Here is a 72,089-nt window from a genome sequence, read left to right as displayed (position 1 = left end):
TGGGATCTGGGTCAAAAAGATTACCCCAAATTTAGTACACAGAACAAGGCTGGGGCATATGTGTCTGGACACTGGCATAAGATCCAGAGCACAGTTTGGGCTGCCACCAGCTGGCCCTCTCCAAATCAGTACCTTGGCATGCCTTGTAATAACTGCAGGACATTAACTGTTTTCAAGGGGCTGTACAGATAAACTACTCCAGAGGATAAAAGGGTTTAGCTGTAAGGATTTAAGCCAAGCCATGCCTGTTGTCCTCAAGGCCAGAGAATGGTCCCTGGCTAATTTTATGTACTACTATAAATGTAAACAGTCCTTGGTTTGACAAAGTAAAACCCAGCTCAGGTTTGAAACAGCTACCAAAATGGCAAACTGCCCTCCCAGAATTGTCCCTCTTTTAATCCTACTGCCCAACTCCAAGGAAAAACTTCTGCCAGTCCTTCAACAGGATCTCTGTAGTACACTTTAGTCACAGCCTGTTCCACAGCTGACAAAAGCTATTGAATATGTTCTGTGTGTCACACGGTGATTTGTCTTTAACATTCCAGGCTGGCTAGCCAATAGCCTTGGGCAACCTTACTGCAAATTTCCTGAAACATAATATAAAGGCACTTTTGTTTATTCTATTCACTTCACATGACAGAGAACAGGGAAGGTTAAAAGAAGAGTTGTATGTGCTCGTGATAAGGGGTTACAGTTGAAGGTGAAGAGTGTTTCAGCCTATTTATAGCTGATATTTGCCCCCTTTTAGAAACACTGCTAATAATTGCCATTTATTGGAGATACAGCCCTTTTTTTCAGTTTTCAAAATATAGTTTAAAACGCTTGCCATCTTAGAAAGATAATGAAATACAAACAGGAATGCTAGGGTTTGTATCTTAACCTTCATAATCTAAACTTAAAGCAAGTCATAGGCAGCATTGCACACTCATTTGGTGCTTTACATGCAAAATTTCTTAAATTTTTGATATTTAATGTGAAAATTTATTGTATGAGCATCTCTAGCCTTGACAAACTGGATATACAACTGCAAATCTGCAAACTGGAAACCAAAGTCCTCAGCTAGGAATTAAAATATCCTGCTCAGATTCTACATATTCTTGAACAGCAAATGATACAAGTTAGTCAAGAATATCTGTGCAATCTTTACAAAGTGCAGTGGGGTATTATAGGGGCGAAAGCTTGTTTTTGCTTAATTTTGTATTGAAGGCTTCTTAAGTGGCCAAAAGGCAGTAAGAGAATAAAGAAAGGACAACTGAAATGTCATGGCAACATATCTTTGCCATTGGCAATGGCGGCTGATGATATGCAAATAATTTTTAAGCCACAAGATTACTGGAGGGGCACATTTCTATTATGTCAGCCTTTTCAATGGGCCTGCATTCCTCAATAAATGCGTATTTTTAGATAGCATTGTCATTTTCTCTGGCTTCACGTTACAGTCTTTATGGGCTTCATTATAAGGTAAGCTAATTGTGCTGTTACAGTGTGTGTGGCATAAAATTCTGTAGCTGAACTGCAAATTGGACCACGTAGGTTTTTAATCAATAAATTGTGCCTCTCTCCTCATAGGACTTTAAGGAATCTTTAATGTAAGCAGAACATCAAAGGTCAAAGTCTTGCTTCATTAATTGCAACTTCTTTAAAGTAAAAAGCATGGCAATTCTGGCAAGTAAGATCCAGGTTACTCAGTTAGTTGTCTTCAGCTGTAGCTACACAAACTCAGGAATTCTTGGTTTCAAAATATAAACTTTGCTGCAGATCTCTAAGACTGCATACTTCTGCTGGAAATGAGTCAGCCATGCCTTAGTGTATTTGATTTATTAGTCAGAGTGACAATGAGACTTCTGCCCAAGCAAGAACATCAAATTATGTTTTCTAAACTGCCCCTTTTTTGGTCATTTGATATGCACTATTCTGTACAGGCTCTCCCGTAGTGACTCTAACCTCAGAGTGATCACTGAGTTGAGTCATTGCATCTCTAGTGTAGGCAGCTGGCAAGGTCATATGATCCAGCGTCTGTTTTCAGATTAATAATATCATATAATATAGTTTCTTAGAATCTCTGGGGGTTTTATAATATTTTTTCTTACTGTTTTGCTGGTTCCTTCCTGATGTAGAAATTTTGTTTATAACAAACAGGAAAATCTGTTAGCAAGTTTCATGATGATTCCTTACAAGAACTTCAGTGAAACTAGGAATTCCTATTACAGTTTAACCTACATATATAGCATAAATACTTGTATGGCACAGCTGCTTTCCAAGAACACTTGTGTATTTTGCTCCTAATGATCTCTGTAAGTGGATTTCTCAGTGCACGGATTACTGGAAATTTACATGTTCCAGCGCTGGAAAAGAAAAAACCAGTACCCTTGTTTAATGCCTTCTGAAACAATCTTGAGAAATGAACTGTGGGTAAAAGTCACTTAGTGTTACTGGAACTGTTTTACTAAGACATGTTTTCATTGATGACTTATGTTAACAAATGGAATTTCTGTAGCATTTTCCACTTGCACCTGGGCAGTCCTGCTTTGAGGGCTGCAGCCTGTGTACTGCAATTGTCTACAGGGCTAGTGTAACGTAAAGGTACTGTACTTCACAGGCATTTTTGCACAGAAACATCTTGTGAAGGCACTTTTGAAGTCTAAAGAACAATGTCAGAGCTCTACCCTGAAGAAACATAACTCTGTTCCTTCCTTAGTTAGTGATTTCCCTTCAAAACAGAATAGACTTCTCAGTTACATGATTGTTTTTTGTGGAGATACAAGTGCTTTTTCTCACTCCTTTAAAAAGCATTGTAGACTGCTGCATGCATCCACTTCAGTCTTTCTACTGAAGTTCCTCTCTGCTACTAAAGCACCCTGTCAGGTACCGTACATTTTAGGATAAAGAAGAGTAGGAATAACAACCGAAAAGTCTTTAAGCAAAAGAAGAAAAAGACAGAGACTATGACTCAAGCTAATAGTTTCGATAGAAATTGGGAGATGCAGAAAATCAGCTGCCCGTGGTAAATATATGAAATTCTTATATTCTAAGGTTTGAAGGTTTTTTTGTACCAATGAGAAACTGTGGATTTCCACTAAAAATATTTTTTCTGCAGGTATATAGATGAGAGTGCCTAAAAACTATTATCTTCAGTGTTTAACACAAAAATTGAATTTATTTCTAGGAAATCAGTGCTTAAGTTAATATCTAATGCTCCAGTGACAGAAAACGTGAAAACCTTCAATCTGCTCTGCTCAGCACACAAAACCAAGAATGGTTCACAGTCTCCCAGTGAGAGGGCTTCACACTATGCCGTATACAACAGCTCTTTGGAAGATATAGCCTAAACAGTATCTCATAGTATTTTTCTGCCTTAGATTCTCAGGAAACCTACTATTATGCCTATTTTTTTGTCTTATTAAACAGGTAAGACATGGAAGGAACAAATTATTTTAAAATCATGAGTTATGCTTAAAAAAAATATTTAAAAATAAGGCAGCCAATTCAGAATAATGATGAAACAACCTGGATGCTTGTTGCAAATGCAAAGCACCATTTCCTCTGATTCCCAAACACATCCATGCATTTAAGAATCATGTTTCACGTGGGATTTTCTGCCTCTGCCTGAGCTGCTTGTTCTTCAGCAGTGCTGCTTGATTCCTGCCCTGCGACGAGCTGCTCTGCCACCCACCGGCCACTTTATTCCTGATAGAGACAGCATAGTGGAAGAGCAAAACAGCTTTCCTACATGCATCAAAATGGTTATTTGAAGCAGACCCACCTCAAGTATCTTTACAGCAGATGAAGCATAATTTCAATAAGGTATCTCTACTTTTCCAAAATGAAGAAGTCTGTGGGACAGAAGACATCTGGCGCTCAGTCTACCTGGATCACATCTGCCCTGGGTACCACTGGGCTGCTGACCTTCCCACACATTTAGATTCATATTTGAGAGAGATTAATATCTTACACTGGCATTAATGACCTGTGCCTTGGAAAGATGAGAGCATTGTTTAGGTATTTCATTGTGGATTGACCTCATAGATATCTAAAGTGAGGCTGCATATGCTAAAATCAAAACTTAGAGGTGAGATGAGGCTTGGGTTCTACTTACCTGCCTGTATGACTTAATACCAAATGCATGAAAAGGAATTTTCACAGACTGGAAAGGCCTTTCTTGCCTTTGCAATCTCTGCATTAATGTCTTCTGGCTGTGTTTTGCATGTTGCAGACCATGTTTTCTTGTCTGTGGGAGCACTAGTGTTAAGTAGCAAAGCCCATTTTTGCACTGCCAGCTCTTCGAATGTTACATTTATGTTTTGAAAATTAAAATACTACTGAAACAGAACTAGTATGCACTTAAAATGTTTTGGAATGCTTCTATATTTTCACATAAAAATGTAAAACCTTGGTTTAACCCCAGCTGGCAGCTAAGTACCACACAGCTGGCCCAGTGGTACTGGGAGGAGAATCAGGAAAAAGGTAAAATTCATGGGTTGAGATAACAACAATTTAATAATTACAAAAATATAACACTAGTAATCATAATAGCAATTGTAATGAAAAGGAGAGAGAGGGACAGAAGGATAAAATCCAAAAGGGAAAAAAGCCAAGTGATGTGCAATACGGTTGCTCACCACCCATTGACTGATGCCCAGCCAGGCCCTGAGCAGCAATCAGTCAGCCCTTCAGCCCTGGCCAGCTCCCCCCAGTTTATATACTCAGCATGACGTCATATAGTATAGAATATTCCTTTGGCTAGTTCGGGTCAGCTGTCCTGGATGTGTCCCCTCCCAATTTCTTGTGCCCCTCCAGCCCTCTTGCTGGCAGGACTTCAGAAACTGAAAAGTCCTCAATTTAAAGTAATCACTACTTAGCAACAGCTAAGAACATCAGTGTGTTATCAACATTATTCTCATACTAAATCCAAAACACAGCATTGTACCAGTTACTGAGAAGAAAATTAACCCTATCCAAGCCAAAACCAGGACAAATCTTTTCCCCAGTATTAAAAGCAATCAATAGATCCACAGTTTCTACTTTAACCTGGGAAAGAACATCATCACCACAGATTTTGACTTAATGTAAGGCATAAATGTTACCCCATTATTTCCATGCTCACATGAAAGCATGGTTTTTTATGAAGGACTTCCTATATTCTGCTATGATTATCGAGAGCTATTTCTGTGCCACACATCCAGATAACTCACGGACATCAGATACTCATCCTCCCTTACCACTCAAGCAAGAGTGCTCATTCCTGAATTTATGTTCTGGTCATTATATGAACAGCACTATTAAATAGCACCAAAAATATTCTGCGCTTGTCTTAGATAACCAGTCCTTTGAAGAGACTGTTTCAAAGTACAGCCCCCCACATATGGCTTACACTTCTGTTCTGCTTTTATTACTGAAGCATGGTAAGTCATGTAGTCAAGTATGCAGTCATCCAGCCAACTCAACAGCCTGGTACATCCCTTTTCTTAGAGGGTAGAATAATTACAGTTTCCATAGTCACCAAATTGACCCTTATTTTAAGTGGTTTAAATTCTCCAGGACTAACAGCTAGCTCTGTGTTTCCCTCCTGGAATAATGAAGAGCATGTTGCTTTTAATGATGGTCATATTAGACGTTCATTCATTGTGTTACCTGGAAGCAATTACATTACATCAGTTTCACAAGGTGGAGGGAAAGAGAAGAAAAAGATCAAGATACTGCCACACTCTGATACTATGAACAGGCTATTCATACAAAAAAGAGGTGGAAAAAAAAGTGTAAGTCAGATGTTAGCAGTGATGGGATCCCAGAAGCAGCTTCAACTACCACCAGCTGAGGGACTTTAGTGACTGGAGTATCCTTGCACATTAGCAAATGAGGCACCCACCTGAAGTGTCAGGACCTGCAGCTGTGAATATTGCATCACAAGGGAGTGAAAAGGAGACCTGTACACCCTCCTATCACCCAGTGTCACTGATTAGAGCAGACAATGATTTAGAAACAAGGTTATCTTAGTCCCTGAAGTATTATTCAGTATGGAGGCCCTGCAGCTAATGTCTACCAAAGTGTGATTTATGTAATAGGGCACAACTAGTACTCAATATGCCAAGGGCAGATTTCTGCTAACACATGTGAGGTAAAGGTAAAATATTGAAATACTGAAAAGCCCTGTGATTTTACCACAACAAACCAAAAACAGGGAGAAAATATCATATCATGACATTATCAGGAACAATCAGCAGAGATTTGTGAAGTTTATCTTCACTGACATCTGCTCCCAAGCAGCACCCTTCCTAGGTCATTTGCATTCAGTAATTATCTTACTGCTTCTTAGCTAGATTCAGAAGTTATGCAAATCAGCGTAGAGAAGATACACAATTTTATCAGGTGCTAATTAAGCACCTAGGGTTTACTCCATGGGAATTTTGGCATCAGTGCAGAAGGAACAGAATCAGACTCACTGTTTTTTGTGCTGATGACCTCTGATGAACTGCCTGTGTCAAAATCCCACATTCAGCTACAATAATTAGTATTCTAGATGATCTTTTTGGATCAAGTGTTCATCAGAATAAAATACTGTATCATGTTTCATTATTATGTTTTTAATAAAGGATAGTGTACTATACTAGGTAATACTTTTGTTTGAGACAATGTTTTAGTTGTATCAACACTGGGAGAAGCCTAGCCTCAACTAAGGTTCCTGATTCCTGTTTCACCCTTCCTGGCCCCTCAGACAGGTCAGGAACTGGTGCTGGCTGACTGGGCTTGCACTCAGTTACCCACAAACTTTTGCTCTTCAGGTCTGAAGTAAAAGCATCCTTCTAACTGGTGTTAACAACAACCTATGTCAGCTCATAATCACAGACATGGTTACAACATGCGTTAAGCATTCATATTTCCAGTTCAGCACAAAGAACAATCACAGGATTTTATACAGTGAGATGCAGAGAGCTGAAACAATAGGAACACCATATGAGGCAACAGGCAGAAGGGCTTTCTCATTGCAAACGGGCATTAGAGGATTATTTGGCAAGCTGTGTATGCACAGCAAAAAAATGAGGGGAAGAAGCCAGCAGGCAGAAGGAAACAGTTTGGTCCAGGAGGGAAACAGTAAGTGTGCTCCCCAGGGAACAAAATCATGTGGGTGTAGTAAACCACCTACTGATGTTTGTTCCTCTTGTGTTGGAGAGAACTGGGACTTCTGTTTGATCTAGATGCTGGATTTATAGCTGCTCCCCTGTCTCCAGCTATGACTGATCACACCTGTATAGACATGGAGCTCCAAAGTGTCTGTAGAAGAGGAAAAGAACTAAATTTCAGCATTTCTGTGCTGTCCAGACTGAATCCACTCATGGCTTCCCTTGTCTATACTTGTACAATCAATTTGTCTTTATAGTTCAGATTATCAGCATCTTGGGGAAGGAGCTGTCAGAGGTATTTTTTTAACAAGCACTATGCCTGCCCATATCACCATGCCAATAATTATAGTTCTGGATTGCTTTCTGTGGGTTGTGTGTCTCAGGCAAAAGTGAAAAGAAATAAATTAGAGGTATTATAGTAGCCGAGATCACAGATTTTGAATGAAGCTGTTGGGCACAGTAATTTAGATTTACATTTCTTAAAAATAGCTGTCAAAGTTATATGTCATTCTGTTAGCACAATGTTTAATTTATCTTTCTGCTCAGCAAGGTTGCCTGGAAACAGGGAAATAGGCTGAGAAATCCCTTTGTGAAAGTGTGGTATCACTTGAGAAATCAATATGACCACTTTATGGCTGCTATTTTTATTCAAAGATTTAGAACCTTTGAGATTAAAAAAACCCAACCAATTTGTAGTAATTTTAAATATACCTGGTACAACTAGCAACTTGGAAGTAGGACTTTGTTCAGCCCCAGCAGTCTGTCACTTTCACAATTATAGTGCACACTGGTATCTCTCCTGGCACAAGTAACAATCACATTCAAGGCAGAGCTTCTCTTGCAATATGCAAACCTAGGACTGAAGGCTGAGTGGCTTCACAGAGAGAAAGCAAGCAAATTATTTTTAATCACAGGCCATGAAATTGCAGCATGAAGTGCAGTAAAAGCATGGAAATATCTATGCTTACAGTGTCTGTCCCTAGCAGACAAACTCATTCAAACAATGCTACCGAAGAGACATCCATCTAGGTTTGCTGTCAGCTCATATACTGTTCCGCATTGTGCATGGCTGAGAAGGGCAAGGAGGCAAGGAGAGACAGCAACAGAGAGATGACTGGGGCAGTTATATTAACTGGTCAAGGGGAGAAATGATCATGCAAGATTTTTCAGAAATACAGCTCTATGCTGCAAATCTCTTTATCTGCCTGTGCTGAACTCAATGCTGATGGAAAACACTTGCAAAACACGTGCATCAGTCACTGTAAAAAGCTTTTTGAGATAAACAGCTAGGTTGCAGGATTTCTTCTAATGCAGGGGATTTATCAAAGCTTTTGAATTTTTTCTTTATTGGATTATACAGAAGTTTAAGAACCCAATATACCCGTACTTGTGTGAAAAAACTTCATCTCCCTGGTTATTCCCTTGAAATTCTTGGGACACATGTACAGGTTTAAATGGACTACTTGATTAGGCTCTGTGATGCTTTGCCAGCTGCACCTTGCTACAGGTTTTGCAGACCTACAGGTGACCCCACACCTTGCACCTCCTCTGCTGTGCCCCCCCCCCCCCCCCAAGTTGTACTCTTCTATTTTCCACATTTCTCAGCATCTTGCCTTTGCAGCACAAAACCCGCTGAACTATGAGTACACTGAATATTAAGTTGTGAATGCAATAAGCAGAGGTGGCTGGAAAAGGTTTCAGCAGAGTCTGTTGCACCGTTGTACAGTCTGGACTTGAGACAGATGCAGGCAGAGCAAAAAAGAGTAGAAGACAGTGCCCGCTGGAAGAGCAGGGTGAAAAGTTATATTGAATAATTAATATGATGTGCTTCACCATTCTCATTCTTCAGACTGTCTGTCAGCAGGCTTGTAATTTTCCTGTTAATTTTCTGTGGGGGAAAAACAACATCCAGGTTGATTTCTGCCAGTGATGTTGTTTGTTATCTGTGGGGACAGAGTGGGCATTCAGTATGCAAACTCAAGGGTTGCACTGGTTGCTTTTGGCTGTTTAAACATGGCATTATTTTCCTGCCACCTTACCTGGAGAATGACATTCGTTAAAGTCTGGTTCTGCTACAACCGAATTTACTCCAGGATACCCTTTGACTTTAATGATATAACAATATCCTGCAGTCATATGCTCAAATCAAATCAGTGCAGCACAGGTACTCACAGTGAAAATCAAAACAAAGCCCCAGAGTAGTTTATTCTCTACATAAATGGATTTTCCTGTCCAAAAGGTTACTTATGCAAAGAAGACATGAAAATAAAATGCATAGGTAATTTCCTGTTCTTTGTTAGATCTGAGTATGAGAAGTATCATTCACTTGTAGCCAAAAGTCCTTTTACAGTTATATATTTAACAGAAAAATCTGACACAACGCAGGAAGGCCAAGAGCTGGTATCAAGCAACCTTGAGTTTTGTGGCCTTCAGCTAGAGCTAAGATGACTCAAATAACATAACATGTAATTCCAATAACCCTACAGGGATGCTGTTCAAGAGCAAATGTAAATTATTATGAACTTATGCATCCCTGGAGATTTACTCAAAGAGAATACAGAGATGATTGCCTTTGGGATGAATGAAGGCTGTAGTACTCACTGTGCTATACCCACATGAGCTTCTGTGAGCAAGACATGAAGAATGATGACAACAGAAAGCAGAGAATTGTTCTCAGGAGGGTTCCAAAAAAGCTGCTCCACAGGTGATGCATCGAAGAGGGGTGTTTCCAGGGCAACTTGATTCTATGATGCTCTTGCCACAAACATAAAGTACAGCCCTATAGATGTAGACCTTGGACTTCGGCAGTCTTTTAGTATAGTCTCTGACTGTACACTGCTGTAGCATGGTTTTCAAGAGCAGTTCATTCATAAAGAAAATTCAGCAGCACTAATATGGATACCAGTACATGCACTCTGATGGATGTGGCTTCACTACTGATGCAGTTGTTCGTAAGCTAAGGCGTCCAGGCATACAGGGGAAATTTAAGCATAGGCAGGGCAAGAAACAGACATCAGGAAATGAGTATCATGTCAACAAAACACATGGATTAGAATGTGGGATCTTTTCCAGCAAAATAACCTTAATGGTATTTCATTTACAATTTACGAGTGTGAGGATCACTCTAGGCCTGTATCTTAATAATGTATAATAGAAATGCTAGTACTTCAGGAAGTGGGGTGGGGGTGACAATTATAGTCCTGGCCACCCGAGTTCCACCTCACCCCTGATCAGCTAATACCTTTTAAAACCACACTGTATAGTCTGATTAATTTCTAAAAGCTGGTGTGACTGTATGCTGTAGTTTTACTCCCTGATAGCTCCATTCACTTCACCACAGGGTTACACTCGGAAATCAAGGAGTGCTAATGAAATCCATTCCCTTATTTTGAGACAGAGACAAGAGAAATGGCTACAAAGTAAAACTCAGTGTTTTTTCTATAGTGCCTTGTCTTTATTGCGGTCCACAAGAAGATGGTCACCCACAAAAGCGGCTTTTCAGAGGAGCATTCTAACTATTCAAGCAGAAGGCTTTATTCAGAGGGATCTTTAATTAGCAGTTGTAAAGAAATAGTGGTGTGGAAACTTGCACAAAACACACTCACTCAGGGTTATGATACTGAAAGCAAGGGAGGGACTTGAACAGGAACTTGAACAGTAGGGCAAAAAAAAGGAACGGGGTTAAGAGTAGGAAATTACTGATGAATTTTCAAGATGGCTTGGTTGAGCATTCACTGAAACTAATCTTTGTACAGCCTGCTTAGCCTTCCTAGCCCAGGCATTTTAAGTTGCACACTAGCAGGAAACAGTTTCCTGGCCTGCCTTGCATTTGCAAGTATTTGTTAAGTAGCATAACAGGTGCTTTGCTAATGGCTAAGAACTGCTAAACTTCAGTATCAGTGTTAGGTTCTGAACTGATAATTTGTTGTTTGTAAATAAGATGAGGTCTAAGACCTTACTGTGAATTTTCACTGGGCTGATGTTTGCTTGGCCATGTGGCTTTGTCATGTGTGTAGACCATACAGACCACAGAGCCTAAAACTCCCTGGGGGAAAAAAAAATAATCTTACACAAAGAGAAGATGGGTTTCACTGACTTCTTAACCCTCTCTTACATACCTAAGAACAACTTGTCACTGCATTCAGAGTAATTATAGTTGGCCACGTTAACAAAAAATTGCTTTTCTACCTGAGGAAGCCCGATCAAAAAAAACGTTTCAGAGTGCAGGAAGGGTCTTCTTCCTCATTGTGCTTCACAGATATCCCCAAATCTTACTCAACACATTGCTGTAACACAACAACTCTGCAGAAACATAAACTGGTCAGGTTTGAGCTGTGTTTTTTTCACGGGAGGAGGAAAATTAACTACATTTATAGAATTTTCTTCATGTTTTCATCCTTAAAACAGGAGGGAGTCCAGAGGATCTATAAAATAACCTGGAGGGTGATTTATGTGGGGAAGTTCAGAAAGCTGGTACCTCCCTGTGCTTTTCCCCCTTGCTGTTTTATTAAGAAATAGAGAAAACCGAAGGGAAAGCCAAAGACGATGACACCACTTGTGCGGGATGCGCTGCCCTCCTCAGGCAACCTGCCTTGAAAAGCTCGCTGCTGCCTTCAGAACAACCATTACAGCGGGAAAGGCGCCCCTCCAAGAAATAACATGAATTTATTTTACCTTGCCAAGACACGACTCGGGACAAAAAGCCGGCCAGCACTGCCACCAGGCCGGTGACGGCTCCTCGCCCCCTGTGAGGACACCTCTACCACAGGGCGGCGGCCTTTGCCGCTCCTCTCGCGGGCGCTAAAATGGCGGCGGGCCAGCCGCGGGGGGGGAGCTGCCCTCGCGCGGGCGCCCCCCCGCCCCCCCCGCAGGGCGCAGCCCGCGCCACCACGGCGGGCGCGCGGAGGGGGGGCTGTGGAGCTGCCAGGGGCGGCGGTCGCGGAGGGTGGTGGCCGTGGCAGCCGCCGCCCCCGCTCCCCCGCCCCTGTGAGCGCCGCTCGGAGCGGCGCCTCCGTCCTTGTGGTGCCGCAGCCACGGACGGGGAGCCTCTTGTGTGTCGGGAAAAGCGCCGCCGAGGCAGCGGTGCTTCACAGTTTGAACCCAGTGCCGTCTGAGAGTCGGTGACTGCGTTTGGCCTGGCCTCAGAAAACCGGTCGCTCCCCAGCCGCTCCCTTGCAGCAGTGAGGGGTTCGACCTGGCCTCAGGAGGGGCTTTGGTGACCCCGGTGGAGCTGCACAGGGACGTCGCTGGTGGGGCAGGTGGGAACGATGAGGTAAAAGTCACGTTAGGATGACTAAAGGGAGTGGGTGGCTTGGTGACGGTACTGAGGCCCTTCTTTTTTTACACCTGGTGGTGTGGCTGGTGTTGCTTTTTCATGCTTGAATGCAAATCTTCTCATGAGCAGGTAGAGCTGCGGGTAACGAATTGCATCACCGGTAAAGAGATGCGCTGCCTTTGCACAGCAATGCATCTCAGAGCCAGGAGAGGTCAGCTCTGTGCCCCTGTAAAAGATGCTGCCTTCAGGTTTTCCTCGGAGAGAAAGGTGAGCTTTGTATTTATGCTTGGAAAAATAATAAATAGGCCAGGGAGATGGCAAAAGGATTCCTCAACTGTTTCATTCGTGCCCCAGATATTTATCCTCCCAGCCCTTTATTACTTTTAATTTTTCTGGACTAGAAAAATCTGTAGCAGCTTTTACTTCAAAGTGCAGGGTAAAGCAAATAGTGTAATACCTTGGACAAAATTTGGACCAAACGCTCACCTTGATGAGAGCTGTTGTTATTCTGTACGTGTCCTCAGTTAACGCGAGGCATTTTGTCTCTTTGATATAATGCCTTAGCCTGCAGATACATCAGGAGAGGTGCTTATGGGGTGCAAAAGCTAGTATAACTTTTGTTTTTGTATCAGAGGAGCAGAGACAAGCTGAAATACAAGTGGCCACTTTCCCCCAGACTGCAGCCAGAATCAAACATGGTTTTGGACTTTTTGTTTTGGTTTTTGCCTCTTTCCTTCTTATTTATGGGGAGAAACTAATACGCCATATACAATCTAGTGTTGCAATGGCTTTCCCTTGCTGTCTTTTCTGCCTGTGATCTTGGGACCTTGGAAGGTAGTGGTGCACCTCAAATGGTATACGACTATACCCTGTGCATAACAGACAGAATCTTGAGGCACAGAAGAACCCTTATTTTGGACCTGAATTATCAGGCTAGTTGAGCCATATGAACTCAAGTTGTGCATGACACAAATGGTAAGATTTACTTGCAAAAGCACAGCCTTGCAACACTGGCAGCCACCTGCTCTTTTGCAGGCCAAAGGCCCCATGGGACTCACAAGAGACTGCAGCATGTCAGCAGACAGTCCTGCAGTCTTTTCTGGTGGACTCAGCACTTGAGGCTGCTGTAGCAAGAGATGGGAAAGTAGGAAATAGTTTTTATATCCCACTGAGCTCCATCAGATGGGATTACCGGCTGACATCTGCATCCCAACTCAATTGAGTCCAGCCAGCTGGCTGTCAGGCTGAGGTGTCCAACGTGGGCGACAGCCAGTTTGCATGGAAGATTTTGAAGCTCCTCATGTTGTTGCTGTTTCGCCTCCAGGCCTCATCTCTGATTTCTTGCCAGAGCAGGAAGCAAAGCTTCTTCTAGCCCAGTTTTGCAGACCCAAAGAATTCAGGTGAAGATTTCTGATTTTCTCCAGAACTTTGAACTGCCTGTCATGGATTCTGGTGAAGCTACCATTAATGAAAGCTACAGGTATAAATCAAAGATGTGATTCAGAGAGTCAAGTTCTCATTTTGATGCAGTGTAAAGCATCTGTTGTGAATTCAGCACATGTAACCTCTCACTGATGCTAAAAGAAATTAAGTATGTGAAATGGAGAGGGCATGCCACATACATGAACTGAGCAAGCCAACTTATAGTCTCAGTTACACTGATGTAAATGTAAGGTAGTTCATTAACTTTTAGTGGTGTTAGGTTTATACCACTGATATACTCATTTAGTCTACTTTAATAATATATATAAAAATGTGTTTCCATTTCTTGTTAGTGGTTGATCTGAGGCTTGGGAAGCCACCACGTGAGTTTACAGAGCAATCACTACTAATCCACAGAGTGGTGCTGTTGTATTTTGGATGTACTGCAACAGAGTACAGACGTTTCTTTAGTCTGTTTAATTTAGCTAAGCTTTTGTCCAGGTGGCATTGTAACTAAGGACAGAATTTAAACAAAATACTTCACATTTCTTTTCCAGGCATTTAGCCTCTGAACAATAAGGGTTCTGTCCTAATTGCAATTTCATGTATCTGGATTAGTTTTCATGTTTTTCAACTGTGCTCTTGTCATTGTTTGCTATAAGTGAGTATTAGTGTTCTTTGACCTGGTTCAGGATGGGAGAGGGATGTCTGTCCTTCTCAGGTCTTTTGTCCCTCAGCGTATGAGGTAGTGTGGCCACAGATGACAGCTGTGGACTATGCCATATAGCAGGGCTTCCCTCAGTGTGAGGCTTAGGATACAGGAGAGCCTAAGTGCAGGAGCCAGGGTAACACCTCTTGCTCACCAAGTAGTGTGTGATAGTCACAGGTGTCCTCTACTATATGCCTGAGTAGAAACAACACAGTTGATACTGGGTCAGACTTCTCTACCTTATGCCACCACACGCTCTTGTCTACATTACTCCATGACAGTTTAACTCTGAGAAGAGACTATTTTGATTCCCATGCCCATAAACTCGTAGCCTTTCTGAGGTGATTGCCAGCGACTCCTATCTATACCATTTTGTGCCACTAAATAAATTGGTCTTACTCTATTAGAATTTACTGCAGTCTTGGTTATTGTGGAGAATTAGGCTACTTTTATCTGAATTGTTTATTCATCAGCTACAGGTCACAAAAGTCAGGTTCTTAACTTCTCAGACAAATCATCCCTTGCAGGCCTTTTTGCGCTTTCCTGAATTCTCTCTTCTGTCTTCTTTGACTCCTTGACTGTCGTGCCAAAAAAGCGGGAACTAACTGCTGCTTCACAAAATGATAGGTCTCTTGATTTTTTTTTTTGAGCCTCACTGGTGATCTAGCTTGAATCTTGCCTAGTTACAAAATAACAGAGGAAGTGGAGATATTTTATCTTAGCTATAAGGTACGATTTCAGACAGTTTGGATTTGAGATCTCAATTGATGTGGCCAGCCCTATGGGAATGGCTTTGACCTGGTTTCTAACCAGTGCTCCCTTGGATAGTTTAAAATAATTAGAAGATATTTGTGTAAATGTACTCTGATGGATACATAATATATTATGCTGGGGAAAAATAATTGCAATTCTACGAAGGATAAAGGATGAAATGAGACTAGCTCTGCTAAGAACAGAGATAGTTTATCCTTGTTTGAGAAATCAAGAGCAGATTCTGTACAGAGAATCTATATTGTTTCACAGGAGAATTGTCTTGTTTAATGTCTGCATGTGCAGCTTTAATACATAAGAGGCTTTCAGGGTATATTGCAAAACATTGATGAAAATAGAACACATTGCTAATAGAACACTTGGTTAATGTGGATGATGGTCTGGTAATCTCTTATCTCTGCATGCAGCATATACAAGGCTTAATTCATAAAGGCTGATTCTGTCATTCTTTCTCTGCTTAAACTTATTTTAATATATACTTCCATATCCAATTCTTGACCGTTTTACCTATGTAGCTTAAAGTGTGTGTCACAGATTTATTACAACACGCATTACACAAATTTTGTCAGCAGCAAGTTGTGAAAAAGCTTTATTTTGAACAGTAGTTTCTTTAGCTACATGCTCGCAAGATGCCTGCCACTGCTCCGTGAGATGCTGTTTTCAGTTGCCAAAAAGTTCACAGCTTTCAGAGGAAACATTTTCCATGTTATGTATCTGCTTTGGGCTGATATGTATCTATACAGTTTAAGCTCAAATAGTTCTGCCATTTCTGGGAACGTGTACAGGAAGATAAACAAATTCTTTGTTGTTGTTGAGAAGACCTGTGTGCTTTGTAGAAAAGTTTTTGATGTGATGGGGAGATTGCTCTTTTGCCAGCTGGTGCTTTTTCTAGCCTGCACAAACATACCTCTGTCTGGCCAGGCTGCAACTTTTGAAAAACTTGATTTGTAGGTGCTCAGTAAAAGATTTTCCAGAGCACAGAGATAGATTTAGCCTAGATATCTTGCTTGTAGGATGCTACATCCTCTCTCACTCCTTTCCAGCTGCCCTGTACACCAGTCCCACAGAATGGCAGGGAATACTTATTTCAGGATGAGCATTTTTCAGTATTTGTTCCCACTGTGTATGTGGAGGGCCTCTTCCAGGTTAGGTATTAGAAGAGGTGGTAGACTGGGGCAGGGACAACCCTCACCACTGTTTGAGAAAGGGAGAGCTTCAAGGCAAAGCAGCATAAAGAGCTTGTTAACCACTTGCCCAGGTAGAAAATGCTTCCTACCAGAACTTGCAGTAGAATGTGGGACTTCCAGTCAGCATCTTCCTCCACAGCCAGGAAACAGCTTTGAAATCCACTGGCAAAATATGTTTCATATTTTCCTTCACTGACTAATCCAGTTTAAGGTTAACAATTCACATGAATAAGCAAGTGCTCATTTAGCTCAAACTAAGTATCTGTATAGCCTGGAATTTCTGCTTTTTCAGTAAAAAAGTAAAGTTAATAACATTAAAATAAATTTAATGCTCTGAAGTTAAGCACTCCAGATTTGTGATGTGAAGTCATTAGTCTCCTTGCCTTATTTCCTATGAGTCCTCCAGATTCTATAACAAATAATCCAGGGATTCTGGAGACAGCAGTGTTATTTACTGGATAGCTTTCCTACACTCTCAGACTGTCTGCTCTCCACAAGCATTTTGCAGAGGCTGTTTGGAAAAATAGGACGTACTCATGTACTTAAAAACAGCAGGATAGCATATGCACAAAGGGGCCAAGTTTCAACAACCATAGTATTCTTAGCTCCTAACTGAAGTTTTAGACTGCACAGTGATTTTGCTTAGCTTAATACAGCTTCAGAAAGGGAGAAGCTGTAAGATTAACTGAAGAAACCAAAACACTGAAACAGGATAAATCTTACCTTGTTTGAAGAGAAAGTAAGCCAAGTATCAGAGCCTTCTTAGCTGGGGAAATGGTGAGATTTGAACAGTTTTCTGCCTTTAAATGTTTATTCAGTTTCCTGTAAGTTCCATTTTGTTTTCTTTTTCCCTTGGTTGCATATCATGAACTCAACAGTTGCAATTTTACAGAAAGTTAAGGACCAAATTGTTTGTAAGTACTTAAGTTTAGGAAATGGCCAGTGCAAAAAAGCGTGCATCTGTTTCAAGTGACAACAAGGCATTTGGCACTGACCAGTTCCTGGAGGTTTGGGGCTACAGTTTTTGCAGACACAACTCCATTGACTCCCCTGAATAAGCCAAATACACTCCAACTGTTTTTACTTGCTTTCCCTTCATGATGGAATTTGGCGTGCCTGTGTCTCTGTTCCTGTGGGGCTCTGACACATACTGGTGCGAAGCCCAAGGATTGCAGGTGTAGAGTGTTGTACATAATATGCAGGGTTAAACAGTGACAGCAATTCTCTGTAAGCTGTTACATTTCTTAATTTTATGGTCATCTCTTGAATTGGGTAAATATATCTGTGATTGTGTTCCATGTAGCCTTTTAACAAAGACGTAAAGAAAGAACTATTTTCTGGCCTTTTAAGCATTCCCACTTTCCCATTCCTAAACACTACTCGGAATCAGTGAGAGTATCTTTGGAACCATTTAATCTATGCAGCAATTAGGCTTTGTTATTAGTGAATGGCTAAATTTACATGCCCACCAGCATTCTTTTTAACACTGGTAGCCTGAATTAGAGAAAGCCTGATAGTTCTGCAATGTAAAACTCATGGTTTAGTGTCCCCCTTCTAAAGAAAAAGGCCCCATGGCCTCTTCTTCCTTGTGCGCCTTTTCTGTCTGCATGTTAGCCAGGTGACATTTGTTTGAAAACAGAGTCCTTTGGGGAAAATTCCCATTTTTGCATAGGACAGGACAGCAAATAAGGAAGTGGCTGGAGATCAGTCTGTTTTGCTTCACTGTTTTTCACAAATTGTTAATTCTTTTTTTGGATGATTTTGCATAAGTATTAACATTTGCTGTGGAAATTTAGTGAGCTTGTCTGAGGATAAAGGGCAATACTCTGTATGTTCTGCTTTGTTGCTTTTTTTGCAGAAGAATGTGCCCAGTTACGTATCGGGTAGATTCACCTATGAGACTGTCTCATGGTACCCGTTGCATTTCCCTGTGGCAGTCTGGACCTTCTCTACTTTGGATTTGTAATAAAGGCAGGTGGTGTCACTGTCACACACTCTTTCTCAGGTCTCTTCCGGGACAGAGGAAGTAACCTTGGAGGTGCACTGGGGAAACAGTGATGTAGTGCAATTTAATTTTCTTGAAGGCAGAGGCCTTTTGTTTCAATGGAGGTAGAAATGGCTCTGAAAACATCTAGAGGGGAATTGGGATAGGATTTGGTTTCTGAAGAATGTGTGAAGACATGCAGTTGCTTTCAGAAGGTAATGGGCTTTCTGAGAAAGCAGTATTTCAGGATTGTGTTTGTTTTGTCTGGCTGGGTTAAGAACTTGATGCCTAAAAGGGGAAAAGGAAGAAGTATTCAACAGGAGCTCAGCTGAAGGATGCATGAGGATAAAGGAAGTCATGCAGAGGAGATGCAGTCAATAACTTTTTTTTTTTTTTTGGTGACAAATTAATATGCTCTTACACTTACTGGGATCCCACCTTCTCCTTGCCAATTGCCAGGACTTGTGTGTGGGCTCTTTCCATGCTGTCAGTTACCATACTTCATTAATGACCCTTAAGAGTCTAACATTAACACCTGTTTGTGGTAATTTCCTGTCACTGTTTACTCTCCCAGATGGTACAAATACAATATGCCCAGTGTGTTAGGCATTTGTCAGTAATATACTCTTTGCCAGCTAAATGCCATTCATTTTGAATTTGACAGTCATTTCATAGCCTGAAGAGTCTGTCCTCTAAGTCAAAAGCAGAAATCGTAGACAGATTTTAGATTCTCACAGTAAATAGGAAAGAAAGAGCCCAATTGTTTGTCCTTCGTCGTACAGTTTATTTTCTTGTACCAAAAGGGTAGAACTGAGGAAAAGCAGCAACTTAAAATCTAAATGAGTGCATAAGACTGAGACGGGTGGCTGCAGTGCAGTTGGATAGGGTGCACTCATGTGATCCTGAACCTGTTATTTCATGAACAGAAGAAAATATGTGACTTTGTTCTGATGACTGAAAGCCACAGATATTGGAAGATTTTGCTGCAGAGAAGAATGTGGTTTCCACATCTTGAATTAAGTCTTGCTGTTGCCTTGGGAAGATATTTAAAGAAGCAACCAGAAGGCTGATAAACAGTGTTTCTGGAGTGCTCTGAGAAGTCATCCAACACTGGCCAAAATATTCTGTGTGTCATGCATGGCTTTGATTTCCAGCTCTCCTGGAGCAGGGAACATTTTTTTTTTTTTTCTAGCACTGTAATGTACCATGTCCATTTCCACTTCTAGGAAAATGTTTTATATTGATACCAATAAGAAAACCATATTGATGCCAACTATCTTGGCTTTATCAGAAATTAAAAAAGTTACAGACACACGCATGTGTGAATTTTGAGCCCAATAGGCAAAAGTCTAAAAGATGATTAAGTGAATACCTCTGCTAACCCATAGACCAGTTGTTCACTACAATCATTACTATCTAAATTGCTACATTCTGCACAGGAAAGGTCAAATCGGGTGCTCATGCCAACGGAGAGCATATAGACACATTCTTCCAGGTCAGATGGTGTTATTTAGAGGCTGAATCCCTGACAGCTGTGCCTCAATAACAGAGATGGTGGTAAAGCATTTATCTCTTTTCCACACAGGCAAATATCCAAAGCTCATTATTTTACAGGACCAAGCAAAACAAAGCCCTTGTGGAGCTGTGAATGCATTCAATTATTGTTGAGGTCTTTAACATGGTGCATGTCTGGCTGTTGTGTGTGTGTATAAATGCTAAAGTCAATTAAGAATGCAAGCCATTTTTTAGCTAAATAATCAGGACAATTTAAGAGGCAGATTTTGAGTACTGTTTCTTTGCTCATAAAACCTTACACATCTGAGCGAATATAATCTTACTCACTCATCAGCTTCTGCCAGGAGATGATGGATAATTTGTCAGTAATCCCCTCAAACCTGGACACTGGGTTCTTGTAAGTAAAAAAGTTCTGAGAGGAGATAAAGAGCAAGGCAAAATCTGCAGCTTGAGAAAAGCCACTGAGGAGTCAGCAACTGAGAGATCAATGAGAGGCCATCTCCCCCCCAGGCTATTAGAGCAGAGAAGGTTTTTTAATACAAGGAATCTATATCACAAATAGGTAATAGTCCATTTTACATTTCAGTGCTGCACCAACATTATCCCCAACATGCTGGGGAAGGTAGCTTATGAGTAAGGGGACCCAACTGAGCAACCATTGCCTTTGTTCTCTTTGTCATATTGGAGTCTCATATCTTGGAAACAATCTTCAGGCTTTTGTGGATGTGGAATATGGCTGCAGTATGCCATGGAGCAAACTTATGATTAAAGATTTTACTGTAGGTCTTACCAGCCTTGATATCCAAAACTTCTGTCAGTTTGTGTGAAAAGCAACCCCTTCCTTTTTTTTTTTTTTTTTTTTTTTTGGTTTTATGTGTTGGCAAAGTCATGCATTGCAACACTGTAGTGGCCACAGTGCACTGCTTAAGAAGATGAAAGGAGTCAAAAAGACAAAGAGAGACAGAAAAGCTCGGGGGTATCTGGCTTCAATGGTAATGATTATGATCTGAAGCTTCTTTTGTTCCCTGCATCCCTCCCTTTGATGCCCTTCAGTGAGGTGGGTATGATAAGAGAGATTACCTCTAAATTCAGATAGTTTTTGCATGCTGTTTTATGTGTGCTTCTACAATCATCACTGGATACCTTTAACAACAATGGGCAGCAAAGAGCAGGGAGGAGATAAAAACACACCTAGGACATGCTTTGGGATTTGGAATTGCCAAACAGCTGACTCAAGAGTTGACTTTTTCAATCCAGACAGCCAGTAAAGGCTGGTTTATTTTGGAAGTGGCCTTCTTCTTCACTGTAACTCCCCACTGATAACTGAGGTTTAGTTTCCAATATCAGAAGATGTTTGTTTTTCTGGTTGTATGGTAAAGAGCAAGACTGAGTTTTGAGGCCCAGGCTCAGATTCAAAGGGTCAGAGTGGCTCCCTATGTATGAAGAAGCTGAGGTTTCTAGCATTGCTGGAGGGGGCTGTGCAGTCCAGAGCAAGCCTCCCTCATCACAAATGTTGGGTACCAACTACTAGAACATATTTAATGCTCTTGAAAGCTTTGTTCAGTATGGGACTTAAAAACTGGAATCCTTCAGCAGTGCCTGGGCCACAAATTCTCTGAACAGCTCAAGGATGGTTTCTGCAGTACTGGCAGCCCTGCAAGCTCAAGCAGGGTGCTGGAGAGCCTGCTGTGTTCTTTCTACCTCCTTTATCACTATCAGTCATAAAAACTAAGTAGTTGGGAATTAGATGACAATTTAAGTGCTGATAAATATTGAGGAATAATGGAATATGTCTGGCTTCTCTTAAAACTGTGATGAGATGGCTGAGATAACAGGATTAAGTGTGTATTTGCATGTGTGTGTATGTATATGTATTCACAAAACAACAGGACTAAAAGTATAGGCGGAAATAAATGCATTTGTGAGAGATATTTCTCTCTTTTCAACTTGCGTTAGCATTTAGAAGTGCTTACAGAACGACCTTTACAGGTGTGCTTGATCAATCTGTTCTCTACCTCAAACAAATCTCTTACCTGACTTTGGAAAAAGTACACCAAATCTCATAGGGGCACAGAGCCTGAGCAGAAAAATTTGGAACCATGTCTGCTATTCATTCTTTTGAGCAATATTCATAGAGAGCTATGGAAACTGTGTGGGATTCTAAATCTTCCTCTACAAGTTGACCAACAAATAATAAATGAGACATTCTTGTGTCAATAGTGGAGAGCTCGCTCTCTCTGTCTCTCAGGCATGCTGTTGTCAATGTGTGCTCAGGGCAGTCTGCATGACAGTTGTTAATATTAGGAAGAAAGCTCAGAGCACTGTCTGTAGTCTTGGGCAGATGGAGCATCCTAAAAGATGCTTTACTTCAGTCCAGGCAGTATTTAGCCTGGACATTAGTTTGTGAGCTTAGTGTCAAGAACACATCTCAATACAGAACTAGAATTTTCCAGATGTCAAAGCCCATTTGCACAAGTTTGAATCCTTTTTATTTTTAAACACTGCTCCATTGCTTTCTTGCTCTATATGATACCTTTTTTATTGGCAGCAAATGTGATCACTTTGAATACACTGTTATATATAGTTTTAATTACGTCTTTGTACTTTGATTTATGTGAATAACACGTTCAGCATGATCCTGTGTCACAGACTATCATCAAAATAGATTTCCCTCTAGAGAGTCTTTGGCTTGGCTATAACAACAGATATTTTTTCTCAAAAATATTAAGGAGATTCATTAAAGACAAGGCTAGAAAGGAGAGAGAAGTTCCTCAGTTTTCAGTGCAGGTAGACCACTAAAAGTTTCGGAGTAGGTTTCTCTTAATACTGATGAAGGTTTAATTCTTGAACAAGAATTGCTATTCTGTCTGACTCTAAAAGAACTTGCATTACTGTTCCTGAGCCATATGCTGTCTTTACAGCCTGTATGCGCTTTTGTGTATGTGTATACCTGCTGCTACCAAATTGCACTGCCCCAAAAGCAGCCTATACTCTATAGCAGTATATGCTATGAAATTCAGGTGGAACATTCCCAGCTACTGGGAGGTTGCTTCTGGTCAGAGAGTGTTCCTTGCCATGGATTTGGCCTATTCCAGCTAGTGGTGGCCACAGGCTGTTCCTGAACACAGCTCAGCAGCTCAAAAGGCCTAGGCCTAGCGACCGTTTCCACCAGACTGCATATGTACTTGAATTCTGCAGAATTGGGCTGTTCTGTTCCCGTTCAGTGCCTGGGAATGGCACTGGGTGTGTACAATTTAGCCCAAAATGATACATTCACAGTCAGGCTCGATACGACTAACTGCCCCTATACGTGAAGAGGTAAGAGCCTTATGACTGCTGTTAATTGTAATCATAACTTTGTCTGCCACGGTATGTCCCTGATACTCCTTTTTCCCATATTCAAATGCACAAACCAGGGGAAGACTCCTAAGGAAGACAAGGGTTGTTTTTGCCTGGGCTGCAGCATTGTTCTGTACCTTGGCTGTTCACAGAGCATTTCCGAGCATAAGCAGCTCGTTCAGGTGCAGGCTGCACACTGCACTTGTGCATTTGGAGTTAACCCAACCTGCCTATTCTGGCATTGTGATACAGAATAAAGAAAAGGCAACCCATGTCATTATACAGAATATCAACTATTGCCAGCAGCGTCAGCTGAATATCCAACATTGACCAGATTTCTGAAGGGCTGAACACCTGATAAGCCCTTTTTTATGTAAATGCCTGCTAGTGGACTCTCAGGCCTTTCAGGCTGTAAATTTGGTTCCTCAGACCTGGTCTTTGTGCATCTGTTTTTGAAAATCTGTGTTTTCTGGGTGTGGTTTGTTTAAAATAAAACGCTTTTCTTCCTTAAGATGCTTCCTAGAGCTGTGGGGTAACCCTCCTTTTTCTGCTTTCTGCCTGGAATTTATCTGAGATTACAGCCTAGAGAAGGTCTTTAGTAGGGCTGCTCATGCCAAGGAAATGATTAATAAAGGGCTGATAAATTCTTTACAAAGACCTGATCCCTGTAGATCACAGGGTGACTGTCTTCATAGGCATGATGGTGTACTCAGGAGTCATGGTAGAGACAACTGCCTTCTTTATCCATCCTTTTCTTCTCTGAAATCTTCAAGACTTCATACTGCTGTTAATCTCTTGTTAGTCAGAATTATAACTTTCAAGTTATTACTGCCCTTGTTGGTGAGATCTTCCCAGGCATTATTGAACTGGGTTTTGGGATGGACAAGGAAATAGGCACTAACATCTTGCCTGCATCTCTGTTTTAGCTGGTTCTGTAAAGTCTCAGTGCATGGAGTTAACCAGTGTCCCCATCAAAGTGTTTTATCTCCAAAACTTTCTCACCTACACAAGATTCTTCACTGGTGAATCTCAGGTATCTCAGACATGACTGAGATTGGAAAAAACATTCCTCAATAAAGGAAATAATCACCTTAACTACAAAAGAACTAGTGCCTCCTTATACCATTTACAAGTTTTTCCGTGCCAAAGCTCCATGAAGATTTCAAAGAGAAACAGACCTTTTTCACAGAGACATCTTCTGTCCAAAAATGAAGTTAAACAATGAGACCTTTTAAAATGAATTGGTATTCACTGAAATTAATTTATTCCCTTGGGAGAAAGGCCAATCAGCTAAAGGACTTTTTTTGTCTGTATGTAAAAATGAAGATAGTAAAGTCTAATTTGCTTTGCAGGAATGATGTTGGCGTATAAATCTGATGTGCCTTTAATTATCCCTGTGGGTATTTTTTCTGTTATTTTGCGAGTGAAATTTGTCATCTGGTGTGTTGTTCTTCTTGATACTTGCTTAAAAATAATCTAAGAGATATGGAAACTGTGGTATAAATTATTCTTCGTTTTCGCACAACTGAACTGAATAACTTTTAGTATAGATTGGTATTTTTTCTGCCTTCTTTCCTATTAAAACTCAATGTTAAATAGCTGTTTGACTTGCCTGCGTGGTGCTTCTACTTCATTTCAAGACACTTAATCTGTGTTTAGTTATTCCTAGGGAAGGAAGGCATTTTTTCCTGAAATCTGTAGGAACAGACTTATGCCATTTTTTGATGTAAGACAATTTATACAAGTTGTGGATTTGCTGTAGTGGGGAGGGTTTTGTTATTATGATATTTGGTCCATAGCTTGTTTTTAGGTTATTCAGCATTCTGTACTCATTATTTTTTTATGGTGGGTCTGGTGCTTTTTTGAGGCATTTTTTCATCCAGTGCTTTGAATATTTTATCTTGACTGAAATTTCTCATTCCACCCCCATATTCTGATTTCCTTCTTCACTGATTTTTTGGCTCTGATAGCATTTCGACATAGGGTTTTTTTTCTCTTCCTTTTTAGGTTTCTCTGTTTTTCTTCAAAATTCCAGCTTCCCATTTGGTATGCTTTAATATTTCTCTGTTTCATTCCCTCCATGTACTGCGGGTTTTGGTTTTTTTTTTTATTTACTTGTGAAAACTTTAGAAGATATTAAGATCTTAACCATCTTTTTGTCCATTTTCCAGATGGTCTGTAGTGACTCTGAAAGTTATGTTGGAGTTAACACATGCCCTGCAAAAACAGACATTTGAAGCTTGCTCATTTCTCTTTAGATGGAACATCTTTCACTGGCTATTTATATTTTTCAGTTTATATTTGCATTCACAAACTCCAATTTTGTTGAAGTTCAGCAGTTCATCCTGCAAGACATGCTACAAGCATTTAATTTCTTATCACAAAAGCTGTGTGTAATGATTTCATAGTTTTTATTGAAAAAATAAGTTATTACTTTTTTTTTGTGTTGCAGTAGGGAGTAAGCTAAATGACAGACACATGACACATGGTTCACAGGACAAAGTCTTCTTTTGTGTCCCTTCTGGACTGATAATCCATCATGGCTAGTATTTAATTATTTCTGTGCAAAGATGTAAGTGGCTTCACTGTCTGAAATGCAGGCTTGGGAGTACTGTGTTTCTGATGAAAGAGATTTTGGACCAAATTTGACCTGTTTGGACTTTTTAATGGTTATGGGGGGGTGTTAATTGCAAAAAGACATACAGTATGTTCTGTGAAGAGTCTTTTCTTTCCACATGACCTGCTCATCTATAAATAAGAAGATTAAATAAATTACAGGGAAGCGAATCTTTGAGATCTGTAGGATTAGAAGAAGATTGGCCATCGACTTCAAAGAGAACTAAGTGCTTTTGAACGTCTTGCCTTTGACATTATTTTTGTGAATGTTTGCATAGCTGGACAATGGTCAATATGCTATAAATCTCTGACAGCAGAGACTGACCCAAATTCTATTCCTTTCTGAGGGGACGTTCACAGATTTAATTTTATTAGCAGAGAAGCTAGATTCCGTTCTCTGAACTAAGTCTATCAAGGTCTGGAAAACCTTGTGAAATGTTTGTAATTTTCCAGAAGTAATTTTAGAAAGCTATATGGGAAACCATTATAAACTATTAAAAAAAAATGACGATTCAGAGATGTCTGTTGTGGCTTAACCCAGAACTATTTGAGACACCATAGCTCCAGTGATTAGGTTTTGTGTAAACTTTTGTGCTGTTTAGTGGCTGATGACTCCTCTTGGCTTGTATTTTACTGAATTTTTAACCTCTGCACTACACTGGCAAAGGGAATGGTTATTTCTCCATTAATCATTGCCTAACAGTGAAAAGGCCATCTGGGCATTTGGAAATGACACAGTAAATTCTTGACCCTCACAGCAGAGCTCCCAGGGACTTTAGAGGTGCCATGGCCATGCAGATGAGTCAACTCCTATACTGTAGGGCAGCATCTCGATGTGGACTCAATACTTACAACACCCAAGATGACTGTCATTCTGCTGTGACTATCAGCATCTGCTCTGTGGCCGCTACCCAGGCATTGGCTCTAGAGAGAGAGAGTTCTTCCTCTTACTTTGGCCCTTTTTACCCGGTACAAGTGGTACATCATTAGAGCTTCTCCCTGTTATCTTCATCACACAGAAACTGTTCATTTGACAATGAAATACTGCCTTCTGGAGCACAAGGAAAACTCCAGATGAGTGGAAAAATTCTTCCTCTTCCTGCATGTGAGGTCTGAAAAGCACCTAGCACTGAGACCATGTTCCAGAACGGGGATTGGTATTCAGTTAATTTGCTGCAGGCTGCTCAGTACTTTATTGGTGTGACTAGGTGTCAGTGAGGGACTCTGCTCCTGACACAGCAACCTCATGTGTTCAGAGGCCTAGCACCTTTATGTTTTTCCAGCAAAGCCAATGGAGAGCTTTTGTGAGGGGAACTTTGCTGAGCACACAGACAGATCCTGATGTGGCAGGGAGGACAGGAAGCTCTGCCCTAGAAGATGGAATATTCAATCTGCTTGGTGCTCTTTGTTTGCTGAGGTATCATGCTTGACATTTCCCTCTCTCATACCTGATTTGCAGGTTATACCTGGAAGGCTAGCATCAGCAGACTTGATTTTCATGTAAAGTTTACATACTCTTCTTATCACCTTGGATATTACTTCACTTCCTTATCTTGGATGTGCTTGGTACATGAGGGTATCTGACCTCCCTTCTGCTTCCCTCCTCCTGCTTTCCTTTCTTGGTAGCTGCAGCTGTAATTTCTGCATTTTCTTTTCATAAAAAACTCTTCTCATTTAATTTCTCCTTTTTCAGTTCTATTGTAGTTTGTACAGGTTTCTGCTTGCCTGGAAAGTTGTACCTGAAATCTTAGCTGTCCCTACAGGTAGTGTGGGTCTTGGACTATTTATGCATTCCCAATGTATATAAACCCTACATTTACATCTGACCTAATTATTCATAGTATCATGGGGTAGAGAAATTGGAGGGGAGGGAAAGTCATAGTCTCCTGTCTACTTTTTCCAATAACTCTGTTTGTTGCCATGTATTCCTACTTGTCTAGTTTTAAGTGGCTCTTTCATGTGGTCAGTATATAACCTGATTTAATGAGTTTCACTTTTTGGAAAGTTTTAAGAGGTTTTCCTGATAAAAAGCTCGACTTTTCCTTTCTCACTTTTTCTCTTTACCTATTTTTTGCATTCTCCAAAATATGGTTTCTAGTATTACACTTAAACTCTTCCAGTGTTTTTGTAGGTATCCTTTATATGCTGCTGTCTCTTAGCCAAGATAGTCATGTTTCATTCTTTTACTGCTTCTTTACATGTCAATCATTTAATCCCAAATCCTTTCTGTAGTTGTTTATAATGTCCCTGTGACACGTAAATTATTTTTGTGTATGGAAAGACTGCTGTACTGGCGATACAAACAAGCCCCTCAGCTTGTTTACTATCATTATACTGAAAGACCAGTGTCAGTTTAAGAGCTGTGCAATAGGGCTCTGTGTTTTCAGTATCTGAAAATTGTGGCCCTGAGCTTATATTATTTTTATGTCAAAACTTCCCTGAGTTCCCTTGGATTTTTATGTCTGTAAAGGAGGCTTACTTTGCCTTTACTGTTGGAGCTTACATATATTACAGGGCCAGAAGAGACTGCTCTGATCCTTCTCATAATCCCCTCATTTAATATATTCAAGGATCACACTTGCTGACCATAGTGTTGTATTGGAATGCTACATTCACTTGAGTAGCTATCAGGAGCTCAAATCTTCTTTAAGTGCTGCTTCCAAAGTACACTCCCCCTCCTCTCAGTATGGTCCCTGCCTCATTTTATTTGTAGATGGATGAACCTACAGGTGGCTATATTGAATTAAACATTGTGTTTTCCATGTTCCTTCCCAAGTGATCCAAATTCAGTGGCAACATGATCTCATCATTATCTTGTGTTAGCCCAAATTTTGTTTCAGTGCCATATTTTACTGCTAGGCTTCTTTGTATTTTTTTCCCAGTAACGTTAACAGTTTGTGCAAAAACCTATTGCAAAAACCATACTTTGGGTTACGCTGACACTTTATTACATGCTTCCTAGTTCGGCTGTTCCTTCATAAGTGTAATATAAATTTGGCATCAGCTTTGGTGCCAACAATGTAGTGGTAGTGTGCCCCCAGAGGCTGGCACTCCCTTTTCTTCACAATCAGATACTGGGAATCACCAGCCCAGTGCAATGGAGGTGCTACTTACCACCACTGCTCCACCCAGCTGCCCCAGCACAACACCCACTGACCTTTCTCTGGCTACCCAGGACACCCATTTGCCAGTGCTCTTTTGCAGAAATTTGGTTTCGTCCAGTCCTCTGGAATTTCCATTGTATTTTAAAACATCTCAATATGTGAGCATAAACACTTCATCCAAACCTTTTGTACAGAGTTTGGATGCAAGTTTTCCATACCTGTTTTTGGTTTTGTTTTTCAAAAATGGCTTGTTTTAGTAGCTGTTTAACCTCCCCTTGTCTTTTTTGGGGTTTTTTGGTGATTTTGTGTGTGTGTGTGTGTGTGTGTGTGTGTGAAATGGAAAGTATTTCCTTGTGATAAAGGAGAAATTTGTCTCTGGCTTTTTCTTAGTTATAAGATGAAGTTATACTGCATATTTCTGGGGTTTGTGTGTTACTAACAATAACTAACTTTTTTGTCTGGGTCTGGAATGCCTCTGTTACTGGGATTCCTTTGACTCTTAGCACTCTTAGAAATCTTACTGTCCTTGAACTCTCCATGCCACTGATTTATTTTGTGTCTTTTTGTCGTGGAAATTTCTATAAACCTGACTTGTAATTTAGTTTCCTACCTATCAACTTCCTACGTATTTACAGTGGAATTTGTGCACTTTATTTTGAATGTTAAGAAGAAAGAAAACTTTTTAGGCAAAATTCTTTAATGCTGTTTTTCTTAACCTTCTGACTGAAGGTTCCCTTCACTGCCAGCTTCCTCTGCCCATGAGGAACAATTCTGACAACATTCATTTGTGTGGAGTAAGCTTATTAATCTCTGGCACCACATCTTCTCCTTCCCCCCCTTTCCTTCCCCCCCTTTCCTTCCCCCCCTTTCCTTCCCCCCCTTTCCTTCCCCCCCTTTCCTTCCCCCCCTTTCCTTCCCCCCCTTTCCTTCCCCCCCTTTCCTTCCCCCCCTTTCCTTCCCCCCCTTTCCTTCCCCCCCTTTCCTTCCCCCCCTTTCCTTCCCCCCCTTTCCTTCCCCCCCTTTCCTTCCCCCCCTTTCCTTCCCCCCCTTTCCTCCCTCCCCCTATTCCTAGTGAACTTGAACATCAGATAACAAATAGACCACTAAGTGGGATCACTCCTGGTTTTGGTGCTTTTTTTTCTCCTTGTTTGAGCTTCATTATTTCTCCTAACTTCTTGTCAGCATGAGCATCAGTAAGGAGATAGGCACAGCAGGAAGCAGGGGTTGTGCCATAGGGATTATGCTCCAGGGGATGCTGCATGCTGTTTTCCAATATGATTAATCAGGTGAAATGCACAGAGCTTTATAGTCTGAAGAAATCTGTTTTGAAAGGAGGTCTGTTTGGTTACGACTGAGTTTGGAAGCTGAGGATTTCCCCTTCCTCCACAGGAAGAGATTTCAACAATTAAAGGACAAGGGGGAAATACTTATAAGTAATACTAAGGCATGAAAGTGGGAAAGGTAGGCAGGCTCAGCAATCAGGCTTTAATTTTTATGCTGCAGATCTGGGGAGGGGGGGAGTATGGTAGGGCTTTTGTAGCTTAAGGCAAATACAGACTGCAAATTGCCCTGGGCAGAGCTCTAGTGTTGGTAGTGATGGAGGACTTGGCTTTTGGAAGGCAGTAGCATCACCCGCAAGCCCCACTGTACCCAGAAACCTGCCGGCCAAATGTGGCCACGGGGAGTCATGGTCACGGTGTGCAGGAGGAGAGGTGCATCGGTCCCACTCCATATGAGAAGTCCCCAGCATAGGGTTGAGGTTGGTTCGTTAGTTGGTTTTCAAAGGTGATGAGCATGAGTAAAACAAACTGTGGCACTGTGATGACATGGGGCTTACAAAACACACACCATGGCAGCAGTGGCTGTCCCTCCTGTGGATTAGGATTTCATTTATGTAGTTAGGCAGCATAGTCTAGTGGCACTTTGCAGGGCTGAAGTAACTTCCTGGAGAAATCAAAACACTGGGAAGCCATGTTGGGAAATAGGGCATCAAGAGGCCCTGTAGGAGATGCAGACATGCCTGCCTCCAGTTGTCTTTCTGCTATTATGATCTTGGAGGGTCTCTGTGCAAGAAGAGCCCATGCTGGGGTCAGGATATGCTGTGATTTACCTGGGAAGTGCCTGTGGTGTTTTCATTCCCAGTGCCACTGCACAACAGCGTAGGCTATCCTGGGAGCCATCCACCAGAAAGGTTTGTTATTAAACACAATTTAATTGATTCTTTATTTGAAGGACTGGAATAAGGGCATTTCCAAGAGTCAGGAACAGCTCAACAAGAAGGATTAGTAGTGTCCTATCATTATTTGTTTTATCATATGTGGAAGTGAAAAATAAAAATTCTTGCATGTGGCCCAGTTTAATTTTAGGTCAGAGAAAGCTCTATATCCTTCCAATTTGGCTATTTTAATTGTATTATGAAAATACCCTGCAGGTTTGGCCACTTTATGACCAGATCAACTTTATTATAAAGTATGTCATTCATTTAAGGATTTTTTTTTTTTTAAAGGGAGAAATATGGAAATGAACAGCTCTGCTTTCTTTAGCTCTCTAAAGTACAAAACCATTTTTATTTTAAATTTGTAAAAAGAATTCTTTCTCTCGTATGGGACCCTCTCTGCCAAACCAGGCACCTCAGCACAGTTACAGACATAAACCTATAAACCTTTCCAAATGATTCTAGGTAGCTTGAAATGAGGTCATGTGGGTGCCATGTCTTTCATTATAGAACTTTGTAGGAAAAATACTGATGGGAAAGAAAAAATCTTCTTCTGTTTTGAGAGGAAATGCCTTTATATATATACTGACAAGAGTAGAAGGGGCCAATGAGAAAATAGAAATTATTAATAGTTTTTAATAAGTATTTACATGTATTTTAGCAGGACTGTACAAATATAAACCAAGTTGCTTTGCCACCTGCAAATAAATCGTCTGGCTTTATTTTTAATACCTATGGGTAGATAGCACAGGGAATATTGCTGCTTATGTGTATCCTAATACATGGAAATATTTTCATTGCTGTGTTCATTTGAAAACTGTAATTGTGCTGGAAAAAAAATTATTGGGCAGACTGAGGTAGCACATGTATGCTTATTTCTAACATGCCTAAAACTTTTGGGATCCTGGTTCCTAAACAGACCAGTGTACCTGCTGGATTCTGTTTGGTTTTCTTGGGGTTTTGTTTGTTTATTAATAGGGGACTGGAAGGTGTATTGGATGTAAACCATCAATGCAAGTAGCTCTTCAGCGAACTTTTCCATTAGTTTGTCAAAAAAGTTCATGGTTTTGTAGTGGTATGATTTTTAAAAGATTTGGCTCTGTTCAGTGATTAATGTGAAACAGCTGGTCCTGTCTTACCTTTGTCTTCTAAGGTTCTTATCAGTGGGGAAGTGACAGTAAATCATGGTATCAACTCAGTGCAATTAGAAGTTCTTTGTCAAGATTTATACACCTACTCACAGACTTTCTGTGCAAAGAGGACCTTGTCTCTCAGTGATACCTGCAAGAGATTTCCAAAAGTGAAGCAGCCTTCAGTGCACTAGAAAGCTCAGTTGGGAAGCAGGTAATGGTCCAGCAATACTGACTTAAAAACTGCTGAATCTGCTCCCGTCATAGCAAACTGCTGGGTAATACATTAGTCGATGTGGTCTTCACTAACCATGTAGTGCTGTTTTTTTCTTTTTTTGTGAGAGAGGTCCTATGTATATACAATCATGAGCATGAAACTGTGTCCGCAGAACCAACAGAGAAGTCTGCACCGTTGGGTCCAGCAGAACTTGGATCTGGTCATCAGAGGCTGCTGGTGTCAGCTAATAGTATGCATGCAAGGAACAAAATTGTGCCTACATGATTGGTTCGATAGTTTGTTTCAAGTGCAACTCACAAGTGGTTCTGAGGCAAGCAGTAGGACAATGGTAAAGCAAATAATACATCAAGATATACAAATACTAAGACTGATGTAAGTGTTCCCAAGTCTCAATGGCTGCATTTGTGGTTATTTGACGCTGACATAGAGGACGATGTACAGTCAGACCAGAATACTTGGACAATTACATTGGGCAAGTCAAGTCGTTTTGAGAAGTCATTCTGTCTAAGTCATCCTGAAGGCTTCATGATTAAAATATGAATCAAGACACAAGTCTCCAAATGTTCTAGATAGCACTTGGGAGGGAGAATTAGCATATACATTCTGTATGGGAAATGGAAAATGTAGTTATTTAAATCAGGCATAAACAATGTTCTGGGTGGCTTCAGTTTTGCAGAAGTATCATGCCTGGGATTTTGTATTTCATCTTAGGTCATAAGGCAACTCCTCACCTAGTGGAGATCAAAAGTGTTCCACTGTGATCAGTAGAAGGATCACAGATTTCACCAGCTCATGATGTCAGCTTGAACACCTACTGAGGAGATGGTTTGGCCCACCACTGTTTGAAACAGACATGGGTAAATACATTTTTCAAAAGTGCCTTTTATTTGCACAAGTGAGAGATGGGTGTTTTGAGTTCTTTCCAATTATAGGTCTAAAGTGTAAAAGCCCCTGCGTTACCATTTCTGATTTTGACTTTTCCATTCACAAGAGAAAGTCTGAGCTCTCTGAGGATATGCTAACACATGGAGACCAATTATTTGCTCTCGTTTTAGCTGTACAGGCTATCAAAAAGTAAAATAACACAACACACCCTGGCTTCAAGGCATGTGAAGTAAAACATGTGCCCAGTACTTTATACACAAAGTGAAGAAAATGTTTCACGAGAAAGGCAGTACTTTAGTATTTGACACTGGTAAATAAACATTGTGGTAACTTTGACCAAAAAAGACTGTATTTTTTCAGTCACATGTGATGAATATTATTCTTTTATGAGACTGTTTCACTAACACTGCACCACATATGATACTCCAGAATAATTAGCCAGTGAGGCGTATTTTAAGTGAGATGAAGGAAGGGCAGCATGACAGTGTAAATACCCGAGCTTGTAAGTGTGCTGTGTGTGTTCTGTACAATGGCTATTTCTGAGGTCCAAGGCCAGCAGTCCTCGCTGTGAGCAGAGTACTCTGCGTGCTGGAGGACTTGGAGGCAAAACTACTGTCTCCTAAGATTGCTACAGGTGTCTGAGAGGAGGGCTGGGGCAAGTGCATTACACAAAGGTGGAACAAGACTTTCCTCTGTTCCTGGAAACTTCTCTGCCCCACCTCCATCAGGGCTTGGGGAAACTTAAAGGTCCAGGGTGAGAACCCAGAGGGGTTTGCCAAGAACTAGGCAGGCCTGCAGTTGAGATGGATCAATAGCCTACACCAGTGACTATGAACTGGTACTTGGACATTGGAAGTAGGATGGCTAATCAGAGATTCTAGCCACCAGGAAGCTGCAGAAACATGTACCTGTGTTGCGACATCAATGTAATAGGCACAAGACTGGGTTGGAGTATCTAGACAAACTGCTGTCACCTCTGCAGCTCCCTTTGATGTGCAGAGAATTAAATGCCTGTCATTCAGCAGGGTTTTCAAGCAGCCTTATCATGAAGTGCAGCTCTAATGCTAGACCAGGGTCGTTCTCCTTTCCTGGGCTCCCTGTTCTCCCTCTCCCTCCTCCTCTTCTCTCCCTACTTCCTGTGCAAGGTCTGGCAATGAGATGGTGCAGCTGCTGGCAGCTCCAGTGGCTGGGGAGGAAAGATTTGGGGCTTCACCTTTGAAAGCCCAGGACTGTAATTCAGAAGAACCTTCTTTTCTCCCTTGCTTGAAGCCAACCAGCTTATTCTATTCAGAGAAAATTATATTGTATTTTTTAATTGAAAAAATCTTTGCTGACCAAATGGGTTTGCCGGTGTTCTGCTAGCTCCAGTAACACCACCATGTGGAAAGCGATCAGCCCTGGAGTTCCAATAATATGTGGAGCTGTAGCTTTGCTTTGCAAGCGGACAGGGTTGTAATAGTGTCTGCTGAAACTGTTCCTGCCAAAACAAACACCAGGAGAAATCTCTTTTCCGTGTACCAAAGTCTCACTTTAGCATTTGCTAGGGAACACATTTTACTTTTCCGGTCTTATCTTCTGCCTGTGTCAGACAAATATGGCACTGCAGATAGGTAACTATCAGTCAACATCTTGGTACTGGAGGTCTGCCTGACAAGTTGTGGGCTGCAATCATCTATGCAGTTTTCTCTGTATGTTTGGGGAGGGCTTTACTCTTTCGTTTCAGCGCTTTTATAAGAGCTCAGGGCTGGGGCCTGCATTTTTCTGCAGTAAGCTCACAAAGCTGGATTCCCCTCGGACTTGCAAACCTTGGCCACATTCATATTTTACATGAGCCACTGCGCAGCTGATTATTCTGGTGTTTATTTTTCTTGATTTGAAATAATTCTTATTTCCTTCTGAGGAAACTTTGCCTGTTAATGACTGCTAGCTGTAACATGCTGGCAACTATCCTCAGGTCTTCTCCCATGCCTCCGTCTCACCTCATCCATCACCTCCAGACATGAGGTCAGAGGTTGCCGTTAAGTGGGGGAAAAATCATGCTTTTGAGGAATTGAATTGTTTTGCTTAAAAAATTTGTCCTGAGGTTAGCTATTCAAGCCTCCTTGGCTCAAGTGGTCTTCTCTCCCATAGGAACAGAGATCCCAAATTTCCCAGCGGTGAGGTCATAGCTTTGGGCATACTGATACCAAAAGCACATGCTATATCATACTGACTGACAATAATTAGGAGATGCTCTGTGCAGTTGTGTCACTGTATTTATCCTTGTGTCTTTGGGGTGGGGAGGTGTGTGTGTATCTCTGTGTGTAGTTACAAATGTCTGTGAAAGTGAGATGAAGAATCTGCATCCAGATCTGTCCCTCGCTGCTACATGGGTTTGCCCCTCCAAAGCTGTACCCAGAGCCTGGATCCCAGGAGGAACTGGAGAGGTTCTTCCCCCCACCAAGACAGGGGAGTAGCTGGGAGCAACACCAAGCTAACAGTAGGTTTCAGATGTATGAGAAAGACTTTTCCCATAAATTGAAGCAGGCTCAGGCTGTTTTGGAGATTCACATGTGGTTAGAAGTGTTGGCAGGCAACATCTAGGATGCAATGAAAAAATGCAGACTTATGATATTTGCATTTCAGTCTTGTGGAGCAAAGTTTGATTGCTTTTGACTAAAGCTGACCTGTTTTGCTGGTTTGACTAGGCTAGCTGGCCTTCTCAACTTCTGGGTTATCATCAGCCTCAGGAAGTGGAAAATAACATGAGTGTACACCATATTTAGCTGTTTAATTTATCAGTCATTCCCAGGAAATGCTGTCATCCATGCAGACGGGTAAGTATAGCATGGAAGCATGGATTTAGGCCATGGTGTCTTAATTTCCCCCAGATCTTTTACTTTATTGGGAACAGGAAATTCCCTGAGTTACTTTTCAATCATAAATAATATAAAATTTCAAAATGCTTTATTGAGTTCCAAACTCAAAGTACCATTCTCATTTGACTATGCAATTTGTAGCTGAAGCTTACTTGTGAGCCCACCAGCCCTAGGTTTCAAGGAATTTACCTTTAGGAAAAGCTCCCAGTCTTTCTAGGAGATAGAGAGAGCATTTTACATCCATGCAAAACACCAGATTATTTGGGATGCTAACCAGCAACCTTTGCCTGAGTAGCCATCACTCCTAAGTGATGAATGGTCACTTCGCTTTGATTTGACTTGCCAATTAAGACCTTGGTGACTATCCTATATTATTTGAGAATATACACATGAGCCTTCTTGAAACATAAGGGACTCCTGTGTTGTCTCCAAGTCTTTGATAAGAATTCAGATTTACCATCCACTACTGTAATGGAAAAAAACACTTGTAATGCCTGATAGGATAATAGAAATCCTGCCATGATCTGGTATTATTTAATCGGACTGTGAAGACAAGTCCTCCATTCCCATTTCTGCCTTCTCTCTCTAGTTCTTCATGTGGTATATGTAGTAATTCTTTTTTCTTCTCCATTTGCAGCTAGATGAAATGTTTCTTGATCACTGCTAAGCTGCTCGTGTCCAACATAGGTAATTATTTATATTTAATATTATTTGTTTTCACCTAAATATTGGAAGACAATCTAAATCAAACTAGACATTGCCACCTAAATATCAAATACACATCAAACTTTCTACCTCCTGTAGTCTGCTCACATCATGAAATGCTTTCTTTTGTCATAAGTCATGCCGCTCTCTCTGATGGCTTGGTGCTTGATTTATGAAAATCCACATAGTTCTAAAGTGTTACAAAGGAGACATCATGTCAATAGCTACGTGCAACGCAACAAACACTTGGAAGTCAAACATGTACTAACAGATGACATATACAGGTGTTGAACACTCAGCAGATGGTGGCCAGCTTCTGATTCCACTGAAGTTTTTGGTTTTTTTTCACTAAAATTGGAATTTAACACAAATAATCTTTTAAATTTTCAAAGGAATGGAAGGTTTTCTCAAGTTGAAATGCAGGTAACAGAGAACAGGCTGATAATATTTATACAAGCTGTCAAGTTAAAGGAATTTTTTATCTAGAATTATTTTTTTTTAATGTGCTGGGCAATTTTTGCCTACCTTTGGGTTGACAGAGTGGCCTGGAGAAGGTGAAGAAGGTCTATTAGGTTTTCCATGGATAATCAGTTGCAGAAATATTTTTAAACGAAACAGATCCCTTCAGGATATGAGGTGGAAATTACAATACATTATTTTTGTTGACTGGAATTACCTCTTTAATTACCTCTTTAATATGGCTTCTTAAAAGAAAAGTTTGAAGAAGCACTCTGTGTTATTGGAAATCTCATGATTGCATGAGGAGAATGCTGGAGTATTCCTATGGTACTTTGATATCATCCTAGTAAATGATCCAAGTGTTGAAATTCAGTGTGGAATGGTGGCTTTTTCAAAACCTTACCATGTGTTTCAGCCCTCCTGGCAAGCACAGCATTATCTGATGGTGTGTTTCTTGCTAAGGAATGGAAAAAGACAAGAGAAAAGAGAATGTGGGCTTTGTATGAGCTATGGTATTTGAACTAAAGCTGTAGCTGAATAGAAGCTTGCCTATAAGTTTACAAACATACAATTAAGAGCCTTACTGTTGTCTAAATCCTTTTCCTTGCCTTATAATTTAATGGTAAAAAGCATTACTGTTATTTTTGGACTTTCATAATAGATCTAGTAGCCACAGAGAGAGCCGAATGTCGTTCAATTATTTGTGAAACAAGTTATGCCCCTCTGCAAACTTCACTGTGTAATTTGCACTGGCTTTGCAGTTTACAAGAATGCACACACTGGTTTAAATACTCCCCTCTCCCTGGAATTAGAAGATGAAGTGGCAGAACTGCCATGCAAGTGGCTATGATTTTAGTGCAACAGTTGCAGCTCATTTTATCTCCCAAAGTCAGAAATAATTTGTCACAACAGTCTTCCATTTCAATCAGCAGTCTGTGCCTGTAATGAATAAAACATGGCTGTCAGAATTAAAAGGAATAGAGTTACGGTAACACACTCTGAGCACTGTTGAGTGCGATTCAATAAAATTATGGATTTCTCCCCATTTATGACTTGCGGTTCATTTTGTTTAACAAATACAGTAGTCAGTTTTTTGTTACACTGGTTGTCTACCCAAAGCAGACAGCCTTTGAATAGTCCCCCTTGACATTTTCATTTGGTTTCTGTGTGTTTGCATGCTGGTTTTATATGTATTTTCCTGGTTGCACAGTATAGATACCATTCAGCAGCACAGCCACAGTTGCCACTGGACAGCTTCATCATTTCTGCTTATGTCTGCATTTGCCTCAGCCTCACCCAGCTGAAAAATGCATTCTGTTCCTCCAAATGACGGTGTTTGGAAATCTGGCCAGGGCTTTCTACAGCGCCAGGCAAATCTCGAAGCTGACCCTGAAAACTTGCTGTTATCAGTTCGTATCAGATGGAAACAGATCAGCTTTGCCCTAATTAATTGTTCTACACAATGGTGGTGAGATTTAAGAAGATATACGCAACCACTTTGAGTTGATCATACTAGCATCAATTCAGTTGAGCATGAAAGGGGAAGGCTCATCTGGAACAAAATGGTGTCCATTAAGACCAGTAAAGTGAAGTTTTTATGCCAAAGGAAATTACCTCACGGTAGGTAAATTTCTGCCTCATTCCATGGGAGGGTGCAACAGGGTGATGGTGTGCCCTTCCAGTCTCTGGTACAGGGCTGGCTCTCGTCCCTGTGAGGTTCCCAGCTAACCTGGGGGAGTAAGGCTGTGTTGGAGAAAAGACCCTTTCTACTCCTCACACCCTGGCATCCTTGCAAACTCATCTGGACAAATGCAATGGAGATGTTATGACTTGGATCCTGCACCAGGGTTCATGGGTTACAGGGATAAACCTGTCCTGAGGAGGACACTGATCCTCCAGAGCTTCAAATCTGTCCATTAGCTTTGCTTTCTTCCTACCTCACTCCTCACTGCTCAGCTGCGTACGAGTGCCTCCAGGATCCCAGCTTCTGGGCCTCTGCCTGGATTCCTGTGCCTTAGAAAAGTCCGTGTAGGGAGCCAAAGCCTCTGCTAAAAATCATCTTCCCTGTGGATCTGCTTGCTGTGAAGGACTGTGTAGAATGCATGCTGTGACAATATTTATGAAAGAGTATTAAACAAGTGAAAAGTAAAGGCATGAATGCCTGTTTGCATATGTGTAGGAAAGAAAGAAGGCGTTGGTGTTGGCATCCCTCATTTGAAGTATTGCCATGGCCTGTGTTCAGCTGATGCTCTGCAATGCCTTCCCGTTGACCTGAAGCACTAATGCCAGCTGAATATCTAGCCCAGCTCTCAAACCTTTTTTTTGTGTTTCCGCTACCAGTGCATAAAAAAACCTTCCTGTAAATGGTGGCACCAGCACACAGCATAGTGGGCATATGGGCAGTCCAGTTTTCAGCACGCATCGGTACACACTGTTGACAACTGCATCACATGTGGAAAAGGGGGCTGAAAGAGAGAGGCAAAGAGGTTTCTCAGACACAGAATAGAACTTTCTGGTGTTTTGCCTTCTCCCCTTGTTTAGTTTCCATTTGCTGTCAAGGAAAGTGCTGACATTACTCCAGGAGGACTTGTTTCCAGTTGTGCCTGTGCTGATCGACAAGATTGAAGCAGGTCAGCTAAGCTTTATCATGTCCTTCAACAGTGTCTGTAATGAGGCAGGGGGAACACACTGGGAATTCAAGGAGCAGAGGTTTTTATCTGTCTCTTTGATGCTTGATTGGCAGTAATACAGGAAAATAAAAAGCTATATAAACAGAAAGTACTAGGGTGGTTATACCACACCTTAATGCTACTTTGTGCTTGTGCTACAGATTTGCATGAGGCACTTACAGCATTAAAAAGAAAACAAACATGGAGGGGAGCATTTATAACATGCTTCATTTTCTATGAAAGCAAATAGTAAGCAGGCAAAACCATTGCTGACAGGATTAAAAACATGCTGGTAGCATCATCTGAGTTGCTTTGAAATGCCTGGGGAATCAGGCATATAAAATGGAACGTGTCATCTTGGGTCCTCTTTAGGTCTGCTTCTCCCTTTCAGACTAATTGTGCTCGGGACAGCCAGCCAGACCTGCTATGGCTTTTTGGACTGTTAGTCTGTCTGCTCTCTCTTTTTCTTCTAGGTGCTGATGCTTGGTGTGGTTCCCTCTGTTTTTTTACTTATTTCTGAGGACTTAATACACACCTACAGAAGAACAGGGCAGCCCTGAAAACAAAAGTGTGTGGTATTTGTTTTTCAGGGTTACAAGCATTGCTTTCTGCATTGTGGGTGTGGGTGGCATCACTATTTGCACAGGTCCTTTGACTTTTTTTTATATACTTAATTATCCATCCTCCCTTTGTGAATCTACAGGGGAAAACTGTTTCGTGGTTTGTGGTATAAAAGAAAAATGGTGTAGGAGTCCTACAGTACTGGTTTGATATATACTAGAAAGGTTTTAGTTTTATTAGGGATCTTAAATAGGGATCCTGTGAGTCGTCTATTTTATATCTTTCTTTTTTACGTACAGATAGTGTGAATACCACTGAAATAAATTTTGAAAAAAAACCCCAACAGCTATGCTGTGGTTAATTTTCCTCCCCACTATATCTGTATGACCATGGATAAATGGGTTTGTCACTTGTTTTAAAAAAAATCTGCAGAATTCAAGGAGAGAATGGTAGGGGAAATAATTTTCAGGGGACTTTTCACTTTAAGCCTGGGCATGTGTATAGAAAATGCTGTGTAATGTAATCACTGTATCTTAAAATACTCAGTAATCAGTAGTTGGAGCAGAGAACATAGCTCAAATGCTCTTCAAATGCAAGCAGAGGAATAGCTAAAAACCAGCATGCTCCATTACAATCACATTTAGGAAAATGCTTTTCCATGTGTGGCTCACCATGTTCTTAAAATAGAGGACGCATGACTTCCTAACATTTCCTCTCACAGTTGGGACAAGCACCTGGCTGTGGGTAACCGTGGAGAAGGGAAGGTAACGTAGATGGAAAAAGGAGAACACTGTGGAGACATGCCAGATGCAATGACCTTATTTACTTTTTTTCTCCAATTTCTTTCTTTGGGCTACAGCCACCTCTTGCAATCTGCTGCTAAGGGACTCAGAACAGCAACAGCAGGAAATTCCTCCAGGCTTTCCTCTTGCTGTGGTTGCTGGTGCTCCTTCTTACCCAGAGACTGGTGCTGTGCACCAGCTCTGTGCTCCCAGGTAGTGGTGGACTAAAAAGAAGCATTGCCACATGGAGAAAGCTTTCATGTGGAGCAGCCCTCTATCTGGGTGACATCAGTTGCCAACTAAGGGTCACTGCAGTTTGTTACTCATTACATTGGCTCCCCGTGAAATATGAAGTTGTAGTCAATGTGTCAGTGTTAATCTCCAGGATTGTCAGGACTTGGCAGAGCCGGCCGAGGCAGTGCCTGCCTCCTGGGAGTGATGTCCTGGAACAGCTGCTTTCCCCAGAAACTATGAAGATGTCACTTTTGAGGTTGATGGTGGAAGTGAGGGGAAGACGGGGGCTTTTGTGGCTTTCAAGATGTCCTGGCTCCCAAGTGGGAAGGTTGGAAAGGCTGGGACCTCACAATGCATGGCGCAGCATGGACCCCCTGGCTCATGGACACAGCCCACCATAAGAAGGGGCCTGATGGAGACAGAGGTGAAAGGAAGAGTGGTGTAGAGAATTCAAGAAAAGGAAGGGAATTTAAATATTTGTGAAAGATGGGTATCCTATGTAGCCAGTTTGGAAGAGAAGTTTCTACATTTTATGTTACTGCATTGTATTTTGGTATTTACAAAAGGATCTGGTTTTCAAAAGTGCTAAAAGCTCTGGTTTGATACAATGATGTCAAACCTTCAAAGTTTAACATCAGGCACACCCTTTGGAAAAGCTCAGTTTTGCTCTTAATTGTGTGGCTCAACCAGTGTCAGAAAACACTCTTTGGAGCAGTTTGTATCTTCGGAGGCATTCAGCTACTCTCGGTTCTTTTTTATTAGTAGGTGGATTCAGGGAAGAAATTCTCAAGTTAGTGGAGTCAGGGCTCAGCTTTCATTTGTTTTCCTTATGCACTATTCTTCCACTGACAGAAAATGCTTGTTGCTATGTGAAGACCTATTGCACAGAAATTTGAGCTTTGTCCTGTTAAGAGTTGGAAAGCTGATGCATTGCAGATACATCATCGAACCAAGTGTGTTACTGAAGAGTTAAACCCTTGTTTTGTGTGCTTCAGCTGAAAAAAAGGACCAAGTGGCTTTTATTAATAATATGGATTTAATTATGGATCTGAGAGTTGGGAAAAAAGTAATAAAGGAAAATATTTTGGATGAAAACCAAATGCACCTAAAAAGTTTTTACATTGTTAAGATCCTGAGGGAAAACAGAGACATGAGATATCATCATGGGGAGAGATGCTTGTGGCAAGTCAGGAACAAATATGGAAACACATACGTAAAATATCTGTTAGACATGAAGTAAATGTGTCTCCATTGTGAGTAGGTATTTGAGCTCAAGGCAAGGACTGTCTCTTACTTTGTTTTTGACCATGAGCAAAAATTATGGGGACCTGATTTACCATTTCCAGGTGGGGTCTTAAAGACAGCTCTAATGTAAGTAATGAGTAATATTAATAACTCCTGAATGTGAATCTGCAGCCCTTGGTCACAGGAGAAGCATTCCTGACTTCTGAGAAGGTTTGTTGGCCATCTGTGGACAATCTAGACATCTGGTTGTGCTCCAAGAAGATCAAGTAGAAAACCAGGTCCCCTGTTCTGCATTTAATTACTGCTAAGAAGTTGAGTGCATTGTGATGCAACCTTTGCAAATGCCACTGGTGATTAGGCTATTGCAATACTATTTAAATATTGCAATATGATGCTCCATCTTAGATTTAACTGGGAAGTACCAATGCAGGATTTGGCAGCTTGGTTTTGGGTTTGCTTCTAGGATGCATTTCTTGAGGAGCTTGTGATGTAAATGCTTAGCTGTTCATTCTGCAAGTTACTGGGTAGAGTTTTCCTTTTAAATAGCCTGAGACCTATCTCTTGGCCAGCAACCCCTCCTTTCTGTGCTGGAGTGCCATGGCAGAGGAATGAAGGATGTAGACTCATTTGGAAGTACCAGAAGAGGTTAAAACAAGAGGACTTTCCCATGAAGATACCAGCCTTGGCCCTTGTTCCCGTCTCTGGATTTGGAAAACTCTAGTTTATTGAACTTAAATATGTGTTCAAAGGCCTGTTGATTTCTTAGTTTTTTGAGAGAGTAGAAAAATTTACCAGTGGAGCACACTCAACAAAACTGCTGGGTGCTTGAGTATTCACCAATTTCACAGAATTATAGAATGGTATGTGTTGGAAGGGATGTTAAGGATCATCTAGTTCCAACCTCCCTGTCACAGGAAGGGTCATCTTTCATGAGATCAGGTTGCTCAAAGCCCCATCCAGTCTGGCCTTGAACACTTCCAGGGATGGGGCATCCACAGCTTCCCTGGGCAACCTGTTCCAGTGTCTTACCACTCTCACAATAAAGAATTTCATCCTAATATCTAATTTAAAACTAGCTTCTGTCGGTTTAAAGTCATTAGTCCTGTCTTATCACTATAAACCCTTGTAAAAAGTTCCCCTTTAGGTACTGGAAGGCTGCTATGAGGTCTCCTTGGAGCCTTCTCCAGGCTGAGCAACCCCAACTCTCTCAGCCTGTCTTCATAAGAGAGGTGCTCCAGCCTCTGTTCATCTTTGTGGCCCGTTTCTGGACTTACTCCAACAGGCCTGTGTCCTTCTTATGTTGGGGGCCCCAGAGCTGAACGCAGTGCTCCAGGTGGGATCTCACAAGAGCAGAGTAGAGGGGGAGAATCACCTCCCTCAACCTGCTGGTTACGCTTCTTTTGATGCAGCCCAGGATATGGTTGGCTTTCTGGGCTGCAAGTGCACATTGTTGGGCTGTGTTGAGCTTTTTGTCCACCAACAGCCCCAAGTCCTTCTTGCTAGGGTTGCTCCCAATGCATTCTCTGCCCAGCCTGTATTTGTGCTTGGGTTTGCCCTGACCCAGGAGCAGGATCTTGCACTTGACCATGTTGAACTTCATGTGGTTTACTTGGACCAACCTCTCAAGCCTCTCAAGTACCCTGTGGATGGCATCCCTTTCCTCCAGTGTGTCAACTGCACCACACAGCTTGGTGTCATCAGCAAACTTGCTGAGGGTGCACTCAATCCCCCTGTTCATGTCACTGACAAAGATGTTAAACAGTGCTGATCCTAGTACCAACCCCTAAGGAATGCCATCACTGGTCTCTACTTGGACATTGAGCTGTTGACCACAACTCTTTGAGTGTGACTGAGAGGACCATCCATCAAATCCATGTCTCTCCAGTTTAGACAAGGATGTTGTGCAGGACAGTGTCAAAAGCTTTGCACAAGCCCAGGTAGATGATGTCAGTTGTTTTTCCCTGATCTGTTAATGCTGTAACCCTGTCATAGAAGGCCACTGAATTTGTTAGGCACAATTTTCCCTTAGTGAAGCCATTTTATTTGTCACTAATCATCTCCTTATTTTCCATGTGTCTTAGCATAATTTCCAGGAGGATCTGCTCCATGATCTTGCTGGGCACAGAGGTTAGATTGACTGACCTGTAGTTCCCCAAGTCTTCCTTATTTCCATTTTTAAAATTGGGGGGGTATGTTTCCCCTTTTACAGTCTGTGGGAACTTCACCTGACTGTGATGATTTCTCAGATATGACACATAGTGGCTTAGCCTCCAGTTCTGTCAGGATCTGTGGATGCATCTGATCAGGTCCCATGGAATTGTGCACCTTCAGGTTCCTCAGATGGTCTCACACCTGATCTTCTCCTACAGTGGGCAGTCTTTCTTTCTCCCAGTCCCTCACTTTGCCTTCTGTGACTTGGGCCATGTGGCTGGAGCACTTGCTGGTGAAGATCAAGATGAAAAAGTCATTAAGTACCTCAGCCTTCTCCATGTCCCAGGTAATCCAGTCTCCTGTTTCCTTCAGGAGAGGGCCCATTTTTTCCCTAATCTTCCTTTTATCACTGATATACCTATAGAAGCTTTTCTTCCTCTCCTTGATGTCACTCACCAGATTCGATTCTGTCAGGTCTTCAGCTTTCCTAATCTGATCCCTGGCTGCTTGGACAGTTTATCCGTATTCCTCCCAGGCTACCTGTCCTTGCTTTCACCGTCTGTAGTGTTCCTTCTTGTGTTTTATTTTGTCCAGGATCATCTTGTTCAACCATGCAGGTCTCCTGGTGTTTTTGCCTGACTTTGTTGGGACACATCACTGCTGTGCTTGGAAGAGGTGATCCTTGAATATCAACCAGCTGTCTTGGGCACCTCTTCCCTCCCAGGCTCCATCCCATGGTACTCTACCAAGCAGCTCCCTGAAGAGGCCAAAGTCAGCTCTCCCGAAGTTCAGGTTAGTGATCTTGCTGTGCATCCTCCTTGCTGCCCTAAGGATCTGGAACTCCACCATTTCATGGTCACCGCAGCCAAGGCTGCCCTTGAGCTTCGTATTCCCCACTAGCCTCTCTTTGCTGGTGAGAACAAGGTCAATATGGGAAGGGTCAACATGGACTTTGAAAAAGGAAGCTTGGCTGTACAAACCTGATAGCATTGTCAAAAAAGGCTTAGAGATATGTGGGTAAGAGTCATCACATTGGCTGATTATTGTTAGCTTTCCAGAGTCTTTTGACAGACTTTTCCACCAAAAACTTTTGAGGAACCTAATACAAGACAGAAGATTCTTACATGGATAAAGGGTAAGAATTGGAACATATGAATAAATCACCAGTTCTTGGAGCTGAGTGAGATCATCAGGGGGATTAAACGGCAATCTGTCATGCAATCTTTTATGTTCAGTGAGCACTGACATGAGAAAATTTGCTGATGAAACTGAATTACTCAAACCAGCAAAGATGAAAGACATCTGTGTAGAGTTGTAGAATGATCTGCCGGGTCACATTCAAGGTAGATAAGAATGAAGTGAGACAAACAGGGGCAAAACCAGTCTTAAATTAACCTGTTAAATGGCAGTTTCTTAGGTGGTGATAACAACTCCGGACTGAGATTGCGGGTATACAACAGGTGCATGACAATATCAGCTCAATACTCAATAGAGGTCAACGAAGTATACAAAATAGTAGCAGTTACTAAGGGAGAAAACAAAACAGAGAGCATAATTTTGCCATTCACTTAGATCTGGAAGGGTCTCAATTGTTTTAGTTCTTTCATATTGGGAAAGGTGCCGCAGAACTGGAAATAAGCCAGAGAAGGCCAGCAAGGGTTCAGAGAATCTTTCTAATGAGCTGTTGCTAATGATGTTAGGGACACCCCATGAGGTCAGTGGAGTGGGTCTGGCCTGGCATGCCAGGCCTTTCCCAGGCTCCGCTGAGGCTATGGCTAGGGCTAACGCCTGCCTTTTTTTTTTTTTTTTTTTCCTTTCTCAGATTTGTCCCATAGCACATTTCATAGCACAGTGAAAGACACTGGTTTTTAAGGGATGTGAGGACAAGGCTGTAAAAATAAAAAGAAGTAATTTTGTTGAAAGTATCCACTGCACTATGTAGTGGCAGAATTAACCTTCCTCTAAAGAGGTCCATATTCTCTTTTTCAAAATCTTGTTTAAAAGCTAGTTTTCCACATCACTTCTCAGCCACAATCTCACTACTGTAAGCAAATTGCATGTAAAGCCTAGGAGTAGTGTGTGAACCACATTTTACACTGGATTGCATGTCTTCCTTACAAACCAGCAAGCTCCAGTTGCAGAAGTGAAGTTTTATGTCTCATCTTGGAGTAGAAAAAGGGAAAAGCTCAGGGCAATCAGCCATGTCTGGTGAACAGGAGGGACAGAGGAGGGAGAGCCATTTTTGAGGTAAAATGCCATCAGTTATACTGCCAAGATCTAAGGTCCCAGATGCAGAGGAAATACATTTCCCACTCCTCTTTTTTTTTAAATCTTGCAGCCTCTCTCTTTTGTTTTTTTAAATTGATTTTTGGCATAACATCACCCCTGGAATCCTGCCATTTACTGCTTTAAAAATTTCTCTTGAAGAGCAGGAGGGAGGCAGGGAGAAAGCAAAGCGTAGGGAGGGGAGTATGTAAACCTAATGGAGCTGATTGCAAGGGTATTAACATTTTTTCTGCAAAAATAATCTACAATTTATTTTTGTGATAAGTCCATTTTTGTCAGGCCGTGTGGGAGGGAAGATGATGACTGTTCAGTAGAGATTACTGGCTATTTCAGAGGAGCAACAGGACAGCTAGGCAGAAGTAAACATACTGGTATTTTATGGAGTTTCCTTAGAAGAAGGCTGTCAGTGTAACACGATCATTCCTTAAATCTTTAAAGCATCAAATGTTTATAGTTAAAAAGATGCAACCATAGAAACGTAGGTATATTAGAGTAAAATTCTTCTTGTTTTGAGCTGAACGGTTTCTCAGATGCTGAGGAAAGGGCATGGACAGCACCCTCATTGTCCCCAAGCAAATTGCACCATCTGGTCTGCATTTGTCCCTGACAGTGATTTGGGCCAGGTCTCTAGCCAGTTTTCATTATTGTCCCCTGTACCTTGGGTCAGCTGGAATTGGAATAGCTTCTCCCTGCCAGCTTCCTCCATTTCCCACACACCTGCTGCCACCCTCATTTGGTGCCAAGCAGCAGCCCTGTGCAAGCTGGGTGACCGTCTGCAGCAAGATGGGGACTGGTGCAGGCTCATGCGGCACTCTTTCCTGCAGAATGCAGAGTAAAGAAAAATTATGGGAGCCCCTTTCTATGCCTGTGGCTCACTGCAAGTTTGAAAAGGATAGATATAAAGCAATACATGTCCAGTAGAGATATTTCTGGTCATTGATTCTGCTTCAGTGGGGAGCCCTTGGAAGGGTGGGCATGTTTTGGCACCTTACCAATAAAAGCCAGGGGCATGCATGCCAGTCGTTGGGATATAGTAGTGGTGGTGATGTGCTGCAGTATTAACAGTCAGGAATGAATAAGAGTGCCATCATCAGTTGCTGCTCTGTGCTCACCTGGAGGTAGAGTCCACCCTTCCCCATGCCCTGCTTTCACATTGCAGGGCTCTGCTGACTGCCGGCCAGGGCCTTGGCAGCTGCCTACACTGTCGTGCTGCTCTTTGTCCAGCTCATCATTTTCCTCTCCTAAAAAACAATGTACTTACAATTAATACTGGTAGATGCGGGCTTCCTCTTTTTTATTTCCTGTCGTAATTGGTTCATTCAGCTTTTCCCCAGCTGGTTTCAGCTGAAGCCCCAGTTGGGGTAGCCAGCTTCCAGGTGCTTGGAGAGGAAATGCAGAGTTTACCTTTGTGTAGCACTGAGTAACAAGATATGTGCCCTATGGTCCATATTTTGGGAGGGAAGAGGAAAAGTGGGGGGTGGGTGGGAAGGGAAGGGAGGCCAAAAATGATTCTTGTGTAAAGGATATACGTGTTTTTTGTCTAAATATACTGAACCATGCATATCCTGATATTCTCAAGCAGGATGTCTTTAAGTGGATACTGACAGCTGATTTATGCTTGGTACTGAGTTGTTTTTGAAGGGACATATGTGTAAAAGAAAATGTGAAAGATATTATGGCAAAATATAAAAGGAACTGTTGTTTTCATAAATGATCACATGGTTTTAAAATTTAAACATGTCCTTGCAATGTTGGAAAACTTAGCGACAACATCACGCTGTTGCACAAGACCTACTAAAATAACACCAGCAAGAAACAGAAGTAAAACTTACTCTTCGCAATGTCCTGCAGAAGGGGAAAGGAGAAAACAGGCTGTCACACAGTGCAGCCTCTGCTCAAAGCAGGCTCCACCACATTCACCTGGTTCAATCACACTGTCTATCTGAAGGAGCCAAAGGGTATTTTTTATGAAGTGATGGCTAAAATGTAATTTTAAACAGCACCACACTGCAGGCTGTGAAGCAGCACAATCCTCCCTTGGAGGTCAGTCATTGGGCAGGTGTAGACTCTTCATAGGTAGCAAAAATAGGTCACTGCTTATCTCACTTGTGTCTGGTTGCTAATGCTACTGAAGATGTAGCAGTCAGTGCTGGTAATGGTGAATGAGGACTACCCTTTTGTGCAATGAAGTCTTCTGTAAATTCACGTTACCTACCTGGACTGCAGGGTGACAAGCTTCCAGCAGCCACAAGTAGTGCAACATGGGAAAAGCACATCAGCATAGTGAAACTGGTGGTGTAGAGGCCCACTGGCTCTCTGTCTGTGGGATTTTGCTTTGGGCAAGGTGTAGAGGAGTGGCTGGAGTACATTAGGTGACCTCCTGGTGTGCATCTGCTGATCTGCTTTCCCCAAAAGAAACCAGTTGGTGCCCTCTGGGGTTGCTCTTGCCGTGGTGAATCAAGGGGTGGGAAGTGGCAGTGCTCTCCTGGCTCTATATAAAAAACTAGTGTTAAAAGGCACCAGATGTTCAACTTAACAGGTCCCAAGGGCAGAGGGGTCCCTGAATCACAGCTGCCCCCATGCCACCCTGTTCCCCTTCAGTCCCTAGTGTTCACGCACTGTGGAGCCCATCCCCACAGCACTGCGAAGAGCTGTCTGGCCCCCGGCAAAAAATAGTGACATTTACTTCACAACTGCCTTTTTCTATACATATGCAGCCTCTGCCTTATCTCTGAGGCATTTTTTAAATTCCCAACATTGTAACACGCTCTCTTGCTCTCCCAGGCATCTCACATAACCGTGTGCCTCCCTGCCATGCAGTGCTAAGGAACTAGTTACTGTATGTCTGAGGGAAAGTCTGGAATAATCTTAATTTTCTATTTAAAAAGCAGCTGCCTGTTGCAGCAATTGTCCTAAGGAATGCTTTATAGTTGATCTGCGTCCTGATGTGTGTAATATTACTGAGGACAGGATAAGCCAGATCTGGAGGTCTGTGAATAATACCGTATTGTGAGAGACTTCCACCTTTTCTTTTGCAGCAGACAGAAAGTGTGTGTCACTGGAGAAGGCAAGGCTTTCAATTAAGCTCACCAAGTGTGTATTTACATATTAGGATCATACCAGATGTTCTTCAGAAAATTGAATATTTAGGGTTTTTTTTTACACAGATCTATTAAGGGATCAGAAAATACTGGCATCATTAAAACAGGCAAGGAAACATTTATAAGGCTGTCAAAAAGCATTGCAGCCTCAGATAAATCCTCTGTCCCAGATCCCTCTTTCCTGTAACTCAGGGGGATGCGAAGGACTGTGAAGCAATGGAAGAATCAAGACAGCTGCTGTAGAAGGGTGAAATCAAGGGGCAGTGTTTCACCTTTAAAAGAGCTTGGGCAATGAAGTTGGGAATGATGTCCTTCAGTCATTCTTACCATTCAGGTGGCACAGGGACCAGGCACCTTTGGAGTTTCCTACTGATCCTTTGGGTTTGTGATGACTCTAGTGAGGTAAACACAGATGTGTTAAGTCACATCAGCTGAAAATCGGGCCCTAAAGTTTAAAAATTGATACTGGGTTAAAAAGCTGATTCTAAAATCTTTGATATTACAAAAAAGAGAGAGAGAGAGAAACAAAGAAAGGAAAAGGTTGCTTGTGAAGGAACTTCTGCTGCAGGCAGAGGTTCCAGGAGTAAGATCTCTAGGTAATAATTGCATTTTTCTATTCTTTTAACATTGTATTTGTGAATAAAACTTGATTAATTAACCCTTGCTTTTCATATTGGCTCTTTGTAAATGGTAATCTCTTTTAAAGAAAAGGGTATAAAGGGTATAATAGCTGACAACATAGTATTGCACCTTTGTGCTTTATAGTATTCTTCTTGTAAAAATCTGCTTTGTGTTGGATCTGTTGTGAGACAGGGTGGTGCAGAAGATTGTCAGGAAAAATTTTAGATGCTACATGGAGCAGAAAAAGCCCTAGTAGCCCCTATACAGTGAAACTGGAATGTGGAGATTGTTATACTGGATTATGTCTGTCATCCATCTAGTCTAGCATCCCACATCTGAGAGCTGTCACTGCCAGATGCTTCAGATGAAAATGTAAGAAATTCACAGACAAGAAATTGTCTTGATTACTGGTAGTTACAGTTTTGCTTAAGCTCTGGAAAGTATGTTTTAATACCTCTTCCAAAATGCTTACCCTTGATGTTTTCAAAGTCTATATAAGCATCTAGCCCTTTCTGAAAGTTGTTACATTTAGTATTTTAGGGTCTGTCTATGGGAACAGATCCCATTAATTATTCCCATCTTGTATGAACATTTTTTTCAGTACCATTCTGGTCATTCAATTTCATATAAACCTTCTTGTGAGGGAAGATAAAGAACAGAAGCTCTTTACCCAGTTTCTTCCTATAAGCCAGTGTTCCGTGTACATTTTATAATGCCCTGCTTTTTGTCAACACTATGAGATGAAAACTCTGAACCTTAAACTAGAAGAGAAAAAAATACCAGGAAGGGAAAATTGCTCCTATTTCTGCTGGGCTGAACTATTCAAAGCACAAAGAGAAATATTTAAGTATTCTTCTGGAATAGAGCTTAAATCAGTGAAAGTGAGTCTTGGCTCCATAGCAGTCTTCAAATCCTATAAATTTGGCTTGCATATTTTTTTTTCTTTTTGAGAAACTGACAATACAGTAAACTTCCTGTTGATTGAAACATGATAGAACAACATTTTGTTTTGGCTTTGCTTCTTATGTAAAAAATGCAAAATAAATTGAATTTGGAGGGGAGAAGAGTTACTGCAGTCCAGAATCTTTGACGTTTCATTAAAAGGAATGTTAGAATTGGGTCTTTCACATTTTTTTGAGAATGAAAAAAAATGTCTAGGTGGGGGAGCCAAAATCAGTGCATATGTTTTTTATACGCTCAGAAGTTTCTTAACCTGCCTTGCACAAATATACACATGAAAGAATGTAGAAGAGTGAAGAGAGAATGAGATGCGTGTGAAAAGTTTCATGAGCTAAAGTGTTCTTGATATACTGGCAGATTATTCCTAGAGCATCAAGCTGTTTAAAACACAGCTGTTTGAGGAATTGCCACTGCCACATACAGTTAAATTATAATGCTTACTACTCCTGTGTTTTGAAAAAGTTTCTTGTTGTTTGGTGGGAGGAAAGGAGGTTGGGGATTTTTATTTTTGGCAGGTTGCCTTTGCAGTGAATAGAATAACAAAGAAATTAGGAAAAGTAACAAAACAAAAGCAGTCAGCAAGACAGAACTGAGTAACTAAAAGCTTAGATGCTTCTATTTTTTATCTGCCATGTTTCTTGAAATCATGTAAACTATTGTAAACTGCTTTTTCACTGGTTATGCAAACAGCTCAGTAAAACTCATGCGGTTCATACTGGATCTGCAGATGTTCTGGAAGTCAAACTCTCAAAGTTTTGTTGTTAACACTCTGGTGAATATTAAGGTTCATTTGAAAGATACATGGTACAATGGCACTGGCTGCACCAGACATCTCCTGGAATCATGGTGAAGCCATCCATGCAGATGCTAACACTGCTTCTGGAGACAGAAAAATTAGATCTCTGAAGGTGCTGAGAGTCTGATATGTCCAGACAAGAACATTTGAAATCTGGGAAATGAGGTACACTCCTAGAAGCCTGTAATTAGGTTTCTCCATGTTGTTTGTACCGGTGTGAACTAAAATTTAACCCATTTTTATTGCCTGTATTTCAGCTTAGGCTACACTTGATCAAACGTGGGGTAACTTTCATCCAAGTATGGGTGCTGCCAGGGAATAAAACCATATTTCTTCTGCAGACTCTACTGACCCATGCAATATTCAGTAATGCTTTTGTAAGCATATAACGAATGCAGATCAAGAAAGAAAGTATTCTGACTTCAGTTTTTTAAAAAACATCTCTGTCACACTAAGAAAGCAGGTTAAAAAAGTGTTTACTTCATACCTCCTCCCTCAGGTTATTGTTGTATTAAACAAACTTTGGCTACAAGGAGCATTCATATTAAAAAATGGGAAGCTTTACAATATGGTAAATAATAGATTCATCAGGGTATCAAGAATATTTTAAATGAAGTAAATAGTTAACTTCATTTTTGCGCACTCTGGAAAGGATATTTAAACTGTTTTGACACGTCCAGACGCTCATTTTAGAATCATAGTCTTTCCAGACATTACTCAATCCACCTGACATTGGAGAAGTAGGATTTGTCACCAGTTCCTGATCTAATGTGTTTTCATGCTGAATTGAGAAACTCTTAGCTCTATTAATGTTGAGTCGTTCATACTAAAAATATATTTTTTTTCCACAGCCCAGTCTATGCCAGTAGACTTTACTCAAGGGAGAACGTGCAACCTGATACAAATGGGAGAGGTTGGGAGTGGAGCCACTGAGGATTCCCTCCATCAGTGATTTCTAACCACTCTGCCATGAGTATAACATCAGTGTTTCAGATATTTATGCTTTTGTCTTCGGTAAGAAGCAATTTTCCATGCTGGTTTAGAGGAATTCATTAGAGGTTATTAGTGAGTACAGATTGCATTCCTGCCATCCTGCAAAACTGCACAACTGTGCTCTTTTAACAAATAATATTTAAAGTGATTTATACCAGACCCGTTTAAGGCAACTTTTGATTTCCAGGAAGTCAGACCTTGTGTTACTATGGAAAAAGTTTCCTTAGATGTGTTGCAGAGTCACAGAGCAGCTGAGGCTGGCAGGCATTTCTAGAGTTTGTCTTGTACAACCCCCTCTGCTGATGCAGGGTCAGCCAGAGCAGGCTGCTTGGGGCCTCCTCCAGATCAATTTTGGTATTTTCAAGACTGGGATGTCACAACCCCTCTGTGAAACCTATGCCAGTGTTTAAACACCCTCATGATAAGGAAGTGGGGCTATTTTTTAATTTTGTGTAATTTCCTGCACTTCAGTTGGCAACCATCACCTCTTGTCCTGTCACTGCATATCGCTGAGCTCCATCTCCTTTAATTCCTCACCTCAGATGTGTATATATGGTGCTAAATCCCCCTGACTCATCACTTAGCCAGGCTTTTTGTGAAGCTCCCTCCTCTCAGAATCCTGCAGTCCACCCAGACCATCTCATAGCTGCTGTAGCCAAGGCTGCTGCTAACCTTCACATTCCCAACCAGCTCTCCCTTCCTGTGAGCATGAGGTTCAGCAGAGCATCTCCGTCTATTGGCACCTCAATCACCTGTGCCAGGAAGTCGACACTAAATGCACTCCAGAAACCTTCTGGATTACTTGTGCCCCATTGCATTACTCTCCTGAATGTTACTGGGGTGGCTTATGTTCCCCATAAGGACAATGGCCTGAAGACAAGAGGCTTCTTCCAGTTGACCAAAAAATGTCTCGTGCTTCTTCATGACTAGGCAGTCTGTAGCAGACATCCACCACAACATTGCCAGCATTGTTTTACTCTCTAATTCCAATATGAACTCTCTGTTGGTGACTGTGTACCATCACCTCTCTTGCCTGTCGTTCCCGTTTAAAGCTCTCCACTCCAGGATGGTCTGCCTGTATTATTTGTTGGGTGGATTTTACCTTGGTTCTGCTGATTGAAGAAAACACTGTGTGAACGTATGGGCATATGTAGGAAGAGGTATACCTCCTTATCCTCTGCTCTCTCTGCAACAAAATGTTGCAGGGGCATTCTTAAGTATTTCACCTTTTCATGGCTTGGACAAGTCCCCTCCAGTTTAATCTCCTTAATCTTAATTTACTTTTGCAACCACTTCCTGCTGCAGAAAAGTTCTCTTCCTTCTCTAACACTGAAAAAATCTATTCTTTTGCCCCTGCAGGAAATCAAAATAACTATGCTTTTGTAGACCTAGCTGCTGTGCTCAGCTTGGCTCAGCCATGGCTGTCATGAACCATCTGCTATACTGTTGGTGGAGTGAGAGCCACACGCTCCACTCCAAGGCAGGGATGAGCATACAGTCAACAACAACAGCAACAGCAAAAAATCAGAGAAACCTCAGATGATGTTGGGGAGTGCTATTTGACTTGTTAGAGGATATCTGCATGGGAGGCTGGCAGCTGCCCTCCACTTCCTTTAATATGATTTTGGGTCTGGCTGGTGTACCCTGTGCCTAGCTGAGGTTTCAGCCCTGAGCACGGGGGCTCAGAGGGACCTCTGCAAGGACGTGGTAGGGAAGGAGGGCTGCACGAAGCAGAGGCTTGCATGAATGGCAAAATGATTGCAAATGTGTGTGTATGGTGTTCACCATTGTTTTAATTTGGCTTTTGTTACTGCAACTTCTTTTCATTCACAGTGCTTTTCCACGGTCAGCACTGCAGCTGCCAACAGTCATTCCTGCAAAATTCTTCTGATTATGGTCAGTGTCAGCAAATACAGTGTCTACAGCCCTTCTATAGCATTTCCAAAAATGTATTAGCCTGGACAGAGGACTAATGGGTCAAAAATGAAAAAATGGTCTGAATGTCAGTCTGAAAAAGCAAAACCCTTGCAACCTACTGTTTCATTCCACTCAGCAAAAGCTGCTCACGGTAAAGCGACTGAATCCTTTCCCTGCATAGAGCGTGTTATTAGTTTTCTTTAAAACTACAACCTTAGTCATAGATCACACTCCTGCCTGCCTCCCGCAGTTGTGGTGGTAGGGAGGATTTGTGGTATATCACAAGATACTGAAATGGGGGAAAAAGAGGGCCTGTTAAAGGTGATGCTGACAAGGTGAGTTCATGTTAGACAGCCAACATTATATTTTGCAGAGCTGTAGCTCTCACCTGCATTTGGCTCCCACAGCGTTTTTCGAGCAGGCAGGTGATGCCTGTCCCTGCTGTGTCAACAGAGACCAGGGAGTGGGGAAGACAGGCAGGAGAGTGCTGGTCCCATCCCCATCCAAGAGGGGTTTGGGCTCTTGCTGTAATAAAGAAAACTCTCCAACAGCAGAGCTTCTCCAACCCAGAAAATCCTGATAAACAGTGAGTAAGAAAGAGGACAGGTGGGAAAGAGAATAAACTCCCATGATTACATCACCTGCTGCTTAGCCTGCAGGCTGTAATCAGTGCATCTCGTGTCTCAGGCTGGTACTGCTGGACAGGCTGCAAGGGACAGCAGTGACTGGTGTAGGAGGGAGGCAGGGCAGCTGGGGTGAGGCAGGCATCAGCAAGCCTCCAAGGGAGGAGATGGGGAGTGGACAGGGCCAGGGGGTGAGGGTGAGAAAGGGGATGGGAGGCATTGATTGGCCTCTGTGGGAGCAGGGGCACAGGCTTGCACACAAGTGATGGTAGGTGACTCAGCATGCGGATCCACCTGGGAGACCTGAACTGGTCTGAAACCAGGCCCTGAGTTTTCACAGCTTTGTACTATGGTGCACTGTGATATACACTGATGTTCAGCCCCTCCATGGCATTTAACCTATGGATCTCAAAGCACACACTTAACCAAGGTACCAAGGCCCAGTTGTCCCAATTATCAAATAAAGGATGAAGGGAGGCAGAACAGCTTATCTCCAGGGCAGAGCTGGGGTTCAGCCTCCTGCTGCCTTAACTACAGCAAGGCACAGCTCTGTGGCTATGGTCACTCAGGAGCCCAGGACTAGACCTCAAAGATATAACCACTTCTTTCTTGTACTTATGTCCTGTTCCTTCACTGCTCTGCTGGCAGCTGCTCTTGGCCAGGGTTGGAGGGAGGTGGTTGGGCTAGTTCAGCACACTTGCAGGAGATGTGTCCTTGGGTCCTCATACTCTAAGTCTGAGTGATTTTACACTCACAGAGGAGACATCTATACCGCTGTTGTCAGCTTAAGCAGGTCTACTGCTTGCCGTGTTCATTCCCAGAAGCCCTGCCCTGATGCAGTCCATGAGGCTGGTGGTGCCAGGCACAAGGATTCACACTCAGCACATCCACCAGTGACTCTGGGACAGTAGGAACCCTGTTTTCAGTACAGTATCTATCTTTGCAAATGATCTCTACTTGCCATGAAATAACTGATTCTTCACATCAAGGAAAACCAGGGTGTGAAACAAAACATGGCAGCCTGCATCCCATTACTATCATGTGCAAGGGTTTCAGACACACATGAGAAACCATCTCCAGTCCACCAACTACAGTTAGTCCAACATATCACGTTTCAACCCTTCTCTCTCCCATCTGCTATCAAGTTGTATTTATTTTTGCGGGATGATATGCTACTGTGCCTCCCACCTGTGCTGCAAGCTGGGGACAGCTAAACAAAAAGAATGAGATTCAGTGAAAAGAAGTGTCCTCCCACCCATGAACACTCTTTCCTTCCTCTTGGGTCCTCATATGGTTTCAAAAAACCCTCATAGCTTCCTCCATCCTCTTTACATCATATGAGCACCTCCTGGAGATTCAAAGGGACAAACTGTTTGTCAGTGTAGGTCAGCATAGGGAAGGCAAGACTCATAGAAAGTCTAAATATTTTTATTAATGTAAAAAAAGGAAACCTAATCCACCTTACTTTTATTTGTCCTGTTTCTGTTAATGAAAACATATTGCAGTATGTTTCACTGTTCTTTTCATCAGATACTCTTCAGGTGCCTGTGTAACACAGCGGGACCAGTGCCTTTTTACCATCACGCTGAGTAGTGCATCGATGTACGCTAGAAGGGGATCCTTCCCTGAAAGAGCTTGCTCACAAATATGGCAGAATGTGGTGGGCAGCAACTTTGTCACCCTCCAGTTACAAATGGGGACCTGAGATACAGCGAGGGTCACCCAAGAAAGGGATTTTATCCTATTGTCCTGAGATCCCATGCCAGCAGCTCCAATGAAGGACCACCCTGTCTCCCATTGCCAACTGTTGCCTTTCCTTTCCTGGGCCAGGGTTCCCTCCAGGTCTATAGGCCATAAATACCTGGTGGCCTCGGTGCCTGGGGTAAAAGCAGCTCTGGGACTGCACTGAATTACAGTGGGTTGAGAACCCCAGGACCATGAACAAATGTCACCCTGATGGTTTCACATCCGCATACACCTCCATATTCAACACCTTTTGAGATTTGTGGCCTGTAACTATATATACATTAAATACCCTCTGCCAGTAATCCCACTTCTCCCCTGCTTGCGGTGTCTGTTCCCACCCAACCAAAATTAATATCCCCAGTAGCAGGAACCTGAATGATTATCACTGCAAGAGCAATTAAGACACTCGGTTGCCTTTGCTAGAGTAAGCCCCTCTAAAGACATGAGTAAGCAGAAGACAGATACATGGCAGATGTTTATATATATGCACACATGCACATATACACACTCTCCCTCTCTAATTTCTTGACACATGGAGAGCAGCTACACATGCAGCATGCTTTGTATTGTACGTTAACTTCAAACATAGCCCAAATCAGCCATGGAAATGGCAGCAATTATGGAAAGCTGAAACCAAACAAACTGCAGCAACCTAATAGTTTCAATGGCAGAAAAAATCCCCACATCGCCCAGCTGCAGGAGCTGATAGGAAGACAAGCCTCAAGGCAGCTTATGGTTTCCTGGCTGTCATCAGCTAGCAGCTTGGATACTTGATATAATGAATAATCAGTGTTTGAACTGATGGAAGTGACCTTAAAACATGCTGGGGAGGGAGAAGTTTTCACAGTGTGCACTGGGCAGTGGAAACTGTGGTTTGAATACATTTACATGGTAAACGTTTGTACTATGGGGTGAAATTAAAGCAGGGAGAAAAAAAAGGTTGTATTCACTATTTTTGTCACAATATGTAGTCACATATTGCCAAGATATGGAGAGAGAGAGAGATGAAACCAGAGGACCTCTGTAGATTACAGTAGCAGTTTAAGTAGATGTACATTGCAAGTTATCTTTCTCCTGAGGCCTGTGTTCATTACACAGGTGGCAAAACAAGCTGGTGAGAAGCAGGAGGGAAGGTCTTCAGCGGGCAACTGAGTAAAAGCATTGAAGTTATCCTCTTAGCAGCGCATGACCAGCACAGGGAGCAAGGCTATTCCTTCCTTCCTTCTCTCCCAGAGGGGATGTCAGAGACCTGCCTGATGTTGTGATGGCAGGCCAGGGCTATCCACCTCCACTTGCCTTCTTGTTCACACTGCTTGGTGCTTTGGCAGGGACAGTGGGCAGCTTTCAGTGACCGCTCTCGGGACACAACGTGGGGTTCAGCCTGTGGGCAGAAAGCCTGGGAGGAGCCCAGGGGTGTCTTTGTGGGGGGCTGAAGGGAGAGGGCTGGCTGGCTTTCCAGGCTGCCTCTGCATCTGCTGCCAGCATCCAGCTTGTGAGGAACCTGGCAGGACTGCGCTCACCTTTTGCCAAGATTTCTCTGAAATTGTATTCCTGAGTTGTCTGTCCTTTTCAGCTGGCCTGGTCACTCTCCAAAAGCCAGGCCTTAGAGGGAAAAAAATAAACCCACCGTGCAGATGTTACAGCTGGGACAGTTAGCATGCAACAGAGGCTTTTCTAGAATTGAAGAGGCATAAAGAGGCAAAAGAAATGAGGTACTGGCTTGGGGAAGGACTTTTGTCATGCAGCTCTGCTCTTTTCCCCAGAACTTCTGCCTTTTAATTAAAAAAACAACCTCTTGGGAAATTTGGAACATGGACAGTTTTTTTGCTAAGAGACCAGCAGTCGCTTTTCCCTCTTCTGCCTCCTTAGTTTAGGTTGAATTTAAAGGAAATAACTTGAGGTTTGGAAACAAATATCTCTAGAGAGCAGCTCAGTACTATGGTATGGAATAAAGCCAATAGCTGTAGAGATCATCTTATTTGAACCGAGGTAGGTAAAGAAAAGCCAGGGAAACCAAACCAAACCTTTTCTATATGCACTGCTAGTGGCCTATTTTTCTACAACATTGTGTTTTACAATGCAGTACACAGCCACATCAAAGGGATCTAATGTTAGCAGATAAATACAGCCAAGTTTTTAGAGTACTCTGCACTCAGTCTGCAGGCTCGTGGACACAGCTGCCCCACTGTGTGCCCTGCTACCTGCTGCCTGTTTTACTCCTCTGTGATTTGGGTGTTATACTCCTCAGGCAAGAAGCGAACATGTACCTCACAGTTACCATGAGGCTAGCAAGCTAGTAGGCCTTTACCAAGGTACCTTGAAGCAGCTGGTGCTGTATAAAATTTGCACTTCTGTTTGCCCAAATGTAGCTTGTTCATGTGCCTGACCACTCTGGCAAAAACATCACTTTACAGGGACAGAAGGGTCTTATTTCTGGTGAGGAATAATGAAGAAAGTAGAGGTCTGCACTGGTACTGGGAGATACTGTGTTTTGCAGAGGCATACAACTGCAGAGTTTCTTTTTCCTTTTCTGCTCTCATCACAGATGCACTGCATCATCATCAAAATGCTTCCTAGCCATACCTAGTGGTAACGTTAGAGTCTGTGATGTGGGGCAGGGAAGTTGAGACATCAAAGCCCTCTTCAAATCCCCAAACCGCAGCAGAAGTCGCTGCACCAGTGGAGAGCCATGTTGCTCCATGTCTCTCTCCACTTTCAGCCTGACCAGTCTTGGTTGGGTTAAAAACACAGCCTGAACTCTGTGCCCATCAGACACTCTTAAGTGAGAGTATCTTCACATTGACAGCAGTGGTGGTGATTGATTTGATGAGGACCACAGACCCATTGCAAATGGACTGCATCTGCACTTGCCAAACCTTTGGCCATTGAATTATACACTGTGGTCACGAAGGACCTGATTTACAGGGAGGCTCTGAATGGACCAATCTGCAAAGCTGGTCTGCCTGGTGATTTTAAAGGACTAAAAAAACATTTGAGTCAGCAAAAGAGGAATACACACAAGCAAAATTCCTCTCTGCTCCCCTGGTTTGCCTTAATGACTATTTTACCTCTGTATGGCTGCCCTTGACTTTCTCTGTAAGTAGCGTTCTGTCAGAAAGAAGATGACATGTTCACTCAAACAGTTGCAAATGGATAAGAAAAGAGAAATCCATATATTCTTCACTTTCTTAAGCCCATCTGCTCAAACATAGCAATGCCCTGGTATAAGGGAGCTTGGTCATTCTGCATCTGGCAGGTAAAAATAATAAAACTAAAATGCCCCGCACAGATGTCTGTAAAAAGTAAACAAAGCAGAAGGATGCAACATGTGTTTACAGTGCAAAAATGTAGAAGGAAGAGCAACTCTCTTCTTGGCCTAGCCTCCTTATCCAGAGGAACAAGGCTGCAGATGCTTTTGCAGGGACATACTGTGCCAGAGGAGACAGCGAGTGACGCTGGGGAAGCTGAACACTCGTTATCTTAATGATGCACCAAGCGTGGAACATTTGAAAAATAGATGTAGTCTTTGGAAAAACCACAGAACAGATGAAAATATATATGCTCATCTTCCAATCTGGTCAAAAGACACAAATCATTCCAAGCACTTCTTCAAAAGTGCTCTTTTTCTCCATAAAATAGAATGCTGCAATTCTTCTGAAAAGCACACAGGAAAACCAAGTGTTACCAGAATGCTATTTTTGTGAAAGCAAGCTTGTTGCTTACTTTACTAAAATCTCATGTTTTCACAAAAATTGTGAGCTTGGCAGGTCTTTCATGAAGTAAATATTTACCTTTCTTACCACAAAATGTCAACACTGCTTTGGGCCTGTTACCTGGATGCTAGTTCATTTTTATTATCTCGGTCAATTTCAAAAGCTAAGAAATGACCACAGTTTAGAACTAAATCTGGTAATAAAAATGAATTAATTGACATATATGTCCAGGCAACACACAGTAGTCTTCAACACCGAATTACCAGTAGGCTCATAATTCTGTCATTAAGCCCATAAGTATATACATAGGCATCTAAATATTTCTTTTAATTCCAAAGCATAGGATAAGGCACTAATTTTAAGTGTCCAGTTTTATTAATGCAGACTTTATTGGATCATCAGTCAGGTGAAGCAATCAACATTAAAAGAAAAGTGTCTGGCAAGCACTCCTGTGAGTAAGCGTGCAGTAGCTGTGATTTGTGGTCACAGGGGTCATCTAATAAGATGCAAAGACATGGAAGCCAGAGATATGCTGAGATCAACTACAAGTTTAGTGAATTTTAACAGGAATAACTATTATCCTCCAATTCCTATGAGCAGCAAATCACCTCGGCTTCACTGCTTATTGCCTTTGATGCTGATAATTCTCCTGGTAAAAACATCTAGGCAGCCAGTCAGAAGGCAGAAATGATAACATGTGATTTAGGTGATGGGCTGCTCACTTGAATAACAAAAAGGGAGCAGATTAAATTAACATTTTCCAAATAGCTTGAAGCATGAACATAATTCTGCCAAAGCATTTGGTGCATACTTGCAAGTAATACATTCAGGGAAAGGCAGGACTGGTTTGTAAAGTAATTTGCTAAGGAGAAAAAAAAAGCCTAAGCAACAAGTTTATAATGTAATTTAGGGGCTTAATGATGCAGATAAGTATCTAGTGGGAGATTTATGCCTGTGCGCTTTTGAAAAATCCAGAAGGATGTCCAATTTACAACTTCAGGTTGCTAAATACCTTTAAGCTTTGGTCTTAGTTTCAAAATAAGTATACCTTTGGCACAAATACCTTGACCTGGGTGAGTGTATATCTGCATAATTCTTGCCAGTCCATACAGGTGTGGGCTGCAATGTGACACACATTCTGCAGCAGATGGGCACATGTCCTACAATTATAGAAACACCACAGTAAAAGATGAAAAATAGTTTGCCAGAAAAAATAATTCAATCCCTCCAAAACAGCACTGGGGATGTGAATTGGAGGGGGAATCTGTATCCCCTTATAACTTGTAGCATTGCACAGAAAAGGCTTGAAATTGTGGCAGGGCTATATGTCAAGGGGGAAAAAAGGAAAACATTTTGTATGCTGTTTAAAAAAAAATAACAGCAAAATTTCTGGTTTTGCAAGAGGAAAACTAGGAGATAAGTAGATCCAGTTGTGTGGATGTGCTAAAAAAATTGAAGGGGTGCAAGGAGATCGTCACTAGAAGAATATTTCCTGGATCCTGATTATTTCAACATTGCTTCAGCTAGTCTTTGACACGCAGCTGAGGTAACCTGAATCATGTAATTTAGAATTAAAATGAGTGTCTATGCAGACGTTCATACCTCTGCCGACTGGACCATCACACAGAAGCAAGCCAACACAAAAAGATCCAAACATTTCCTTTCTCTAATAGTTAACCCTTTAACAGCAGTTTTTTTCAGAAAGGCACTTATGTAACACAGATTTCGTGTAAGGGCTTCAAGGTAGATCACATATACTTTTCCAGCCTCCTGGGAATTTGTGGTTTTGTGGTTTTTCTGTTTGTTTGGTTGGTTGGATTTGTGTTTAATTTATTTAATTATAAGAAACCTTTCTCCTGCAACAGAAATAGGGTTTTTCCAGAACCACCTTTCCTGGAGAGCTGGTCCCTGCCCTGATAAAGTCTGCTAACATCCTCTGGGCTGAATGGGCCACTTCTTCCTCCTGTTCAGTGCCAGAGTCATCCAGTGTGATCGATAAGGGGCTGGGTTCTGGGCTGGAGGTGCATTTGCAGCATGCCAACATCTGGAAGTCATTCCCAGCTGGAGTGGACCATGAACACACTAGGCAGACAGGATCCTATAATGTCTCTCCTGTCTCAGCCTCAGCTGCCTCCAATGGCCAGATGATGAGAGCACTGATGACTGCAGGCATGTGCTTTTTTGTTGCTGATTTCTTGTGTGCTCTGCAGACAGCGAGTGGGAACATCACGGGGACAGGGCAGAGATGGAGCATTTTGCTGGTGTGCTGTGATAACTGCCAACTGCAGCACTATGATGACCCTCTTTTTCTCCCATCTGTTACAGCAACTTGTTGCCTGTTTTCATTAGGGCCTTCTCCTTGGGAAACAACTTTGACCTAGAGCATGTTTACAAGAGGAGCATCAGCTAACACTGTCTAGCCAAGTGGAGTTACTTTCTAAATGTTTTTCTTTTCCAGCTACATTTGGAATAAGAGCAGCATCCCTTAACTCACCAAACAGTGTGAAGTTATTACACCAGCTTAAACTCCACACATCATTGGAAACTCTTGCCAAGGTTCATATAAATACGTGTTTCCCCGTCCATGTCTGTGCTGTCCCATTGGACCAGAGCTGCAAACACAGGAAGTGCGTTGGCCGCAGCAGCTCGAGTTCCACCGCATACACGGCAGAGCTGCCTGATGAGCCAGTAGCCCTCAAACACAATGAAACATTTTTCTCACAGTTCCTCCAGGAGAGGGAGGGCTTGGGATATGCCTTCTGGATGTCATCATGGAACAGTGACAGTCTTGAGAGCAGCACTGAAAAAAAATATTACCCAGCGGGTTTTGAAGGCTGCAGTTTGGTGGCATGCCAAGAAATCATTGCATCTTAAAATTAAGGTTCATGACCCTTGTGACCACAGCCACTGGACACATCACCAAATTCAACATCCTTCTCCCCTCAAATATCCTGCAGGAGCCCCCACCTCTACTCCTTCTGCCCCATGCAATGACCTCACAGTTGTGCCTATGATGGTGTGTAAGTGCAGCCCTGGAGCCAAAGCCAGGGCCCATCACCTCAACAGCCCACTGCACCAGCTTTGGGGATATCTCTGGGGCCACCCTAGCATACCACAGGGGAGCAACAGGAAAAAAACCCAGGTACTTCCTGCGATCTTCATCCAGATGCTTTGCACAGACAGATGGATGCCTTGTACCAGGTACCTGGAGCATACCTCACAAGCTCCAGCTCTCCACTGGAGCTTGCACAGTGACATGGAGTGCTGCAAGACTATATAACCCATTTAAAACATAGAGCACCAGAGAAATGCAGCCCCAAAGGCAAAGTGCTGGAGAAAGGAGTGAGAGGGACCAGCTGGAGTCATTGCAAGGAGCTTAGAAATTGGCCTGCTTTATTTTCATACAACTTCTAAATGTTCAGTTTTTTAAAAGTCTGCATCCTAATTTCCCTGAAAATGGATGTGTGCATATTATGTTAGCTTTTTAAATGATTAAAGGTTTTTTTACATGCAATAATCTGCTGATTTCTTTTGGTTAACTAGTTATATATTTACTGATATTTCCAAGATATGTGGCTGGGTTATAGTAGGTTGAGTGAGATTTTTGATGGTTTGAAATACTGAAGTTGAAATGTACGTGGGTATACCAGCTAGCAGCCGTGTGAGAATAAATTAAAATATCATATGTTTCTGATCTAAATATCTACCTTTCAGCATTAGCTTACATCATTTTTCTTTTCTACTTAGAGAAAAAAGAAAGGTAATATTAGACTGAAGCTGCTCCAGAAACTCTTTTGTCAGCTTTTAAACAGATCATTATTCCACATTCATTATTTTAAATTCCTTCTGAACTTAGATTATACATAAATAATAGAAAAATAACTTTCTCTCTCCAAAAAACACTCTGGCATGAAACTCTCATAAACTTCCTAGAGTGTGCATGAGCAATAGCAGATAACATTTACTAAAAGAAAGATTTTAAACGTCTTAGAAATTCTATTATACAATTTCATTGGCAATAGAAATAGGCAAATGCTTTTTAATGTTCTACTTTATCTAGTAATGCAGAAATCAAAGGTATAAATCAAAATAATATGTCTCACTATGGTGTGTTGACATATGCTGTTATTTTAGATATTTACTTCAGCCACTTTGCTTATTAGAACAAGGGTTTTAGGACAGTTTTTGAACTAAATTCCCATAATCTCAGTTTACTAGTGTTAGGAACCTAGATAAACCTGTCTAGTTATGTTTTAAAGCAGAGGTTTTTTTCTTTCTGCCAAAGCGAAGGTTTGTATGTCTTATTCCCTTTTGATGCTTCCTCCTCGGACAATGTCAGATTGATACAAGCCTGCATGTCTGATCTATGGATGTGCTTGTACTCCTATTTTTAGACACTGATAAACAAAAAGTATTGGCTCATAAATATCTATGTCCAAAAACATATGCTAAACTTGCTTTATTTAAATCATTTTAGTAATTCAAAAAAGGATTTCATAACATGTGATTGAATGCTATTGACTGGCTAAAGGATTCTTAGGTCTAAGTTTTTAAATTGCTTGCTGAAGGGGTTGTCCAAGCTTTTATTTAAGATGAGCAGCAAGCAAGAGGTCTAGTTTTAGCATTTCAAGATTTTGGAGGACTGAAAAAGATTTTTAGCCTAAAGCTTGTTTATTTAGAGCCCAGTGGAACTGAAGTCAGTAAAAATGTGGTAGTATATATAACCCAATGATTTCAATGGCTACATCTTGGATGCAGCATGGAAATTGTGGCTTGGTACTTGAAGCTACCCCTGTAATGTTCCCACTTTTTTAAAAGGAGATGTTCTAACATTCAGACTATTCAGAAGAAAAGGACGGCTATTGCGGAGCAAGTGGAAAAGAAAATATGTTTCGGGCATTGGAACAGGCTGCCCAGGGAAGTGGTTGGGTCACCATCCCTGGAGATGTGGCACTTGGGGACATGGTTTAGCAGTGGACTTGGCAGTGCTAGGTTTGTAGTTAGACTCCTAAAGATCTTTTCCAACCTAAATTATTCTAATTCTATAATTCACAGAATTTGGAATTTGCAGGAAAATGAGCATCAGAAAAGATGAGACAGTGAGAAAGTGGCATCAGAAAGTCCAATGAAAAGTTTTGTTTGTTTGCATCATGGCAGTGCCTATATGTGTGGTGTTTTTTTCATAGATTTTCTTGGATTCTCAGTGTTTTGCGGAGTATTTGAGCTAGGTTTAGAAGAGGTTTACTTGTGCTCATTTAGCCTGCACAGTGAAGGATCCTCCTGAAAAACAGTAGTCTCTGCTATCCACCAAGGGAGGCTCAGGAAGGTGAGGAAAGGATGCTGAATGCCTGGGAAAAGCTGGATTCATTATGTGAAACCATTACACACAAAAATGGGACTTGAAATTATGAAGGAAGAGAGATCAAGTGCCTGTAAACAGGGTTGGGTCATGAATAAAGAAGTAAGAGAGAGGTCTGCTTAGCTTGGGCTGCTGTTCCTGTTCAGCCAGTGCAACTGAGCAAGGACAAGGGGATGGAGGGGCTAGCAACAGCAGCTGTACCCTCATAGCATTTTAATACAGCTGATCTCTTGCAAACAGCTTCAAGGCTGGCTTGTGTGCCATACAAGCGCTACAAGGATTGCATTGAATTTGAAACCATCTGGTTCTTTGCTACACCTCTTTGCCTGGTACAGACAAGCTCTTAAAATTCAGCAGCTGTCTCAACATATTTTCACAAACCACTTTTCCAGTCTGTTTGTCTGTCCTCACGTAGTCTGTCTAATGTGCACGGCAGCAGCTGATGAAAAGAATGGTTAAGGGCAGGAACAAAGGCATAGTTTGTCACGTGAAGCCAAGCAATTATTAAAGCTTTTGTGGATGAGGGTGACGAGCTACCTGTGTTTAAAAGACACTTAAAAGAGTGTTAATGCTGAACCTTCAGGCAAAAAGAACTTGTTTGACAAAGATATTACCTCTAATACAATGAATAAGCAGAGATTTAACACTAAAATGCCATTGACTGAGGTCTTTGGTTTACAGAATGATATATTTTTGGTCCCATAATCCTTCTTTCAAGTTTAACAGCAACCGCAGAATGGTATTATGGAATTAAAATTAATTTGTGTTTTTCGGATCTAGTATAAAGCCAACAAATTTCTCTGCTGTCCCTTTGAGTGGGTACAGATTATATTCTATAGAAAGTACATCAGGCTTAAGGAAGTGTTGTGAATTCTGATACTTCTTCATCCTCATGCTGAAATTTGTCTTTGTATGTTGAGTTACCTGAATCCTTTTTCAACTGATTCCACTGTGAAGTGAAAGCTCTCATCATAAGACAGGGATTCAGATTCTTCAGTGAAACACTGCATGTACGGATGTTATCAGCCAAGGCGGGGGAGGATGGGTCTATCTCTATGGTGATACAATCAGCATTATTTCACTGCATTGCACTGTCAATAATCTATTGAGCAGCAGTTGTAGGCTAAGCTAAGTTGTAAGGGTTGGCAAACATTTTTAGCTCTCTGAGCAAGTGACTAAGTTTTCTGTATTTCCCTAAGTTTTAATGTGCCAGCCTCAGCAGCCAATCCCTAGTGAGCATTTCCAGCATGTTGGATAGGTTGAGTATGGTCTGTGTAGGGTGATAAAGCTCCATCAAATGAGCAACCCAGGCAAGAGGAAAAAAACCCACTCTTAGGATAGATGTGAGCTTGAAGATGATTCAATGTTTTTAACTATTTTTTTTTTTAAGAATCAGGAAGAAGGTTGCTTTTCTCCCTGTGAAGGTTTGGGAACATGTGAAGATGTTACAGTTGTCACGCCAAGGGTGATGAGAAGCATCTGCATGGCAGAAGAAGGATCACAAAACAAGGCTCTATTGTAACACACAGGTCAGTTAACTTGGCAGTTGTTATCTGGGTCATTTTTAAAGCAAACAATAACTTCTCACAGGGAAAGGTGTATCTATGGTAATGTAAATTCTACACAAATGTCGTGTATATTATAAGCTATAAAAAAAATAATAATGGATGAATCTTTCAAGACCTACTCTGACTCTCCCAAATCTGCTGTCATTCCTATTAGTAGCAAACTCTTCTGGACCTCATGAAGAGGAGAAGAAGGAAATAGCTCTGCTCAGCACAGGAACTATCCATGCTTCCTGCCCCTCACCAACTATTACATTGCCATTTGAAGCAGTTTTTGCAGATGGGATTTCTGCTGGCTGACAACACGGTTTCTGTGATTAATACTGCTAGGAGTCCTGCTCCGCCTTGGCACCTGGCTGTCCCTACCGCTTTCGGTGCTAGCCTGCTTGCTTAAGCAGGTTCAGTTTTTCCAGCACTTTGCTGGTGGCAGCTGATGTTTTGCCTGCAGAAGTTTGAACTTTTGCTAACGGTGCTGGAGCTTGCCCTGTGTTTGCACTGACTGGAAATTTCCAGGCTGTAGATAGACCTTTGCAGGCCCCAGACAGCTGCAGCTCATAACTGTAGCTGCAGTTGTTGCTGGTCTGGCTTGTAGCTGGCAAGGAGAAGGATATTAAAATCCCATAAAGATACTATCAAATTAGAAAATACTGTACAGTGTGCTATTGTTTCTTTTAAGGATGAAGAAACCAGATGAGAAAGGACTTAAGCTCCCTTTGTGCATATATGCAGGGCGGAAAGAAATTACATTTAACTGACCCCTTGATGATAGGACTTGATATTTGACTATATTTAATCATGTATGGAAAAGACAGTTGCACTTTTCAACAGCTGCTCTTACTCTGAGCTTCAAGGGGCTAACAAAAAGATTAGGACTGAGCAGGCATTTACTCCCTTTCTCTCCCTCCCCCACAAAACCTGCATTTTTCATGACTTTTGGAGTTCCAGGGGGAAAACAAAACCGTTCTTTGCTGCTTTCAAAACTTTACTGCCATTTCAATAATGTCATGGCAGTATAGGTGGGAGCAGATGGCTGAGAAAGAAAGCAGGCCCTGCAGGTGTGAAAGCATACCCCACCAGCTTCGGGACCCCTCATCGATGGGGCTCATCTTTGGTCATCCTCCCACCCTGGAGGAAAGGTTTTGCTGAATTCCCAGGTTAGGTTCTGGATAGCAGCATGATTTTTTATTCTGTTTTGAAGAGTTTCATCCCATTTTCAGGAAGACAACTGACCATAGCATTGCCATTGCCAATACCTGGCAAAGCTTTTAGCGGCCACAGTGCACAGAGGGCAGGAGGGGATGATTAATGGACTGAACTCCCCCCAGCCCATAAAGGAGGCTCTTTCTGAATGGGGTCACATCCTGGTGTCAGAGTGCTCTGATCTGCCCAGATGTGCCAAAACTCGGCGGGATGTTTGGGATGTGGTAAGTGTAGGGACTCACTTTCCAATCTAAACATGCTGGGGGATAATTTCTGATTTCAATTTGAGCTTTTTGTTCCTGATAATTCCCCCAAACATGTCTTCACTTCAGAATGTGCCTGACAGATTTAGAAATACAAAAGAAAATTTGGGGTATAAACTTTACCAGAATATGTTTGATGCTACTATCAGTATTTTAATTAAAATGTAAATTAAATAATTACTTCTCTTGTCCTGTTTTAACAGTAACCTTCAAGATGCATTAAGTATAACTGAATGCTAGCATTTAAAATTACTAAAATTTAAAACTAGTCTTCTGGAGGGGAAAAAGGTAGAGTGCTCTAACAACTGCTTCCATACTTTGCACATGTGAAGGCATTAATTTTAAATGTCCAGATCAGAAGGTGTTGTATGACATGACCCACTATTAATGAAAATCACCTTTCTGAAAACAGGTTATTGAAAGTATTAGTCTAGGCATTTAAGAATCCAGCTTAATAAGGAGATGCAATTTGCACAACACCTAAACTGCAAATGCAAGGAATGGTGTCTGGTTTCACTTGCTAGGTGCACGTGTCATTCACGTTAATGTTAACATTAATTGTGCGTGGGGAGTATCCCTTTTAATTTTAAGCTTCAAAATGAGGAAAAGGAAGGAAGCAGCTCAAATTCCTTTCCCACAGTAATACTGAGAAGGCCCAATGCTTAGTGAAATGGAGCAGCCAGCCTGTCAGCCTTACATCCTCTAGGTAAAGCTATAGCACGTTCAGGCTCCAGTTCTTGCTGGAACTCACAGACTTGCTGTATTGCAAGCATTAAATCAGTGTGCCATTTGTTAAATTAGTTAAATGCTATTATTTAAATGATCAGTGAGAACATTCGTCTACACACATGGGTTATTCAGAGACACAACATCACTTATTCTGATTACAACTGGGAATGCTTACTGTGTAAAGGCATAGGCACAAGACATTTTGCTCCTTTGATAAATAAACTTTCTGATGTAACTAGTGCTCATAGTTATGCATGGAAAACAGATGCAGTTGCCTACTTCACATCCATGTAGATACTGATATGCAGTGAAATGACTTGATATGAAAAGTGTGGTCAAGAAGCCTCCCAGTGATATTCCCATGCAAATATTTTTGTGCATATCTACATGTATTCAGATGCACACTGGCATTTTGTTCCAGACTCTGTAATTACTTTTGTGATTAGGTTTTTGTGTAAACCACAACTCAGTCTTCAACCTTTCAGAAATGCACTTTCATTTATACTTTTATAATTATGAGATTTTCATAGTTGTAAATAAAGTTCAGGGAGATTAGGAATAAAGGAACATTTAATGATCTTAAAACAAACTGGCAAAATGATATTGGTTAAAGAAATATCTTTTGACAGCGATGCATATTTCAGTTCTGGTGCTGATTATCACAGGAAGTTCTTGAGGCCAGAAGCATGCCAAGACCATTTAAAAAGACTGGATATTAATGCAGATAAAAAATACCCCAAACGGTCATAGTTCATTGTTGCCAAAATATTGGAAGAGTGTTTGACCTCATGTTACCCAGCTTAAAACAGTCTTTCTTGTAAGAGCAGAAGGTGGGGCCTGTGTCAAAAAGATGCAATCTAAAACTAACCATGTCTGGTTGCTTTCCACATTATCTGCTAGGAAAACACGTTTGTTCTCGTTTGAACAGCTTCCCTGACTGCCCCTATAATTTTGCTTTTCCTGCTGCTTTTCCTTCAAACACAGAAATTCCGCTCCTGAAGGAAAGACCTTTCCAAAGATAAGCAATAAAGGATATTGTTATCAG

General features: G+C 41.7%; 1 long non-coding RNA gene across 4 annotated transcripts; it reads left to right on the top strand.

The window, feature by feature from the left end:
* The first annotated feature begins 12,054 nt into the window (after positions 1 to 12,054).
* On the top strand, positions 12,055 to 65,477 carry LOC114016436 (uncharacterized). Of its 4 annotated transcripts, XR_008730363.1 has the most exons (5): positions 12,055 to 12,390; positions 13,718 to 13,873; positions 37,004 to 37,053; positions 53,788 to 53,950; positions 64,387 to 65,477. It is a non-coding gene; the product is annotated as an uncharacterized LOC114016436 (long non-coding RNA). The 4 variants fall into 4 exon arrangements; XR_008730362.1 differs by lacking the exon at positions 13,718 to 13,873 and having other exon boundaries at positions 64,387 to 65,473; XR_008730364.1 differs by lacking the exon at positions 53,788 to 53,950 and having other exon boundaries at positions 64,387 to 65,473.
* Positions 65,478 to 72,089: the final 6,612 nt, after the last annotated feature.

This window comes from Falco cherrug, chromosome Z, assembly GCF_023634085.1.
Source record: "Falco cherrug isolate bFalChe1 chromosome Z, bFalChe1.pri, whole genome shotgun sequence".
NCBI classification, from domain to species: Eukaryota; Metazoa; Chordata; class Aves; order Falconiformes; family Falconidae; genus Falco; species Falco cherrug.
Note: the sequence above shows the minus strand (reverse complement) of the source record. Positions and strands in the feature narration are given on the sequence as shown.